This window comes from Somniosus microcephalus, unplaced genomic scaffold (assembly GCF_052327205.1).
Source record: "Somniosus microcephalus isolate GS21.2 unplaced genomic scaffold, FLI_Smic_1.0 unresolved_chr9, whole genome shotgun sequence".
NCBI classification, from domain to species: domain Eukaryota; kingdom Metazoa; phylum Chordata; class Chondrichthyes; order Squaliformes; family Somniosidae; genus Somniosus; species Somniosus microcephalus.
The window spans coordinates 8498036-8568863 of record NW_028225187.1 but is presented as its reverse complement, the minus strand read 5'-3'; the positions used below and the strand labels follow the sequence as shown (position 1 = coordinate 8568863).

The following is a 70828-nucleotide window of genomic DNA, read 5'->3' as shown; positions in this document are numbered from 1 at the left end:
CATATGAAACAACAATTTGAATCAGAGATTGCATTTAATTTCAGTCTCAAAATGTTAAGCAATCACACACTGCAAACCGTACACAAAAAGAAAATCACAAGGCCCGTGCGAGGCACTAAACCGCATTCAAATACAGCAAACAAATCAGTTAGCGTCAAAGATTTTGTCATTAGAAATTCATAGCTCCAGCATTTGGCTGAAAACAAGAGATTGCAGGGGCTGCTCGCTTCTCGGCCGTGGCGCCAGCGACAGGAACAAGTCATCCGCTCACAGCTGAGTCCTCCAACGTACTGGAACTGCTTGTGACGGAGCAGTTCAATCCTCAGGCCCGAATTGGACACATTCAACGGGGGCGTTCTCGCGCCGCTCTATGTGATTGGTTGGTTGTTGTCACGTGATCAGGGTGCAGAGCGATGCATGGAAGCTGACGTTCTCTGGCAATTGTTATAGGTTCAAGCTTTCCATTCTAATCCATGTATGTGTAAAACTGAGGAAAGTGTAGAAAAGGGTATTCAGAATGGATTATCCACTGTGGCCGATTTTCCTGCTAGATTTTAATGCAAGAACGCTGCACTTGGTATATTTGTATATAAGGGAAGCAGAAAATCCAGGCTGCCTGGCAGAAGACTGATCGATGAAGCCATTGTTCCCATTGGAAGCAGGAAGGCAGCAGCAGTATGCTCACCACTGTTCATTTCACGGAATCAAAGACTCCATTTTTTAACAATAGATTAGTTTGCAAAAATTATAAGCTACTCACGTTCCTGGATGGGCTCGCACCACTCAACAGTTCAGTTAATAGCCGAACGTGCCGGCCCATTGCGCCACGAAGACAGACACGGAAATGCCGGCAATTGCAATTATTCCACATGAACCCATGTGATTATGTGCCAGAGCGTTCACAGCAGAGGCACCGATTACGCAGCAAATGAGAAGCTGCGTGGGTTCAATCTACCATCCAGGTAGTCGTGGCTGAGTGGTTAAGGTGATGGACTAAAAATCTATTGTAGTTTCTACGCGCAGGTTTGAATCCGGCCGACTACGGTAATGAGGACGTCGTTCCAAATGATCCGTTTTTATTAATTTGAACTGCCGCCTTTCGGTTCCTGTGCCGAGATTCAGCTGCAATCAAACAACAATTCAAGCAGAAAGTATAACAAGCAGTTCATCCCATTATTAAATCACTACATTACGAGAGGCCGTGGCCACAGGAGAAAACTACATTATTTAACGCTCTTGAAACCGTGAAAGCAATTTCAACCGTCGAAAATATTTTATTTTGCAACCCATTGAAGAAAATGCACGTCTTCCGCGCAGCCATCTTCCAGTTGATGCTGCTTCCTACTGCGATGCTTATTTAATGAACTAAGCCAGAGGAGCCACAGTTCTCAGCACCGCCAGCCAAGATCGGTACATTAGATCATAAGAAATAGGAGCAGCATTTGGCCTTGTGGCCCTCGATCCTGCTCCGACATTCAATAAGATAATGGCTGATCCTGTACCTCAACTGAAAATTACCGACCTACCCCCATATACCCTGATTTCCGTAATGTACATATCCATCTCCGTTAGGAATGTACTCAATGACTGAACCGCCACAGCCCTCTGCGTTAGAAAACTCCAAAGATACACAACCCTTACAATGAAGCAATTTCTCCTCATCTCAATCTTAAATGGCCGGCCCCTTATTCTGAAACTTTGACCCCTAGTTCGGGCTCCACAGCCAGGGTAAACAACATCTCAGCATCCGCCCATTCAAGCCCTGAAATAATTTATATGTTCTCCCTTCGTAGAGTCTGCTGAATTCATTTCACCACAGAAAACTATGTTTAGCTGGATGGACAACCAGCAGGAAAAACAATGCAGCCAAAGATTTATTCTCCAACCACATTCATTGAGTGTATTAGGGATGGGTTTCTTGAGCAGTATGTAACTGAACCGACCAGGGGGCAAGCAACCCTACATCTGGTCCTGTGTGACGAGACAGGATTAATTAAAAATGTCCTAGTAAAGGATCCCCTTGGAATGAGTGTCCATAACATGGTTGAATTCCATATTCAATTAGAGGCTGAGAAGGTTGGATCTCAAACAAGCGTGCTAAGCTTGAATAAAGGTGACTATGAAGGTATGAGAGCGGAATTGAGTAGAGTGGATTGGGAAAAGAGATTGAAGGGTAAGATGATACATGATCAGTGGTGTACATTTAAGGAGTTATTTTAAAACATCCAAAAAAATAAAATCCACTGAGAAGAAAAGGGTGTAAAGGAAAAGAGAACCATCCGTGGCTCAGTAAAGAAATTAAGGATAGTATTCGACTAAAAACAAGGGCATATAAGGTAGCCAAATCTAGTGGGAGGATAGAGGATTGGGTAAACTTTAAAAGACAGCAAAAAATGACAACAAGATTGATTAAGAAAGGGAAGATAGATTATGAAAGTAAATTAGCATAAAATATAAAAACAGATAGTAAGAGTTTTTATAGTTATATAAAAAGAAAAAGTGTGGCTAAAGTAAATGTTGGTCCCTTAGAGGATGAGACTGGGAAATTAATGGTGGGAAATATGGAGATGGCAAAAACGCTGAATGAATATTTTATATCAGTCTTTACAGTAGAGGACACTAAGAATATCTCAACACTGGACAAACAGGGGGCTAAAGGGGGGGAGGAGCTAAACACGATCAAAATGAATAAGGAAGTGGTACTCGGTAAAAGAATGGGACACAAGGCGGATAAATGACCTGGACCTGATGGCTTACATCCAAGGGTCTTGAGGGAAGTGGCGGTAGGGATTGTGGCTGCATTGGTAATAATTTTCTAAAACTCCCTGGACTCGGCAAAGGTCCCAGCAGACTGGAAAACTGCTAATGTAACACCCTTATTTAAAAAGGGCAGTAGACAGAAGGCTGGAAACTATAGACCAGTTAGCCTAATATCTGTGGTCGGTAAAATTTTGGAGTCCATTATTAAGGAGACAGTAACAGGACATTTGGATAATCATAATTTAAAAGGATAAAGTCAGCATAGTTTTATGAAGGGGAAGTCATGTTTGACAAATTTGCTGGAGTTCTTTGAGGAAGTAATATATAGGGTGGATAAAGGGGAACCAGTGGACGTAGTGTATTTAGACTTCCAAAAGGCATTTGACAAGGTGCCACTCAAAAGATTATTGCTTAAGATAAAAAATCACGGGATTGGGGGTAATATTCTGGCATGGATAAAGGATTGGCTATCTAACAGAAGGCAGAGAGTTGGGTTAAATGGTTCATTCTCAGACTGGCAATCAGTAACTAGTGGTGTTCTGCAGGGGTCAGTGCTGGGTCCCCAAATCTTTACAATCTATATTAACGATTTGAAGGAGGGGACCGAGTGTAACATATCAAAGTTTGCAGATGATACTAAGATGGGAGGGAAAGTACTGAGTGAGGAGGACATAAAAAAACTGCAAGGGGACATAGACAGGCTAAGTAAGTGGGCAGAGATTTGGCAGATGGAATACAATACTGGAAAGTGTGAGGTTATGCACTTTGGCAGGAAAAATCGTAGAGCAAGTTATTATCTTAATGGCAAGAAACTGGAAAGTACCGAAGTACAAAGGGATCTGGGGGTCGTGGTGCACGAAACTCAAAAGGTTCGTATGCAGGTGCAGCAAGTGATTAAGCAGGACAATGGAATGTTGGCTTTCATTGCTAGGGGGATAGAATATAACAATAGGGAGGTATTGCTTCAGTTGTACAAGGTATTGGTGAGACCGCACCTGGAATATTGCGTACAGTTTTGGCGTCCATACTTAAGAAAGGACATACTTGCTCTCGAGTCAGTACAAAGAAGGTTCACTCGGTTAATCCCGGGGATGAGGGGATGGACATATGAGGAGAGGTTGAGTAGATTGGGTCTCTACTCATTGGAGTTCAGAAGAATGAGAGGCGATCTTATTGAAACATATAAGATTGTGAAGGGGTTGGATCGGGTGGATGCAGGGAAGATGTTCCCGATGTGGGTGAAACTAGAACTAGGGGGCATAGTCTTAGAATAAGGGGCTGCTCTTTCAAAACTGAGATGAGGAGGAACTACTTAACTCAGAGGGTGATAGGTCCATGGAATATGCTGCCCCAAAAAGCTGTAGAAGCTCCATCATCACATAAATTTAAAACAGAAATGGACAGTTTTCTAGAAGTAAAGGGAATTAAGGCTGACGGGGAGCGGGCATGAATTTGAACATGAGTCTAGGTTCGGATCGGTCATGGCCCTGTGGGTAGCGGAGCAGGCCCAGGGGCCATGTAGCCTGATCGTGCTCCTATTTCGTGTGTCTAGTTCTGTTAGATTCAGGAGATGGTTCTGTGATAGTGGATTGACGGTTAGGATCAGATCAGCCATGATCTTATTGAATGGCGGAGCAGGCTCGAGGGGCCGATTGGCCTACTCCAGCTCCTATTTCTTATGTTCTTATTCCCTAACGCACGTGGCCGTACAAAGGGACAAAAGGAGCACACGAGAGAAAAGACGATTTGAATCCCGTTGGTAGAGTCGAATTTCCTCAATTTGACCGAACGCCATATGATGCAACAATTTGAATCAGATATTGCTTTTAATTTCAGTCTCAAAATGTTAGCGACCACACACTGCAAACCGTACACAAAAAGAAAATCACAAGGCCCGTGCGAGGCACTTAACCGCAATCAAATACAGCAACCAAATAAGTTAGCGTCAAAGATTTTGTGATTAGAAATTCATACCTCTAGCATTTGGCTGAAAACAAGAGATTGCAGGGGCTGCTCGCTTCTCGGCCGTGGTGCCAGCGACAGGAACAAGTCATCCGCTCACAGCTGAGTTTTCCAACGGACTGGAGCTGCTTGTGACGGAGCAGTTCAATCCTCAGGCCCTGATTGGACAAATTCAACGGGGGCGTTCTCGCGCCGCTCTATGTGATTGGTTGGTTGTTTCACGTGATCAGGGTGCGGAGCGATGCAAGGAAGCTGCAGTTTTCTGACAATTGTTATAGTTTCAAGCTTTCCATTCTAATCCATGTACGTGTAAAATTGAGGAAATGTAGAAAAGGGTTTTCAGAATGGATTATCCACTGTGGCCGATTTTCCTGCTGGATTTTAATACAACAACGCTGCACTTGGAATATTGGTATAAGGGATGTAGAATATCCATGCTGCCTGGCAGAAGACTGATCGATGAGCGATTGTTCCCATTGGAAGCAGGAAGGCAGCAGCAGTATGCTCACCACTGTTCATTTCACGGAATCAAAGACTCCATTTTTAAACAATAGATAAGTTTGCAAAAATTAAAAGCTACTCACGTCCATGGCTGGGCTTGAACCACCAACCTTTCAGTTAACAACCGAACTCGCTGGCCCATTGCACCACAGAGACAGGCAAAAACATGTTTGCAATTGGAATTATTGCACATGAACCCATGTGATTATGTGCCAGAGCGTTCACAGCAGAGGCACCAATTTTGCAGCAAATGAGAAGCTGCGTGGGTCCAATCCACCTTCAGGGTCGTCGTGGCCGAGTGGTTCAGGCGATGGACTCGAAATCCCCGCGTTAGTTCGAATCTTGCCGACCATAGCAACGAGGGCGTCGTCCGAAATGATCCGTTTTTACTTAATTTGAACTGCTGCCTTTCGGTTCCTGCACAGAGATTCAAAGCTGCAATCAAACAACGATTCAAGCAGAAAATACAACAAGCACTTTGTGGTAAACCACTTTATCGTTACACTATAGTTATCACTGTTGTATTGTTATCACCGTTGTATCACGATACGAGGTCGCCTCTTGTCGCGCTGTTATACCTGGGCTGACCACCTCCGACTCCGCCCATGGCTCCACCTACCTGCCCAGGTATAAAGGTAGTCGACTGGCTGGTATTCCTCCTTGTTGGACCCGATCACCCACGAGGGTGGGCTCTGTTATTTAGTCAATAAAAACCTTTAGTTACGTTCCTAACTCGTCGCCTTTTATTGGACGAATTGATAGGTATATCAATTTTATTGACTAAATTTTAAAGATGTCTACTACTGGCCAGCCAGAAGCCCTCCCAGAAGCACAGCCACACCAGCCGGCTTGGCTGCAAGCCCTCAAACCACCGTACCTGGATCTAAACCCACAGGCAGCAAACGCAGCCCTCAACTTCAAACACTGGCTGGACTGCTTCGAATCCTACCTGGAAGAATCTGGCGCCCCGCAGAGATCCAAACTAAGACTTCTGAACGCCCAAGCGAGCCCGAGAGTATACGCACTCATACAGGACACGACTACGTACGAGGCCGCTATCAACCTACTGAAACAGCAGTACCGCAGCCCGGTAAATTACATGTACACCAGGCACCTCCTAAGATCCCGCCCGCAACAGCCAGGAGAGTCTGTAGCTGAATTTTTACGGGCGCTAAGAGCACTCGGCAGGAACTGTGACTTTAAAGCGGTGACGGCTGTTGAAAATACGGAAGATAATATCCGCGATGCCTTTGTGAAAGGCCTACGGTCCGACTACTCACGGCAAAGACTGCTTGAAGCTAAAGACCTCGACCTGGACAAAGCTGAAGCCCTCGCTCTCTCCCTGGAGGTGGCCCATCAGGACCAGGAGGCGTTTTCCAGGTACTGCTCGCGACCCTGGGACTCGGGCCCGACCCCTACCGCAATACCCTTCGCAGCGCCGCCCCCGGGACCTACCTCAGCGTCGGCGTCCCGGACCCGACCGGGCCCGCCACCCCCGGTACCGGCTCCGACATCGGGCACCCGCGATCGGGCCGCCGGCTGCTTCTTTTGCGGCCAGGAGAAGCACCCGAGGTCGCGCTGCCCAGCCAGGAACTCTACCTGCACAACCTGCAGGAAGAAAGGCCATTTCTCTAAGGCCTGCAGGAGCGGATCTTCAGAGGCCAGCAGTGCCTCATGTGAACTGTGGGGGCGGCCATCTTCTTTCACGGCAACTGAGGCCAGTATCCCCACACGTGAGTCATGGGGGCGGCCATCTTTGATCAAGGCAACCGACCCCAATAGTGCCTCATGTGAGTTATGGGGGCAGCCATCTTCTCCGCCATTTTGTCCTACCTCGTGGGAGACGCCATTTTACCCACCACGCCCGACTGCCACCGGGCCCCCGGACCCGACGACCGCCTCGCCCGCAGACGACAACGACTCGCTTACCTACACGCTAGCCTCCGTCACTCTGGATCAAGCCCGCCCACACCACCTGTCCAAGTCGATGATGGACATCAAAGTAAACGGCCACGCCACGACCTGCCTGTTCGACAGCGGAAGCACGGAGAGCTTCATCCACCCAGACACGGTGAGCCACTACTCCCTCCCTGTCCTGCCAACGTGCAACCGAATCTCGATGGCATCGAGGTCCCACGCCACGGACATTAGCGGCTACTGTGCTGTGACCTTGTCGGTTAAGGGTACAGAGTATAAAAACTTTAAACTCCTCGTCCTCCCCCAGCTCTGCGCTGCCGTCCTACTAGGGCTGGACTTCCAATCCCACCTCCAAAGTGTAACCCTAGCATACGGTGGACCCCTCCCCCCACTCACAGTCGACAACCAGCGAAGGTTAAACCGCCCACCGCGTAACACCTGCAGCCTATCCACCCTCAAGGTGCCGCCACCTTCCCTGTTCGCTAACCTCACCCCCGACTGCAAACCCGTCGCTACCAAGAGCAGGCGGTACAGCGCTGGGGACAGAGCTTTCATTTGCTCTGAGGTGCAGCGTCTCCTGAAGGAGGGCATCATCGAGGGGAGCAACAGCCCCTGGCGTGCCCAGGTCGTGGTCGTTAAGACCGGCGATAAAAATCGCCTGGTCATCGACTACAGCCAGACCATAAACAGATACACCCAGCTGGACGCATACCCCCTTCCCCGCATATCTGACATGGTCAATCAGATTGCACAATACCGCATATTCTCGACCATCGACCTTAAGTCGGCCTACCACCAACTCCCTATCAACCCCGAGGACCGCCAGTACACCGCCTTCGAGGCGAATGGGCGCCTATACCACTTCCTTAGGGTCCCCTTCGGTGTCACCAACGGGGTCTCGGTCTTCCAAAGGGAGATGGACCGGATGGTTGACCAGAACGGACTGCAGGCCACATTCCCCTACCTAGATAACGTCACCATCTGCGGCCGCGACCGGCAGGACCACGACGTGAATCTGGAGAAATTCCTCCGTACAGCCCAACGGCTGAACCTCACCTACAATAAGGAGAAATGTGTGTTTAACACCTCGCGCCTTGCCATCCTTGGCTGTGTAGTAGAGAACGGACTCATCGGCCCCGACCCCGAAAGAATGCGCCTCCTCATGGAGCTACCCCTCCCCCACTGCCCTAAGGCACTTAAGAGAACCCTGGGGCTCTTCGCCTACTATGCCCAATGGGTGCCCAATTATGCGGACAAAGCCAGACCCCTCATGAAGTCCACATCCTTCCCCCTTACGGAGGAAGCGTGCGCAGCCTTCTCCCTCATTAAGGGAGACATTGCCAAGGCCACTATGCACGCAGTGGATGAGTCCATCCCCTTCCAAGTCGAGAGCGATGCATCCGACTTCGCCCTAGCCGCCACCATTAACCAGGAGGGGAGACCGGTGGCCTTCTTCTCAAGGACCCTACAGGGCCCTGAGATCCGACACTCGTCGGTCGAGAAGGAGGCCCAGGCGATTGTGGAGGCGGTACGACGCTGGAGGCACTACCTGGCAGGCAAACGATTTACCCTCCTTACCGACCAACGTTCGGTCGCTTTTATGTTTAATAACAAGCTGAGGGGCAAAATCAAGAATGACAAGATCTTGAGGTGGAGAATCGAGCTCTCCACCTACGATTATGATATCTTGTACCGGCCAGGTAAGCTGAACGAACCCCCCGATGCTCCGTCACGAATTACATGCGCCAGCGCGCAAAGTGATAGACTTCAGACCCTCCACAACGACCTCTGCCACCCCGGGGTCACCAGACTTTACCACTTCATTAAGGCCCGCAACCTGCCCTACTCCATCGAGGAGGTCAGGACCATAACCAGGAACTGCCAGACCTGCGCCGAGTGCAAACCGCACTTCTTTAGGCCGGACAGAGCAAGCCTGATCAAGGCCACCCGCCCCTTCGAGCGCCTGAGCATCGACTTTAAGGGGCCCCTCCCGTCCTCTGACCGTAATGTGTACTTCCTCAACATTGTTGATGAGTACTCCCGTTTCCCCTTTGCCTTCCCCTGCCCAGACATGACCAGTACCACGGTCATTAAATGCCTGAACGACCTCTTCGCCTTGTTCGGGTTCCCAAACTATATACATAGTGACCGGGGCTCCTCTTTCATGAGCGAGGAACTCCGTCAGTTCCTACTAGCGAGAGGTATTGCAGCAAGCAGGACCACCAGCTACAACCCCCAAGGGAACGGCCAGGTGGAAAGAGAGAACGCGACGGTATGGAAGGCCGTCCTCTTAGCCTTAAAGTCTAAGGGCCTCCCAACCTCCCGCTGGCAGGAAGTCCTCCCGACAGCGCTGCACTCCATCCGGTCACTACTTTGCACTGCCGTTAACGCCACCCCCCATGAACGAATGTTTGTTTTCCCCAGGAAGTCGACTACTGGAACCACTCTACCAACCTGGCTGACCTCTCCGGGGCCCGTCTTGCTGCGAAAGCACGTGAGGGCCCATAAAACAGACCCCCTGGTCGAAAGGGTGAACCTCCTGCACGCCAACCCCCAGTACGCCTACGTGGCTTACCCAGACGGGCGGGAGGACACTGTCTCCTTACGAGACCTCGCACCCTCGGGCACTCCGGAGACACCACCTTTACCCCCCCCCACCACCCCCCCAATTCCAGCCCAGGTAGACGGCATGCCGGAACCCCACGAGCCTTCGCCGACCACGCAGACACCAGCACTAACACCGGATAATGCAGCACCGCCGCTGCGACGATCGGAGAGGCTTACGAGGCCTCCGGACAGACTGACATACCAGAACTGGTAGTACACTTCACCCCGCCGGACTCAAATCTAAACAAGGGGTGAATGTGGTAAACCACTTTATCGTTACACTATAGTTATCACTGTTGTATTGTTATCACCGTTGTATCACGATACGAGGTCGCCTCTTGTCGCGCTGTTATACCTGGGCTGACCACCTCCGACTCCGCCCATGGCTCCACCTACCTGCCCAGGTATAAAGGTAGTCGACTGGCTGGTATTCCTCTTGTTGGACCCGATCACCCACGAGGGTGGGCTCTGTTATTTAGTCAATAAAAACCTTTAGTTACGTTCCTAACTCGTCGCCTTTTATTGGACGAATTGATAGGTATATCACACTTCACACCATTATTACATCACGACATTATGAGAGGCCGAAGCCAGAGGAGAATACAACGTTATTTAACGCTCTTGAAACCGTGAAAGCAATATTAATCGTCGAAAATATTTTATTTTGCAATCCATTGAAGAAAATGCACGTCTTCCGCGCAGTATCTTCCAGTTGATGCTGCTTCCTGCTGCGATGCTTATTTAATGAACTAAGCCAGACGAGCCACAGTTCTCAACACCGCCGGCCAAGATCGGTACATTAGATCAGAAGAAATAGGAGCAGGATTTGGCCATGCGGCCCTCGATCCTGCTCCGCCATTCAATAAGATCATGGCTGATCCTCTACCTCAACTGAAAATTACCGACCAAGTCCCATATACCTTGATTTCCGCAATGTACATATCCATCTCCGTTCGGAATGTACTCAATGACTGAACCGCCACAGCCCTCTGCGTTAGAAAACTCCAAAGATACACAACCCTTGCAATGAAGCAATTTCTCCTCATCTCAATCTTAAATGGCCGGCCCCTTATTCTGAAACTTTGACCACTAGTTCGGGCTCCACAGCCAGGGTAAACAACCTCGCAAAATCCGCCCAGTCATGCCCTGAAAGAAATTATATGTTATTCCTTCGTAGAGTCTGCTGAATTCATTTCACCACAGAAAACTATGTTTAGCTGGATGGACAACCAGCAGGAAAAACAATGCAGACAAACATTTATTCTCCAACCACATTCCCTGAGATACACGGCCGTACAAAGGGACAAAAACAGCACACGAGAGAAAAGGCGATTTGAATCCCGTTCGTAGTGTCGAATTTCCTCAATTTGACCGAACGCCACATGAAGCAACAATTTGAATGAGATATTGCATTTAATTTCAGTCTCAAAATGTTAAGCGATCACACACTGCAAACCGTACGCAACAATAAAATCACAAGGCCCGTGCGAGGCACTAAACCGCATTCAAATACAGCAACCAAATCAGCTAGCGTCAAAGATTTTGTCATTAGAAATTCATACCTCCAGCATTTGGCTGAAAACAAGAGATTGCAGGGGCTGCTCGCTTCTCGGCCGGGCCCCAGCAACAGGAACAAGTCATCCGCTCAAAGAGGAGTCCTCCAACGTACTGGAACTGCTTTTGACGGAGCAGTTCAATACTCAGGCCCTGATTGGACACATTCAATGGGGGGCGTTCTCGCGCCGCTCTATGTGATTGGTTGGTTGTTGCCACGTGATCAGGGTGCAGAGCGATGCAAGGAAGCTGAAGTTTTCTGGCAAATGTAATAGGTTCAAGCTTTCCATTCTAATCCATGTATGTGTAAACCTGAGGAAAGTGTAGAAAAGGGTTTTCAGAATGGATTATCCACTGTGGCCGATTTTCCTGCTGGGTTTTAATGCAAGAACACTGCACTTGGAATATTGGTATGAGGGAAGTAGAATATCCATGCTGCCTGGCAGAAGTCTGATCGATGAAGCGATTGTTCCCATTGGAAGCAGGAAGGCAGCAACAGTATGCTCACCACTGTTCATTTCACGGAATCAAAGACTCCATTTTTAAAGAATAGATGATTTTGCAAAAATCGAAAGTTACCCACGCCTCTGGGTGGGCTCGAACCACCAACCTTTCAGTTAACAGTCGAACACGCTGTCCCATTGTGCCACAGAAACAGACAAGAAACTGCTTGCAAATGGAATTATTCCACATGAACCCATGTGATTATGTGCCAGAGAGTTCACAGCCGAGGCTCCGATTTCGAAGCAAATGAGAAGCTGCGTGGGTCCAAGCCGCTGTCAGGGTCGTCGTGACTGAATGGTTATGACGATGGTACTAGAAATCCATTGGGGTTTTCCCCGCGCAGGTTCGAATTCTCCTGACTACGACACTGAAGGACATCGTCCGAAATATCGGTTTTTACTTAATTTGAAATGCTGCCTTTCGGATCCTCTGCCGAGAAACAAAGTTTCAAGCAGAAAGTGTAATAAGCACTTCACCCCATTACGACATTACGAGAGGCCTAAGCCAAAGGAGAATACTACGTTATTTAACGCTCTTGAAACCATCAAAGCAATTTTAACCGTCGAAAATATTTTATTTTGCAACCCATTGAAGAAAATGCACGTCTTCCGCGCAGCCATCTTCCAGTTGATGCTGCTTCCTACTACGATGCTTATTTAATGAACTAAGCCAGACGAGCCACAGTTCTCAACAACGCCGGCCTAACTCGTTACATTAGATCATAAGAAATAGGAGCAGGATTTGGCCATGCGGCCCTCGATCATTCTCCGCCATTCAATAAGATCGTGGCTGATCCTCTACCTCAACTGAAAATTACCGACCTAGCCCCATATACCTTGATTTCCGTAATGTACATATCCATCTCAGTTAGGAATATACTCAACGACTGAACCGCCAGAGCCCTCTGCGTTAGAAAACTCCAAAGATACACAACCCTTACAATGAAGCAATTTCTCCTCATCTCAATCTTAAATGGCCGGCCCCTTATTCTGAAACGTTGACCCCTTGTACGGGCTCCACAGCCAGGGTATACAACCTCTCAGAATCCGCCCAGTCAAGCCATGAAAGAATTTATATGCTCTTCCTTCGTAGAGTCTGCTGAATTCATTTCACCACAAAAAACTATGTTTAGCTGGATTGACAACCAGCAGGAAAAACAAAGCAGCCGAAGATTTATTCTCCAACCACATTCCTTGAGGCACGCGGCCGTACAAACTGACAAAAGCAGCACACGAGAGAAAAGGCGATTTGAATCCCGTTCGTAGTGTCGAATTTCCTCAATTTGACCGAACGCCATATGAAGCAACAATTTGAATCAGATATTGCATTTAATTTCAGTTTCAAAATGTTAAGCGATCACACACTGCAAACCGTACGCAAAAAGAAAATCACAACGCCCGTGCGAGGCACTAAACCGCATTCAAATACAGCAAGCAAACCAGTTAGCGTCAAAGATTTTGTCGTTAGAAATTCATACCTCTCGCATTTGGCTGAAAACAAGAGATTGCAGGGGCTGCTCGCTTCTCGGCCGCGGCGCCAGCGACAGCAACAAGTCATCCGCTCACAGCTGAGTCCTCCAACGTACTGGAACTGCATGTGACAGAGCAGTTCAATCCTCAGGCCCTGATTCGTCACATTCAATGGGGGCGTTCTCGCGCCGCTCTATGTGATTGGTTGGTTGTTGTCACGTGATCAGGGTGCGGAGCGATGCATGGAAGCTGAAGATCTCTGGCAATTGTAATAGTTTCAAGCTTTCCATTCCAATTCATGTATGTTTAAACCTGAGGAAAGTGTAGAAAAGGGCTTTCAGAATGGATAATCCACTGTGGCCGATTTTCCTGCTGGATTTTAATGCAAGAGCGCTGCACTTGGAATATGGGTATAAGGGAAGTAGAATATCCATGCTGCCTGGCAGAAGACTGATCGATGAAGCGATTGTTCCCATTGGAAACAGGAAGGCAGCAGCAGTATGCTCACCACTGTTCATTTCACGGAATCAAAGACAGCATTTTTAAACAATAGATGAGTTTGCAAAAATTAAAATTTACTCATGTTTCTGGGTGGGCTCGAACGACCAACCTTTCAGTTAACAGCCGAACGCGCTGGCCCATTGCGCCACAGAGACAGAAAGAAAAACGTTTGCAATTGGAATTATTCCACATGAACCCATGTGATTATGTGCCAGAGCGTTCACTGCAGAGGCACCGATTTCGAAGCAAATGTGAAGCTGCGTGGGTCCAAACCACCGTCAGGGTAGTCGTGGCCGAGTGGTTAAGGCGATGAACTAGAAATCCAGTGGGGTTTCCCCGCGCAGGATAGAATCCTGCCGACTACGGCACAGAGGACGTCGTCCCAAATGATCTGTCTTTACTTAATTTGAACTGCTGCCTTTCGGTTCGTCTGCCGAGATTCAAAGCTACAATCAAAATCTCAAGCGGAAAGTATAACAAGCACTTTACAACATTACGAGCGGCCTAAGCCAAAGGAGAATACTACGTTATTTAACGCTCTGAAATCGTCAAAGCAATTTTAACCGTCGAAAATATTTTATTTTGCAACCCATTGAAGATAATGCACGTCTTCCGCGCAGCCATCTTCCAGTTGATGCTGCTTTCTACTGTGATGCTTATTTAATGAACTAAGCCAGACGAGCCACAGTTCTCAACACCGCCGGCCTAAATCGGTACATTAGATCATAAGAAATAGGAGCAGGATTTGGCCATGCGGCCCTCGATCCTGCTCCGCAATTCAATAAGATCATGGCTGATCCTCTACCTGAACTGAAAATTACCGACCAAGCCCCATATACCTTGATTTCCGTAATGTACATATCCATCTCCGTTAGGAATGTACTCAACGAACGAACCGCCACAGCCCTCTGCTTTAGAAAACTCCAAAGATACACAACCCTTACAATGAAGCAATTTCTCCTCATCTCAATCTTAAATGGCCGGCCCCTATTCTGAAACTTTGGCCCCTAGTTCGGGCTCCACAGCCAGGGTAAACAACCTCTCAGAATCCGCCCAGTCAAGCCATGAAAGAATGTATATGTTCTTCCTTCGTAGAGTCTGCTGAATTCATTTCACCACAGAAAAATATGTTTAGCTCGATGGACAACCAGCAGGAAAAACAATGCAGCCAAAGATTTATTCTCCAACCACATTCCCTGACGCACGTGGCCATACAAAGGGACAAAAGCAGCACACGCTGAGAAGGTCGTGGATAGCACGTTTAGTGAGTTGGTCACACCACAGGGAAGGGTTGCACAGGAAGAAAGGAAATGGGTGACCACCAGGCGGAACAATAGAAGCAGGCAGGTAGTGCAGAATACCCCTGTGACCATTCCCCTCTCAAACAGGTATACGATTTGGATACTGTTGAGGGGGATGACTCACGAGGGGAAGGCAGCAGCAGCCAACTTCCTGGCACTGGGGGTGCTCCTGCTGCCCAGGAAGGGAGGAAAAAGAGTGGGAGAGCAATAGTGGTAGGGGATTCTACAGTAAGGGGAACAGATAGGCGTTTCTGTGGCCGTAGACGTGAATCCAGGATTGTTTGTTGCCTCCCTGGAGCCAGGGTCAAGGATGTCATTGAGCAGCTGCAGGGCATTCTGGAGGGGGAGGGTGAACAGGCAGTGGTCGTGGTCCACATTGGTACCAACGACATAGGTAAAAAGAGGGATGAGGTCCTGCAGCAAGAATTTAGGGAGCTAGGTGGAAGATTAAAGAGCAGGACCTCAAAGGTTGTAACCTCTGAATTACTCCCGGTGCCACGTGCTAGTGAGTATAGGAATAGGAAGATAGAACAGATGAATGCGTGGCTAAAGGGATGGTGCAGCGGGGAGGGCTTTAGTTTCCTGGATCACTGGGCCTGCTTCTGGGGAAGGTGGGTCTTGTACACATCGGATGGTCTACACCTGAACCAGAGGGGGACCAATATCCTTGCGGGGAGGTTTGCTAGCACTGCTGTGGGGGGTTTAAACTTACTTGGCAGGGGGATGGGATACAGAGTGGAGCTATAGCAGGGGGTGATTTGCAGCCAAATACAGAGGAAAAAACAAGTCAGCTGGGAAGGCAGAGAAAATATGTGAGGGCAAAAGGGAATATGGCAATGCTGGAAGGCATTTATTTTAATGCAAGGAGTCTTGCAAATAAGGTGGATGAACTGAAGTTGTTGTTGAACACATGGGAGTACGATATTGTTGCTATCACGGAGACATTTTTGAGGGAGGGTCAGGAGTGGCAGCTCAATATTCCGGGGTATAGAATCTTCAGGAGAGACAGAGGGGGGTGTAGAAGGGGAAGGGGTGTTGCAATATTAAATAAGGAGTCGATTACGGCTGTAAGGAGGGATGATATATTAGCGGGTTCCTCTAATGAGGCCATATAGGTAGAACTTAAAAACAAAAAGGGGGCAAGCACCTTGCTTGGAGTGTACTATAGGCCCCCAAACAGTCAGGGGGAGATAGAGGAACAGATATGTAGGCAAATCTCAGAGAAGTGCGAAAATAATAGGGTAATAATATTGGGGGATTTCAACTTCCCCAATATTAATTGGGAGAGTCAGAGTGTGAAAGGCTTAGAGGGTGCAGAATTCTTAAAGTGCATCCAGGTGAGCTTTTTGAGCCAACTTGCAGAAAGTCCAACAAGAGAGGGGGCGGTACTGGACCTAATTCTAGGTAATGTAGCCGCGCAAGTGGTGGAAGTGTCAGGAGGAGAGCATTTTGGCGACAGTGACCATAATTAGGTGAGATTTAAGGTGGTCATGGAAAAAGACACTGACGGCCCGGAAATAAGGGTTCTAAATTGGGGGATGGCCGATTTTAATATGATAAGGCAGGATCTGGCCAAAGTGGACTGGGAGCAGCTACTTATAGGAAAATCCACATCAAAGCAGTGGGAGGCTTTCAGAGGGGAAATAGAAGAAGTACACGCCAACATGTTCCTGTAAAGGTCAAGGGTGGGACCAACAAGCAAAGGGCACCTTGGATGACAAGGGATATACAAAAATGCATTACGAAAAAAAGGGGGGCTTTTGGCAGTTACAAAAGACTAAAGACGGAGGAAGCCCTAGAGGAGTATAAAAAGTGCAGGGGCATATTTAAAAAGAAATTAGGAGGGCGAGGAGGGGCCATGAAATAACACTGGCGAGCAAAATAAAGGAAAATCCTAAGATGTTTTGTCAGTATATTAAGGGCAAGAGGATAACCAGGGAAAGGGTAGGGCCCATTAGGGACTAAAGTGGCAATCTTTGTGTAGAGCCAGATGATGTAGGCGGGGTTTTAAATGAATTTTTTGCATCTGTGTTCACTGTGGAGAAAGATGATGTAGACATAGAAATCGGGCAAGGGGACTGTGACATACTTGAACATATTAGCATCGAGAGGGAGGAGGTACTAACGGTTTTAGCAGGCCAAAAAGTGGATAAATCCCCAGGCCCAAACGAGATGTATCCCAGGCTGTTGTGTGAGGCAAGGGAGGAGATTGCAGGGGCTCTGACACAAATTTTCAGAACCTCTCTGGCCACAGGGGATGTACCAGAGGACTGGAGAACAGCTAACGTAGTACCATTATTCAAGAAGGGTAGCAGGGATAAACCAGGGAATTACAGGCCAGTGAGCCTAACATCTGTGGTAGGGAAATTATTGGAAACATTTCTGAGGGACAAAATTAGTCTCCACTTGGAGAGGCAAGGATTAATCGGGGATAGTCAGCATGGCTTTGTCAAGGGTACATCATGTCTGACCAATCTGATTGCATTTTGCGAGGCGTTGACTAGGTGTGTGGATGAGGGAAATGCTGTGGATATGATTTACATGGACTTCAGTAAAGCTTTTGACAAAGTCCCGCATGGGAGACTGGTCAAGAAGGTAAGAGCCCATGGGATCCAGGGTGCCTTGGCGCGTTGGATCCAATACTGGCTGAGTGGCAGGAGGCAGAGGGTGATGGTCGAAGGTAGCTTTTGTGACTGGAAGCCTGTGTCTAGTGGGGTACCTCAGGGATCGGTGCTGGGTCCCTTGATGTTTGTGATCTACATAAATGATTTGGATGAGAATGTAAAAGGTATGATCAGTAAGTTCGCAGATGACACGAAAATTGGTGGGGTGGTAAATTGTGAGGAGGAAAGCCTCAGGCTACAGGAAGATATAAACGAGTTGGTCAGATGGGCGGAAATGTGGCAAATGGAATTTAACCCTGAAAAGTGCGAGGTGATGCATTTTGGACGGACAAATAAGGCAAGGGAGTACACAATGAGTGGTAGGACCCTAGGAAGTACAGAGGGTCAGAGGGGCCTTGGTGTGCATGTACATAGATCCCTGAAGGCAGCGGAACAGGTAGATAAGGTGGTTAAAAAGGCATATGGGATACTTGCCTTCATTAGCCGAGGCATAGAATATAAGAGCAGGGAGGTTATGATGAAGCTGTACAAAACGCTGGTCAGGCCACAGCTGGAGTACTGTTTGCAGTTCTGGTCACCTCGCTATAGGAAGGATATGATTGCTTTAGAGAGGGTGCAGAGAAGATTCACCAGGATGTTACCTGGGATGGAGCGCCTCAGCTATGAAGAAAGACTAAACAAACTGGGGTTGTTTTCATTGGAGCAAAGAAGGCTGAGGGGGGACCTGATTGAGGTGTACAAAATGATGAGGGGCATAGATAGGGTAGATAAAGAGGAACTTTTCCCCTTAGTAGGGGGGTCAATAACAAGGGGGCATAGATTCAAGGTAAGGGGCAGGAGATTTAGAGGGGATTTGAGGAGGAACTTTTTCACCCAGAGGGTGGTTGGAATCTGGAACTCTCTGCCTGAAAGGGCGGTGGAGGCAGGAACCCTCACAACATTCAAGAAGCATTTGGATGAGCACTTGAAATGCCATTGCATACAAGGCTATGGACCAAATGCTGGAAAATGGGATTAGACTGGACAGGGATTGATGGAAGGCGCAGACACGATGGGCCGAAGGGCCTCTTTCTGTGCTGTAAAAATCTATGACTCTATGACGAGAGAAAAGGCGATTTGAATCCCGTTCTTAGTGTCGAATTTCCTCAATTTGACCGAACGCCATATGAAGCAACAATTTGAATCAGATATTGCATTTAATTTCAGTCGCAAAATGTTAAGCGATCACACACTGCAAACCGTACGCAAAAAGAAAATCACAAGGCCCGTGCGAGGCACTAAACCGCATTCAAATACAGCAACCAAATCAGTTAGCGTCAAAGATTTTGTCATTAGAAATTCATACCTCTGGCATTTGGCTGAAAACATGAGATTGCAGGGGCTGCTCGCTTCTCGGCCGCGGCGCTAGCGACAGCAACAAGTCATCCGCTGACAGCTGAGTCCTCCAACTTACTGGAACTGCATGTGACAGAGCAGTTCAATCCTCAGGCCCTGATTGGACACATTCAATGGGGGTGTTCTCGCGCCGCTCTCTGTGATTGGTTGGTTGTTGTCATGTGATCAGGGTGCAGAGCGATGCAAGGAAGCTGCAGTTCTCTGGCAATTGTAATAGTTGCAAGCTTTCCATTCTAATCCATGTATGTGTAAACCTGAGGAAAGTGTAGAAAAGGGTTTTCAGAATGGATTATTCACTGTGGCCGATTTTCCTGCTGGATTTTAATGCAAGAACGCTGCACTTGGAGTATTGGTATAAGGGATGTAGAATATCCATGCTGCCTGGCAGAAGACTGATCGATGAAGCGATTGTTCCCATTGGAAGCAGGAAGGCAGCAGCAGTATGCTCAGCACTGTTCATTTCACGGAATCAAACACTCCATTTTTAAACAATAGATGAGTTTGCAAAAATTAAAAGTTACTGACGTCTCTGGGAGAGCTCGAACCACCAACCATTCAGTTAACAGCCGATCGCGCTGGCCCATTGCGCCACAGAGACAGACACGAACATGTTTGCAATTGGAATTATTCCACATGAACCCATGTGATTATGTGCCAGAGTGTTCACAGCAGAGGCACCGATTTCGAAGCAAATGAGAAGCTGCGTGGGTCCAAATCACCGTCAGGGTAGTCGTGGCCGAGTGGTTAAGGCGATGGACTAGAAATCCATTGGGGTTTCCCCGCGCAGGTTCGAATCCTACCGAGAACTTCGTCCCAAATGATTGTTTTTTACTTAATTTGTACTGCTGCCTTTCGGTTCTTCTGCCGAGATTCAAAGCGACAATCAAACAAAGTTTCAAGCAGAAAGTATAACAAGCACTTCACCCCATTATGACATTCCGAGAGGCCTAAGCCAAAGGAGAATACTACGTTATTTAACGCTCTTGAAACCGTCAAAGCAATTTTAACCGTCGAAATTATTTTATTTTGCAACCCATTGAAGAAAATGCACGTCTTCCGCGCAGCCATCTTCCAGTTGATGCTTCTTCCTACTGCGATGCTTATTTAATGAACTAAGCCAGACGAGCCACAGTTCTCAACGCCGCCGGCCTAAATCGGTACATTAGATCATAAGAAATAGGAGCAGGATTTGGCCATGCGGCCCTCGATCATGCTCCACCATTCAATAAGATCATGGCTGATCCTCTACCTCAACTGAAAATTACCGACCTAGTCCCATATACCTTGATTTCCGTAATGTACATATCCATCTCAGTTAGGAATGTACTCAACGACTGAACCACCACAGCCCTCTGCGTTAGAAAACTCCAAAGACACACAACCCGTACAATGAAGCAATTTCTCCTCATCTCAAACTTAAATGGCCGGCCCCTTATTCTGAAACTTTGACCCTTAGTTCGGGCTCCACAGCCAGGGTAAACAACCTCTCAGAATCCGCCCAGTCAAGCCATGAAAGAATTTATTTGTTCTTCCTTCGTAGCGTCTGCTGAATTCATTTCACCACAGAAAACTATGATTAGCTGTATGGACAACCAGCAGGAAAAACAATGCAGCCAAAGATTTATTCTCCAACCACATTCCCCGAGGCACACGGCCATACAAAGGGACTAAAGCAGCACACAAGAGAAAAGGCGATTTGAATCCCGTTCGTAGTGTCGAATTTCCTCAATTTGACCGAACGCCATATGAAGCAACAATTTGAATCAGATATTGCATTTAATTTCAGTCGCAAAATGTTAAGCGATCACACACTGCAAACCGTACGCAAAAAGAAAATCACAAGGCCCGTGCGAGGCACTAAACCGCATTCAAATACAGCAACCAAATCAGTTAGCGTCAAAGATTTTGTCATTAGAAATTCATACCTCTAGCATTTGGCTGAAAACAAGAGATTGCAGGGGCTGCTCGCTTCTCGGCCGCGGCGCTAGCGACAACAACAAGTCATCCGGTCACAGCTGAGTCCTCCAACTTACTGGAACAGCATGTGACAGAGCAGTTCAATCCTCAGGCCCTGATTGGGCACATTCAATGAGGGTGATCTCGCGCCGCTCTATGTGATTGGTTGGTTGTTGTCATGTGATCAGGGTGCAGAGCGATGCAAGGAAGCTGCATTTCTCTGGCAATTGTAATAGTTGCAAGCTTTCCATTCTAATCCATGTATGTGTAAAACTGAGGAAAGTGCAGAAAAGGGTTTTCAGAATGGATTATCCACTGTGGCCGATTTTCCTGCTGGATTTTAATGCAAGAACGCTGCACGTGGAGTATTGGTATAAGGGATGTAGAATATCCATGCTGCCTGGCAGAAGACTGATCGATGAAGCGATTGTTCCCATTGGAAACAGGAAGGCAGCAGCAGTATGCTCACCACTGTTCATTTCACGGAATCAAAGACTCCATTTTTAAACAATAGATGAGTTTGCAAAAATTAAAAGTTACTCACGTTTCTGAGTGGGTTCGAAACACCAACGTTTCAGTTAACAGCCGAACGCGCTGGCCCATTGCACCACAGACACAGACACGAAAATGTTTGCAATTGGAATTATTCCACATGAACCCATGTGATTATGTGCCAGAGTGTTCACAGCAGAGGCACCGATTTCGAAGCAAATGAGAAGCTGCGTGGGTCCAAACCACCGTCAGGGTAGTCGTGGCCGAGTGGTTAAGGCGATGGACTAAAAATCCATTGGGGATTCCCCGCGCAGATTCGAATCCTGCCGACTACGGCACCGAGGACGTCGTCCCAAATGATCGGTTTTTACTTAATTTGAACTGCTGCCTTTCGGTTCCTCTGCCGAGATTCAAAGCTACAATCAAACAAAGTTTCAAGCAGAAAGTGTAACAAGCACTTCACCCTATTATGATATTACGAGAGGCTTAAGCCAAAAGAGAATACTCCGTTATTTAACGCTCTTGAAACCGTCAAAGCAATTTTAACCGTCGAAAATATTTTATTTTGCAACCCATTGAAGAAAATGCACGTCTTCCGCGCAGCCATCTTCCAGTTGATGCTGCTTCCTACTGCGATGCTTATTTAAAGAACTAAGCCAGACGAGCCACAGTTCTCAACACCGCCGGCCTAAATCGGTACATTAAATCATAAGAAATAGGAGCAGGATTTGGCCATGCGGCCCTCGATCATGCTCCGCCATTCAATAAGATCATGGCTGATCCTCTACCTCAACTGAAAATTACCGACCTTGCCCCATATACCTTGATTTCCGTAATGTACATATCCATCTCAGTTAGGAATGTACTCAACGACTGAACCATCACAGCCCTCTGCGTTAGAAAACTCCAAAGATACACAACCCTTACAATGAAGCAAGTTCTCCTCATCTCAATCTTAAATGGCCGGCCCCTTATTCTGAATCTTTGACCCCTAGTTCGGGCTCCACAGCCAGGGTAAACAACCTCTCAGAATCCGCCTAGTCAAGCCATGAAAGAATTTATATGTTCTTCCTTCGTAGCGTCTGCTGAATTCATTTCACTACAGAAAACTATGATTAGCTGGATGGAAAACCAGCAGGAAAAACAATGCAGCCAAAGATTTATTCTCCAACCACATTCCCTGAGGCACGCGGCCATACAAAGGGACTAAAGCAGCACACAAGAGAAAAGGCGATTTGAATCCCGTTCGTAGTGTCGAATTTCCTCAATTTGACCGAACGCCATATGAAGCAACAATTTGAATCAGATATTGCATTTAATTTCAGTCGCAAAATGTTAAGCGATCACACACTGCAAACCGTACGCAAAAAGAAAATCACAAGGCCCGTGCGAGGCACTAAACCGCATTCAAATACAGCAACCAAATCAGTTAGCGTCAAAGATTTTGTCATTAGAAATTCATACCTCTAGCATTTGGCTGAAAACAAGAGATTGCAGGGCTGCTCGCTTCTCGGCGGCGGCGCTAGCGACAGCAACAAGTCATCCGCTCACAGCTGAGTCCTCCAACGTCCTGGAACTGCATGTGACAGAGCAGTTCAATCCTCAGGCCCTGATTGGACACATTCAATGGGGGTGTTCTCGCGCCGCTCTATGTGATTGGTTGGTTGTTGTCATGTGATCAGGGTGCAGAGCGATGCAAGGAAGCTGCAGTTCTCTGGCAATTGTAATAGTTGCAAGCTTTCCATTCTAATCCATGTATGTGTAAACCTGAGGAAAGTGTAGAAAAGGGTTTTCAGAATGGATTATCCACTGTGGCCGATTTTCCTGCTGGACTTTAATGCAAGAACGCTGCACTTGGAGTATTGGTATAAGGGATGTAGAATATCCATGCTGCCTGGCAGAAGACTGATCGATGAAGCGATTGTTCCCATTGGAAACAGGAAGGCAGCAGCAGTATGCTCACCACTGTTCATTTCACGGAATCAAAGACTCCATTTTTAAACAATAGATGAGTTTGCAAAAATTAAAATTTACTCACGTCTCTGGTTGGGCTCGAACCAGCAACCTTTCAAGTTAACATCCGAACGCGCTGGCCCATTGCGCCACAGAGACAGACACGAAAATGTTTGCAATGGGAATTATTCCACATGAACCCATGTGATTATGTGCCAGAGTGTTCACAGCAGAGGCACCGATTTCGAAGCAAATGAGAAGCTGCGTGGGTCCAAACCACCGTCAGGGTAGTCGTGGCCGAGTGGTTAAGGCGATGGACTAGAAATCCATTGGGGTTTCCCCGCGCAGGTTCGAATCCTGCCGACTACGTCATCGAGGACGTCATCCCAAATAATCGGTTTTTACTTAATTTGAACTGCTGCCTTTCGGTTCCTCTGCCGAGATTCAAAGCTACAATCAAACAAAGTTTCAAGCAGAAAGTATAACAAGCACTTCATCCCATTATGACATTACGAGAGGCCTAAGCCAATGGAGAATACTACGTTATTTAACGCTCTTGAAACCGTCAAAGCAATTTTAACCGTCGAAAATATTTTATTTTGCAACCCATTGAAGAAAATGCACGTCTTCCGCGCAGCCATCTTCCAGTTGATGCTGCTTCCTACTGCGATGCTTACTTAATGAACTGAGGCAGACGAGCCACAGTTCTCAACACCGCCGGCCTAAATCGGTACATTAGATCATAAGAAATAGGAGCAGGATTTGGCCATGCGGCCCTCGATCATGCTCCGCCTTCCAATAAGATCATGGCTGATCCTCTACCTCAACTGAAAATTACCGACCTAGCCCCATATACCTTGATTTCCGTAATGTACATATCCATCTCAGTTAGGAATGCACTCAACGACTGAACCACCACAGCCCTCTGCTTTAGAAAACTCCAAAGATACACAACCCTTACAATGAAGCAATTTCTCCTCATCTCAATCTTAAATGGCCGGCCCCTTATTCTGAAACTTTGACCCCTCGTTCGGGCTCCACAGCCAGGGTAAACAACCTCTCAGAATCCGCCCAGTCAAGCCATGAAAGAATTTATATATTCTTCCTTCGCAGCGTCTGCTGAATTCATTTCACCACAGAAAACTATGTTTAGCTGGATGGACAACCAGCAGGAAAAACAATGCAGCCAAAGATTTATTCTCCAACCACATTCCCTGAGGCACGCGGCCATACAAAGGGACAAAAGCAGCACACAAGAGAAAAGGCGATTTGAATCCCGTTCGTAGTGTCGAATTTCCTCAATTTGACCGAACGCCATATGAAGCAACAATTTGAATCAGATATTGCATTTAATTTCAGTCGCAAAATGTTAAGCGATCACACACTGCAAACCGTACGCAAAAAGAAAATCACAAGGCCCGTGCGAGGCACTAAACCGCATTCAAATACAGCAACCAAATCAGTTAGCGTCAAAGATTTTGTCATTAGAAATTCATACCTCTAGCATTTGGCTGAAAACAAGAGATTGCAGGGGCTGCTCGCTTCTCGGCCGAGGCGCTAGCGACAGCAACAAGTCATCCGCTCACAGCTGAGTCCTCCAACGTACTGGAACTGCATGTGACAGAGCAGTTCAATCCTCAGGCCCTGATTGGACACATTCAATGGGGGTGTTCTCGCGTCGCTCTATGTGATTGGTTGGTTGTTGTCATGTGATCAGGGTGCAGAGCGATGCAAGGAAGCTGCATTTCTCTGGCAATTGTAATAGTTGCAAGCTTTCCATTCTAATCCATGTATGTGTAAAACTGAGGAAAGTGTAGAAAAGGGTTTTCAGAATGGATTATCCACTGTGGCCGATTTTCCTGCTGGATTTTAATGCAAGAACACTGCACGTGGAGAATTGGTATAAGGGATGTAGAATATCCATGCTGCCTGGCAGAAGACTGATCGATGAAGCGATTGTTCCCATTGGAAACAGGAAGGCAGCAGCAGTATGCTCACCACTGTTCATTTCACGGAATCAAAGACTCCATTTTTAAACAATAGATGAGTTTGCAAAAATTAAAAGTTACTCACGTCTCTGGGTGGGGTCGAACCACCAACCTTTCAGTTAACAGCCGAACGTGCTGGCCCATTGCGCCACATAGACATACACGAAAATGTTTGCAATTGGAATTATTCCACATGAACCCATGTGATTATGTGCCAGAGTGTTCACAGCAGAGGCACCGATTTCGAAGCAAATGAGAAGCTGCGTGTGTCCAAACCACCGTCAGGGTAGTCGTGGCCGAGTGGTTAAGGCGATGAACTAGAAATTCATTAGAATATTTCCCCACGCAGATTCGAATCCTGCCAACTACGGCACCGAGGACGTCGTCCCAAATGATCAGCTTTTAGTTAATTTGATCTGCTGCCTTTCGGTTCCTCTGCCGAGATTCAAAGCTGCAATCAAACAAAGTTTCAAGCAGAAAGTATAACAAGCACTTCACCCCATTATGACATTACGAGAGGCCTAAGCCAAAGGAGAATACTACGTTATTTAACGCTCTTGAAACCGTCAAAGCAATTTTAACTGTCGAAAATATTTTATTTTGCAACCCATTGAAGAAAATGCACGTCTTCCGCGCAGCCATCTTCCAGTTGATGCTGCTTCCTACTGCGATGCTTATTTAATGAACTAAGCCAGACGAGCCACAGTTCTCAACACCGCCGGCCTAAATCGGTACATCAGATCATAACAAATAGGAGCAGGATTTGGCCATGCGGCCCTCGATCATGCTCCGCCATTCAATAAGATCATGGCTGATCCTCAACCTCAACTGAAAATTACCGACCTAGCCCCATATACCTTGATTTCCGTAATGTACATATCCATCTCAGTTAGGAATGCACTCAACGACTGAACCACCACAGCCCTCTGCGTTAGAAAACTCCAAAGACACACAACCCTTACAATGAAGCAATTTCTCCTCATCTCAATCTTAAATGGCCGGCCCCTTATTCTGAAACTTTGACCCCTGGTTCGGGCTCCACAGCCAGGGTAAACAACCTCTCAGAATCCGCCCAGTCAAGCCATGAAAGAATTTATACGTTCTTCCTTCGTAGCGTCTGCTGAATTCATTTCACCACAGAAAACTATGTTTAGCTGGATGGACAACCAGCAGGAAAAACAATGCAGCCAACGATTTATTCTCCAACCACATTCCCTGAGGCACGCGGCCATACAAAGGGACAAAAGCAGCACACAAGAGAAAAGGCGATTTGAATCCCGTTCGTAGTGTCGAATTTCCTCAATTTGACCGAACGCCATATGAAGCAACAATTTGAATCAGATATTGCATTTAATTTCAGTCGCAAAATGTTAAGCGATCACACACTGCAAACCGTACGCAAAAAGAAAATCACAAGGCCCGTGCGAAACACCAAACCGCATTCAAATACAGCAACCAAATCAGTTAGCGTCAAAGATTTTGTCATTAGAAATTCATACCTCTAGCATTTGGCTGAAAACAAGAGATTGCAGGGGTTGCTCGCTTCTCGGCCGCGGCGCTAGCGACAGCAACAAGTCATCCGCTCACAGCTGAGTCCTCCAACGCACTGGAACTGCATGTGACAGAGCAGTTCAATCCTCAGGCCCTGATTCGATACATTCAATGGGGGTGTTCTCGCGCCGAACTATGTGATTGGTTGGTTGTTGTCATGTGATCAGGGTGCAGAGCGATGAAAGGAAGCTGCAGTTCTCTGGCAATTGTAATAGTTGCAAGCTTTCCATTCTAATCCATGTATGTGTAAACCTGAGGAAAGTGTAGAAAAGGTTTTTCAGAATGGATTATCCACTGTGGCCGATTTTCCTGCTGGATTTTAATGCAAGAACGCTGCACTTGGAGTATTGGTATGAGGGATGTAGAATATCCATGCTGCCTGGCAGAAGACTGATCGATGAAGCGATTGTTCCCTTTGGAAACAGGAAGGCAGCAGCAGTATGCTCACCACTGTTCATTTCACGGAATCAAAGACTCCATTTTTAAACAATAGATGAGTTTGCAAAAATTAAAAGTTACTCACGTCTCTGGGTGGGCTCGAACCACCAACGTTTCAATTAACAGCCGGACGCGCTGGCCCATTGCGCCACAGATACAGACACGAAAATGCTTGCAATTGGAATTATTCCACATGAACCCATGTGATTATGTGCCAGAGTGTTCACAGCAGAGGCACCGATTTCGAAGCAAATGAGAAGCTGCGTGGGTCCAAACCACTGTCAGGGTAGTCGTGGCCGAGTGGTTAAGGCGATGAACTAGAAATTCATTAGAATATTTCCCCACGCAGATTCGAATCCTGCCAACTACGGCACCGAGGACGTCGTCCCAAATGATCGGCTTTTAGTTAATTTGATCTGCTGCCTTTCGGTTCCTCTGCCGAGATTCAAAGCTGCAATCAAACAAAGTTTCAAGCAGAAAGTATAACAAGCACTTCACCCCATTATGACATTACGAGAGGCCTAAGCCAAAGGAGAATACGACGTTATTTAACGCTCTTGAAACCGTCAAAGCAATTTTAACTGTCGAAAATATTTTATTTTGCATCCCATTGAAGAAAATGCACGTCTTCCGCGCAGCCATCTTCCAGTTGATGCTGCTTCCTACTGCGATGCTTATTTAATGAACTAAGCCAGACGAGCCACAGTTCTCAACACCGCCGGCCTAAATCGGTACATCAGATCATAACAAATAGGAGCAGGATTTGGCCATGCGGCCCTCGATCATGCTCCGCCATTCAATAAGATCATGGCTGATCCTCAACCTCAACTGAAAATTACCGACCTAGCCCCATATACCTTGATTTCCGTAATCACAGAATCACAGAAACCCCACAGTGCAGATAGAGGCCATTTCGGCCCATCGAGCCTGCACCGACACATATCCCACCCGATCCCCGTAACCCCTACACCAACACATATCCCACCCTATCCCCGTAACCCCACGTATTTAATCCCCCTAACACTAAGGGTCAATTTATCATAGCCAATCAACCTAACGCGCACATCTTTGGACTGCAGGAGGAAACCGGAGCACCCGGAGGAAACCCACGCAAACACGGGTAACAGTCGCTCATAATCCTGTCGACTTATGACTGTCAGAGCTGATCCTGTACCTAGCTCCATTTTAACTGGGGACCCTGCTATCGTGAGGGTAACCCAAATGGTCTGGTAATCTTCTTTGGTAATTGCATTATTAAATTTGAGACAGCTTAGTCTCTTGTTTTCGGAGTCGCTATCGCTCTTCTGGTCTTCGGAGCTACTGTCCGTCATCATTTGTACCTTTTTGTACTTTTCTTTACTGATTTTTATTTTGTCAGTGGATTTTTTGTTTCCAGATCGGCATACACGTGCAATGTGTCCCATCTTTCCGCATTGCCTGCATGCTCTGTCCTTGAACCAGCAGTCCCTCTGGTCATGGGTGGGTCTGCCGCACTGATAACATCTCTCGAAACCCTGTGTCATTTCATGGGTGCCGAAATCCTGTGGCTTTTGCTGTATCTCTGCAGCTCATCTCGCTGCTGCTTCGTATGATACAGCCATACTGAAAGCCTTGTCCAGTGTTAAATCTTTCTCAGAAAGTAGCCTTTTCTGTGTTCCTTCACTTAGGAGACCGCAGACGAATTTGTCTCGAAGAGAATATGCCAGTCCTGCTCCGAATTGGCAGTGCTTTGATAGCTTCCTTAATACGGTGAGGTAATCAGCGTTACATTCATTATTGTGCTGATTCCTCCTGAAGAATTTGAACCATTCCGCTATCAGCAGCGGTGTTGGGTTTAAGTGTTCCTGTAGGGTATCAACAATTTCCTTAAAATTCTTGTCCATTGGTTTGGCTGGAGTGATTAAGTTTCGTAACAGCCCATATTCCTTTGCGCCCATTAGATTTAGGAGTATCGATGCCTTTTTATCATCCTCTATTTCATTTGCTGTGCAATATATCTCCACTCTTTCCACATATGTGTTCCAATCCTCTACATCACTGTCGAAAATAATAATATTGCCAGTCTTAGGCATCCTGAAAAAAAATGGCGCCTCCCACGCTTTCCTTTCTTCCTTGCTGAGAAAAGAAAAATGGCGCCTCCCACGCTTTCCCGCCGCTGTTGCTGCTGACAACGCTGTTCTCCGCGGTTTTTATTTATACAAATATTTTTTATAGTCGGAGACTTGTTCCCGCTGGACTCTCTGGGACTTTCCCTTCCCTCTGCATGATCCGAACGCCGACCTGCTTTGCAGAGCTGGCCTTCTCCCGAGTGCTCCACCCTTCGTCTCTGTTTGCCTGCGCCTTGACTGCTTGGCCCCGCTGTAGAGCCAGCCGATCGAGCCCCAGCCCGCCACGCAGGAAGGATTATTGCAGTACCTGCCACTAGCCCGGCTAGCTGGTGATACCACAGTTTTTTCTTTTTTTTTCTTTTATTCTTCTTCCTTCGTCTGAGGAATCGATCTCCTTGAGGTGCTGCCGAATTGCAGGTAAGTCCATTTCCAATTCGTCGCCACTGTTGTATCTGTGTGTTAATGGAGACACGGAATGCAGGAGTTGGTTTACAGGTGTTTACAGGACAAACTCTGGAGCTGAACTAACAGATACAAGACACTATACAGGCTTATATAGCCCGAGTGGCCACTACCGGCATTACAGTACACAGGGGCTCTTAAAGGCAAATACACCACAGAGAACATAAGAAATAGGAGCAGAATTTGGCCATTCGGCCCTCGAGCCTGCTCCACCATTCATTAAGATCACGGCTGATCCTCTACCTCAACTGAAGCTTCCAGACCTAGCCCCATATACCTTGATACCCGTAATGTCCAAATCCATCTCAGTTAGGAATGTGTTCAATGATTAAACAGCCACTGCCCTCTGCAGTAGAGAATTCCAAATATACACAACCCTTAGAATGAAGAAATTTCTCATTATCTCTATCCAAATTGGCCGGCCCCTTATTCTGAAACATTGAATGCTAGCTCTGGGCTCCAGAGCCAGGGCAAAAAGGCTCTCATTATCCGCCCAGTCAAGCCCTGAAAGAATTTATATGTTCTTCCTTCGTACAATCTGCTGATTTCATTTCACCACAGAAAACAATGTTTAACTGGATGGACACGCAGCAGAAAATAGACTGCAGCTGCAGATTTATTCTCCAACCACTTTTTCTGGCACGCAGGTGGCCGTATAAAGCGAAAAAAGCAGCACACGAGAGAAGAGGCGATTTCAATACCTTTCGTAGTGTCGAATTGCCTCAATTTGGCCGAACACCATATGAAGCAGCAACTTGAATCAGACATTGCACTTCGTTTCAGTCTCAAAACTTTAAGCGATCACTCACTGAAAACTGCACGGAAAAACAAAAGCACACGGCCCATGCGAGTCAGTAAACCGCATTCAAATACAGCAACCAAATCATCTCGCGACGAAGATTTTGTGATTAGAAATTCATATCTCTTGCATTTGGCTGAAAACATGAGATTGCAGGGGCTGCTCGCTTCTCGGCCGCGGCGCCAGCGACAGGAACAAGTCATCCGCTCACAGCCGAGTCCTCCAACGTACTGGAGCTGCTTGTGACGGAGCAGCTCAATCCTCAGGCCCTGATTGGACACATTCAATGGGGGCATTCTGGCGCCGCTGCATGTGATTGGTTGGTTGTTGCCACGTGATCAGGGTGCTGGCGATGCCAGGAAGCTAAAACTGTCTGGCAATTGTTATTGCTTCAAGCTGGTCGGGGAGTCCAGAACCAGGTGTCACAGTCTAAGGATAAGGGGTAAGCCATTTAGGACAGAAATGGGGAGGAATTTCTTCACCCAGAGAGTGGTGAACCTGTGGAATTCTCTACCACAGAAAGCAGTAGAGGCCAATACATTAAAAATATTCAAGAAGGAGTTGGATATATTTCTTAAGGCTAAAGTGATCAAGGGGTATGCGGAGAAAGCAGGGATCGAGTACTGAATTTGGATGATCAGCCATGATCGCATTGAATGGCAAAGCAGGCTCGAGTGGCCGAATGGCCTACTGCTGCTCCTATCTTCTATGTTTCTATGTTTCCGTTCTTATCCATGTAAGTGTAAAACTAATGAGAGTGCAGGAAAGGGTTTTCACAATGGATTATCTGAAGATGCAGCTGAGGATTTAAATGAATATTTGGCATCTGTGTTAAATATGGAGAAGGACGATATAGGCATAGAAATCAGGCAGAGGTATTTTGATATACTTGAACAAATTAGTATTGAGAAGGAGGAGATACTCGCAGTTTTATCCGGCTTAAATGTGGTTAATCCCCAGTCCCAGACGAGTAGTATTCCAGTTTGCTGTTTCAGGCTAGGGAGCAGATTGCATGGGTTCGGAAACCAATTTTCAGAAACTCTCTGGCCACAAGGCAGGTGCCAGAGGACTGCGGGACAGCTAACATTGTACCATTATTCAAGAAGGGTAGTAGGGTTAAACCAGGGAATTAGAGGCCAGTGAGTCTAACACCAGTGGTAGGGAAAATATTGGAAAACATTCTGAGGGACAGAATTAGTCTCCACTTGAAGAGGCAACGATTAATCAAGGGTAGTCAGCATGGCTTTGTCAGGGGGAGATCATATCTAACGAATTTGATATAATTTTTGGAGGGGGTGACTAGGTGTGTGGATGAGTGTAGTGTAGTTGACATAGTCTACATGGACTTCAGTAAGGCTTTTGACAAAGTCCCACATGGGAGACTGGTCAAGAAGGTAAGAGCCCCTATGATCCAGGGCAATTTGGCACATTGGATCCAAAATTGGCTTAGTGGCAGCAGGCAGAGTATGATGGCCGAAAATTGCTTTTGTGACTGGAAGTCTGTGTCCATTGGTATACCGCAGGGAACAGTGTAAGTTGCTTTGCTGTTGTAGTGTACATTAATGATTTAGATATGAAGGTAGGAGGTATGCTCATTAAGTTTGCAGATGAGACGAAACTTGTTGGTGTGGTACATGGCGAGGAGGGAAGCCGTTGGCTACAGAACGATATAAACGGGATGTTTAGGTGGGCAGAACAGTGGCAAATTGAATTTAAGCCTGAAAATTGCGAGGTGATGCATTTTTGGAGGACTAAGAAGGCAATGTAACACAGAAAGAATGGTATGACCCTAGGAAGGACAGACGATCAGAAGGACGATGCATGTCATCTACCACTGGGCTACATCCACAACTGATGCTTTGCTGTAATGTAGTACAGAAGACCTGGCAGCCTTTTCTTTCTAATCACCCTTTGCTTTCTAAGTCTGTGCTGAAGAAGGAGCACCTGATGCAACTGTGGGTGAAGAGAAGAATTTTTTGGCCTCGTCACTCCAGGAACAGAGGAAGGAGAAATGAGATGGAAATCTTCGGGAACTATTTGGCCTCTTCGCTCTAGGAAAAAAGTAGACTGAGAGGAGAGCTGACGTAGGCCTTTAACATTTTGGAGGAGTTAATGTCATAGAATGTTACATTACAACAGGGGCCCTTTGGCCTGTCGTGCCTGTGCCGGCTCTTTGAAAGAGCTGTCCCATTTCGTCCCACACCCCAGCGTTTTCCCCACAAGCCTGCAGACTAGTTCTCTTCAAAAACATGTCCAATTGCCTTTTGAAGTTGCTTCGAATCTGAATACCTTTTGAGGCAATGCATTCCTGCACATAACAACCGTCTGTGCGCCAATATATATTACATCTTTGACCTCTGGTTACCATTCTAATTGTCAGGAAATAGTTTTCCTACTTGACCTATCAAATCACCTCAAGTTTTTGAATATATCTATTCAGCCTCCCCTTTACCGTCTCTGCTTTAAGGAGAACAATCCCAGGTTCGCCAAACTCTCCACAAAACTAAATCTCTTAACCCTGGTACCATTCTAATAAATCTCCTCTGCACCATCGCCAAGGTCTTGCCATCCTTCCCAATGTGTATGCCCATAATTGAGCATAATACTCCCGCTGAGGCTAACCAGTGTTTTAGGAAGATTTAGCATAACTTCTTTACTTTTCTTCTCTATTTCTCTATTGATAAAGCCAAGCATCCTGTGTGCTTTTTAACAGCCATGTCCTGCCACCTTCAAAGGTTTGTGCACATACACCTCCAGGTCTTTCTGTTCATGCACCCTTTGAAATTCTACTATTTCCTTCATATTGCCTCTCCTCATTCACCCTAACAAAATATATCAGGTCACACTTCTCTGCATTAACTTCCATCTGCCATGTGTTTTCCCATCCTTCTTGAAGGCGATCAGAGATTCAGCACCCACAAAACCGGAGTGCAACGCATTACTGCTCTCTGGAAATGTATCACCGCCTAAAATCCAGTCTATTCCTCCCGCTGTGTCAGCTTGAGAATATATTCTTGATATATTACTCGGAATGGAGCACAGGAGCAGATGGGAGGTGCTGTTCAACCGGTAAGTTTGGAAGGGCAAACAGGGAGGCCACGGTGAGATGGTGGCAGCAAGGAGCAACAAAATTGTAAAAGTGGTGGAATCAGAGTTAGTGAGATAGAGCCCGCGTGGAGATGTGTGAGTCAATAAATAGATGAATGTTTGAACACACCAATTGCAAATTTAATTCATTATTTATCCCTAAAGTAACATTATGAAGGAAAAGAGAGATATCTGGTCATTATCACATTGCTGCTTATGGGAGCTTGCTGTGCACATAATGACTGCGGCATTTCCAACATCGCAACGGGAACTACACTTTAAAGAACTGCATTGGCTGTACAGCGCTTTGGGCCACTTCCAGATAAGAGAATTTAGTTCATGAATTCGAGCCAGTAGTGCTTCTCTGCCATGCGTTAGTGCCTCGGCAGGGATTCCATCTGCTCCTGAGGCCTTGCTGTTCTTCAGTTGTCAGACGGCCTTTTCAATCACATGCCGGTCTGGGGTTGAGCGGAAATGTTGGCAGGTAGCATGCTGCAGGGCGGAGTTGAGCACACTCGCGTCAAAAAGTGTCTCGGTTAAGGAGATCTTCGAAGTGTTCCTTCCAGCGGGCACTGACTGCATCCCTGCCTTTGATGAGTACCTCTCTATTCTTGGCCCGCAGTGGGATAGGACCTTGTGTGCTTGGGCCATAAGTGGTCTTGACTGCGCTAAAGAATCCACGCACGTCGTGGTTGTAAGAAATGGAAGAAACGATAATGTATGAGTGTTGGATATCTGAATAAGTGAGCCACAGCGGCTGTGGAGACGAGTGAGTGAACGGTCTGAATTTAGTTGGTTGGATGACGGTGTTTGTAGTGTCCGGTGCTGGATTCAGGCCAATTATGGACCAGAGGGAATTCTGCAAATCTTTTCAGCCTGTCAGTAACAACTGAATGGAAAGGATAGCATGGACATCCACGAGCAAATGGTGAAGAAGTGACATGATAATTTGCAGAACCGCTCACCCTGCACGGTTTACTGCTGTTGGTGAAGCGACGAAATGTATGACTGTTCAATTATGGGTGTACAACTTGGGAATGATGGCAAGGCCCTGGCGTGGGTGCAGAGGAGATCTACTAGAATGGTACCAGGGTTATTGGATTTATGTTATGTGGTTAATCCTACCGCTGCCAGATATTGTGGCTTTTGTAAATTTCGTTGCTAAAAGCATTAAACTGTGCAGGCTGGCCAGCTTTGACAGTGTTTATGCCACTCTTTAACTTTCAATGCTGACATTTCAATTCACTCACACATCTCCACACACGCTGTGTCTCACGTCCTCAGAGATTCCACCACTTGTACAATTTTGTTGCTTACATTTCTTAAAACCCATCGACCACACCCTCCTTGCTGCCACTCTCACGCCCACCATCTCACCGCCACTCCCCCGTTCACCCTTCCAAACTTACCGGTGGAACAGCACCTCCCACTTGCGCCTGCACTCGAATCCAATCAATATAACAAGAATATATTCTCAGCGTGACACAGAGGGAGGAATAGACTGGATTTTAGGCGGTGTTACTGTTCCCAGAGAGCGTTGAGCCTCAGGAATGCTTTGCCAGTCGGTGTTGTGGGTGCTGAATCTCTGATCGCCTTCAAGAAGGATGGGAAAACACATGGCAGATGGAAGTTAATGCAAAGAAGTGTGACGTGATATATTTTGGAAGGACGAATATGGAGAGGAAATATGAAAGAAATAGTACTATTTTAAACGGGTGCATGAACAGAGAGACCTGGATGTGCATGTGCACAAATCTTTGCTGGTGGCAGGATACGATTAGAGGACTGTTAAAAAGCATATGGGATGCTTGGCTTTTTCAATAGAGCAATAGAGAAGAAAAGTAAAGAAGTTATGCTAAACCTTCTTAAAACACTAGTTAGTCTCAGCTGGAGTATTGTTTTCAATTATGGACGTACACTTTGGCCAGAATTGCAAGGCCTTGAAGGGAGCGCAGTGAAGATTTACTGGGGTGGTACCAGGGTTAAGGGATTTCAGTTATGTGGAGAGATTGGAGAACCTCGGATTGTTCTCCTGGAGCAGAGACGTTTATGTGGAGGCTTAATAGAGATATTCAATAACATGAGGGGGTATGATAGAGCATGTGGGGATACTCTGACAAGTGGAATGGTAACCAGAGGTAAAGGGTGTAATATATATTGGCGCACAGGCGGTTGTTAAGAGCAGGACCACTTTACCTAAAATGGCAGTGGAGTCAGATTCGACAGAAACTTCAAAAGGCAATTGGACATTTACTTGAAGATAACTCGCAGGGTGGTGGGAAGAACGCTGGGTTATTGGATGAAATTGGACAGCTCTTTCAAAGAGCTGGCACAGGCACGACAGGCCGAATGGCCCCTGTTGTGATGTAATACTTTAACCCCTCCATAATGTTAAAGGCCTATATGAGGTCTCCTCTCAGTCTACTTTTTCCTTGAGGGAAGATGCACATTAATGCCGCAAGTCATCCTTCTCATTTCCCCTTTCTCTGTTCCTGGAGTGATGAGGCCAGAATTCTTCTCTTCACCTACTTCAGCACAGACTTGGAACACAAAGGGAGATTAGAAAAATAATACTGCCGGTCCTTCTGTCCTACATCACAGCAAAACATCTGCTGAGGCTGTAACTCAGTGATAGAGTGCATGCATGTATGAATCCTTGGGTTCAATACCCCGCATTTCCAAATATTGTTTTTAACACCGTCATTTTCAGCAAAACGTTATTTTATGAGTTCCAGCGTCTCAGGCCTCGGTTAAACATTTCTTCCATTATTTACAATCTATTGACCGCGCCATGCTTGCTGCCACTCTCAAACCCACCATCTCTCAGCCGATTCCCCGTTCGCCCTACCAAACTTCCCGGTTGAACAGCGGATCCCATCTGCTCCTGCACTCCAATCGGTTCAATATTACAAGAATATATTCTCAACTTGACCTAGCAAGACAGTGAACTTTACATTAAGACAAGGTTAAGGGAATATTCATTATCTATAAACAGGTGGTGAGCTGGTCTCCATGATCAGGATGAGGGTCAGATGTTGTTTAAATTCCATTAGTCTGAGGAACTTTTGATTAGGAGGGCAAATATCCCCTAATATGCTCTCCTCTCTCCTCTTATACTAATGGTAAATTTCAATCTCAATGCAGCAGGAATAGTTCAGTTGTGAGAGCAGTAGAAGGAAGATCAAATGTGCCGGCTATGCTCTGAATTTTATTATAACAATTGGCAACATTCTGCAATATGTCCCTATGGAAATGATTATCTTTCTTTCTACCATTTTTTATTTCTTCCCTCAAACACGATATCTTTCCTCTCACTGACATTCTGCCGACGGTTGTCATGATATTATTTGTTGTCAACTTGCAATGTTTCCCCTCATGCTCGCACGCTCTGATCAGACTTGCATTGCCTTAGTGCCTTTCAGCTCCTCAAGATGTCCCAGAGCGCTTTACAACCAATGAAGCATTTTGAAGCGAAGTTATTGTTGTGATGTTGGAATGGCTGCAGCCTAGTTGCGCATAAAATGTCCCACAAGCAACAATGTGTTAATGATCTGTTTTACTCTTGCTGTTGATTTTGGGATAAATTATTAATTAAATTTGCAATCGGTGTGTTCCAAGAAACATCGGTCTCCAGCTTATTGCAGTTCTGACGAAGGGTCTTCAACCTGAAACGTTAACACTGTTTCTCTCTCCACAGATTCTGCCTGAACTGCGAAGTATTTCCAGCATTTTCTTTTTTTATTTCAGATTTCCATCATCCACAGTATTTTCCTTTTGTATCTATTTATTAATGTTCAAACACAGTAACCAAACCAGCTCGCGTCCAAGATTTTGTGACAAGCACGGGGCCATACAAAGGGACAAAAGCAGCACAAGAGAGAAAAGGCGATTTGAATCCCATTCGTAGTGTTGAATTTCCTCAATTTGACCGAAAGCCATATGAAACAACAATTTGAATCAGAGATTGCATTTAATTTCAGTCTCAAAATGTTAAGCAATCACACACTGCAAACCGTACACAAAAAGAAAATCACAAGGCCCGTGCGAGGCACTAAACCGCATTCAAATACAGCAAACAAATCAGTTAGCGTCAAAGATTTTGTCATTAGAAATTCATAGCTCTAGCATTTGGCTGAAAAGAAGAGATTGCAGGGGCTGCTCGCTTCTCGGCCGTGGCGCCAGCGACAGGAACAAGTCATCCGCTCACAGCTGAGTCCTCCAACGTACTGGAACTGTTTGTGATGGAACAGTTCAATCCTCAGGCCCATATTGGACACATTCAATGGGGGTGTTCTCGCGCCGCTCTATGTGATTGGTTGGTTGTTGTCATGTGATCAGGGTGCAGGGCGATGCAAGGAAGCTGCAGTTCTCTGGCAATTGTAATAGTTGCAAGCTTTCCATTCTAATCCATGTATGTGTAAACCTGAGGAAAGTGTAGAAAAGGGTTTTCAGAATGGATTATCCACTGTGGCCGATTTTCCTGCTGGATTTTAATGCAAGAACGCTGCACTTGGAGTATTGGTATAAGGGATGTAGAATATCCATGCTGCCTGGCAGAAGACTGATCGATGAAGCGATTGTTCCCATTGGAAACAGGAAGGCAGCAGCAGTATGCTCACCACTGTTCATTTCACGGAATCAAAGACTCCATTTTTAAACAATAGATGAGTTTGCAAAAATTAAAAGTTACTCACGTCTCTGGGGGGGCTCGAACCACCAACCTTTCAGTTAACAGCCGAACGCGCTGGCCCATTGCGCCACAGAGACAGACACGAAAATGTTTGCAATTGGAATTATTCCACATGAACCCATGTGATTATGTGCCAGAGTGTTCACAGCAGAGGCACCGATTTCGAAGCAAATGAGAAGCTGCGTGGGTCCAAACCACTGTCAGGGTAGTCGTGGCCGAGTGGTTCAGGCGATGGACTAGAAATCCATTGGGGTTTCCCCGCGCATGTTCGATTCCTGCCGACTACGGCACCGAGGACATCGTCCCAAATGATCGCTTTTTACTTAATTTGAACTGCTGCCTTTCGGTTCCTCTGCCGAGATTCAAAGCTGCAATCAAACAAAGTTTCAAGCAGAAAGTGTAACAAGCACTTCACCCCATTATGACTAAACGAGAGGCCTAAGCCAAAGGAGAATACTACGTTATTTAATGCTCTTGGAACCGTCAAAGCAATTTTAACCGTCGAAAATATTTTATTTTGCAACCCATTGAAGAAAATGCACGTCTTCCGCGCAGCCATCTTCCAGTTGATGCTGCTTCCTACTGCGATGCTTATTTAATGAACTAAGGCAGACGAGCCACAGTTCTCAACACCGCCGGCCTAAATCGCTACATTAGATCATAAGAAATAGGAGCAGGATTTGGCCATGCGGCCCTCGATCATGCTCCGCCATTCACTAAGATCATGGCTGATCCTCTACCTCAACTGAAAGTTACCGACCTTGCCCCATATACCTTGATTTCCGTAATGTACATATCCATCTCAGTTAGGAATGTACTCAACGACTGAACCACCACAGCCCTCTGCGTTAGAAAACTCCAAAGATACACAACCCTTACAATGAAGCAATTTCTCCTCATCTCAATCTTAAATGGCCGGCCCCTTATTCTGAAACTTTGACCCCTAGTTCGGGCTCCACAGCCAGGGTAAACAACCTCTCAGAATCCGCCCAGTCAAGCCATGAAAGAATTTATATGTTCTTCCTTCGTAGCGTCTGCTGAATTCATTTCACCACAGAAAACTATGTTTAGCTGGATGGACAACCAGCAGGAAAAACAATGCAGCCAAAGATTTATTCTCCAACCACATTCCCTGAGGCACGCGGCCATACAAAGGGACAAAAGCAGCACACAAGAGAAAAGGCGATTTGAATCCCGTTCGTAGTGTCGAATTTCCTCAATTTGACCGAACGCCATATGAAGCAACAATTTGAATCAGATATTGCATTTAATTTCAGTCGCAAAATGTTAAGCGATCACACACTGCAAACCGCACGCAAAAAGAAAATCACAAGGCCCGTGCGAGGCACTAAACCGCATTCAAATACAGCAACCAAATCAGTTAGCATCAAAGATTTTGTCATTAGAAATTCATACCTCTAGCATTTGGCTGAAAACAAGAGATTGCAGGGGCTGCTCGCTTCTCGGCCGCGGCGCTAGCGACAGCAACAAGTCATCCGGTCACAGCTGAGTCCTCCAACTTACTGGAACTGCATGTGACAGAGCAGTTCAATCCTCAGGCCCTGATTGGACACATTCAATGGGGGTGTTCTCGCGCCGCTCTATGTGATTGGTTGGTTGTTGTCATGTGATCAGGGTGCAGGGCGATGCAAGGAAGCTGCAGTTCTCTGGCAATTGTAATAGTTGCAAGCTTTCCATTCTAATCCATGTATGTGTAAACCTGAGGAAAGTGTAGAAAAGGGTTTTCAGAATGGATTATCCACTGTGGCCGATTTTCCTGCTGGATTTTAGTGCAAGAACGCTGCAATTGGAGTATTGGTATAAGGGATGTAGAATATCCATGCTGCCTGGCAGAAGACTGATCGATGAAGCGATTGTTCCCATTGGAAACAGGAAGGCAGCAGCAGTATGCTCACCACTGTTCATTTCACGGAATCAAAGACTCCATTTTTAAACAATAGATGAGTTTGCAAAAATTAAAAGTTACTCACGTCTCTGGGTGGGCTCGAACCACCAACCTTTCAGTTAACAGCCGAACGCGCTGGCCCATTGCGCCACAGAGACAGACACGAAAATGTTTGCAATTGGAATTATTCCACATGAACCCATGTGATTATGTGCCAGAGTGTTCACAGCAGAGGCACCGATTTCGAAGCAAATGAGAAGCTGCGTGGGTCCAAACCACTGTCAGGGTAGTCGTGGCCGAGTGGTTAAGGCGATGGACTAGAAATCCATTGGGGTTTCCCCGCGCAGGTTCGAATCCTGCCGACTACGGCACCGAGGACGTCGTCCCAAATGATCGCTTTTTACTTAATTTGAATTGCTGCCTTTCGGTTCCTCTGCCGAGATTCAAAGCTGCAATCAAACAAAGTTTCAAGCAGAAAGTGTAACAAGCACTTCACCCCATTATGACATTACGAGAGGCCTAAGCCAAAGGAGAATACTACGTTATTTAACGCTCTTGGAACCGTCTAAGCAATTTTAACCGTCGAAAATATTTTATTTTGCAACCCATTGAAGAAAATGCACGTCTTCCGCGCAGCCATCTTCCAGTTGATGCTGCTTCCTACTGCGATGCTTATTTAATGAACTAAGGCAGACGAGCCACAGTTCTCAACACCGCCGGCCTAAATCGCTACATTAGATCATAAGAAATAGGAGCAGGATTTGGCCATGCGGCCCTCGATCATGCTCCGCCATTCACTAAGATCATAGCTGATCCTCTACCTCAACTGAAAGTTACCGACCTTGCCCCATATACCTTGATTTCCGTAATGTACATATCCATCTCAGTTAGGAATGTACTCAACGACTGAACCACCACAGCCCTCTGCGTTAGAAAACTCCAAAGATACACAACCCTTACAATGAAGCAATTTCTCCTCATCTCAATCTTAAATGGCCGGCCCCTTATTCTGAAACTTTGACCCCTAGTTCGGGCTCCACAGCCAGGGTAAACAACCTCTCAGAATCCGCCCAGTCAAGCCATGAAAGAATTTATATGTTCTTCCTTCGTAGCGTCTGCTGAATTCATTTCACCACAGAAAACTATGTTTAGCTGGATGGACAACCAGCAGGAAAAACAATGCAGCCAAAGATTTATTCTCCAACCACATTCCCTGAGGCACGCGGCCATACAAAGGGACAAAAGCAGCACACAAGAGAAAAGGCGATTTGAATCCCGTTCGTAGTGTCGAATTTCCTCAATTTGACCGAACGCCATATGAAGCAACAATTTGAATCAGATATTGCATTTAATTTCAGTCGCAAAATGGTAAGCGATCACACACTGCAAACCGCACGCAAAAATAAAATCACAAGGCCCGTGCGAGGCACTAAACCGCATTCAAATACAGCAACCAAATCAGTTAGCGTCAAAGATTTTGTCATTAGAAATTCATACCTCTAGCATTTGGCTGAAAACAAGAGATTGCAGGGGCTGCTCGCTTCTCGGCCGCGGCGCTAGCGACAGCAACAAGTCATCCGGTCACAGCTGAGTCCTCCAACTTACTGGAACTGCATGTGACAGAGCAGTTCAATCCTCAGGCCCTGATTGGACACATTCAATGGGGGTGTTCTCGCGCCGCTCTATGTGATTGGTTGGTTGTTGTCATGTGATCAGGGTGCAGGGCGATGCAAGGAAGCTGCAGTTCTCTGGCAATTGTAATAGTTGCAAGCTTTCCATTCTAATCCATGTATGTGTAAACCTGAGGAAAGTGTAGAAAAGGGTTTTCAGAATGGATTATCCACTGTGGCCGATTTTCCTGCTGGATTTTAATGCAAGAACGCTGCACTTGGAGTATTGGTATAAGGGATGTAGAATATCCATGCTGCCTGGCAGAAGACTGATCGATGAAGCGATTGTTCCCATTGGAAACAGGAAGGCAGCAGCAGTATGCTCACCACTGTTCATTTCACGGAATCAAAGACTCCATTTTTAAACAATAGATGAGTTTGCAAAAATTAAAAGTTACTCACGTCTCTGGGTGGGCTCGAACCACCAACCTTTCAGTTAACAGCCGAACGCGCTGGCCCATTGCGCCACAGAGACAGACACGAAAATGTTTGCAATTGGAATTATTCCACATGAACCCATGTGATTATGTGCCAGAGTGTTCACAGCAGAGGCACCGATTTCGAAGCAAATGAGAAGCTGCGTGGGTCCAAACCACTGTCAGGGTAGTCGTGGCCGAGTGGTTAAGGCGATGGACTAGAAATCCATTGGGGATTTCCGCGCGTAGGTTCGAATCCTGCCGACTACGGCACCGAGGACGTCGTCCCAAATGATCGCTTTTTACTTAATTTGAACTGCTGCCTTTCGGTTCCTCTGCCGAGATTCAAAGCTGCAATCAAACAAAGTTTCAAGCAGAAAGTGTAACAAGCACTTCACCCCATTATGACATTACGAGAGGCCTAAGCCAAAGGAGAATACTACGTTATTTAACGCTCTTGGAACCGTCAAAGCAATTTTAACCGTCGAAAATATTTTATTTTGCAACCCATTGAAGAAAATGCACGTCTTCCGCACAGCCATCTTCCAGTTGATGCTGCTTCCTACTGCGATGCTTATTTAATGAACCAAGGCAGACGAGCCACAGTTCTCAACACCGCCGGCCTAAATCGCGACATTAGATCATAAGAAATAGGAGCAGGATTTGGCCATGCGGCCCTCGATCATGCTCCGCCATTCACTAAGATCATGGCTGATCCTCTACCTCAACTGAAAGTTACCGACCTTGCCCCATATACCTTGATTTCCGTAATGTACATATCCATCTCAGTTAGGAATGTACTCAACGACTGAACCACCACAGCCCTCTGCGTTAGAAAACTCCAAAGATACACAACCCTTACAATGAAGCAATTTCTCCTCATCTCAATCTTAAATGGCCGGCCCCTTATTCTGAAACTTTGACCCCTAGTTCGGGCTCCACAGCCAGGGTAAACAACCTCTCAGAATCCGCCCAGTCAAGCCATGAAAGAATTTATATGTTCTTCCTTCGTAGCGTCTGCTGAATTCATTTCACCACAGAAAACTATGTTTAGCTGGATGGACAACCAGCAGGAAAAACAATGCAGCCAAAGATTTATTCTCCAACCACATTCCCTGAGGCACGCGGCCATACAAAGGAACAAAAGCAGCACACAAGAGAAAAGGCGATTTGAATCCCGTTCGTAGTGTCGAATTTCCTCAATTTGTCCGAACGCCATATGAAGCAACAATTTGAATCAGATATTGCATTTAATTTCAGTCGCAAAATGTTAAGCGATCACACACTGCAAACCGCACGCAAAAAGAAAATCACAAGGCCCGTGCGAGGCACTAAACCGCATTCAAATACAGCAACCAAATCAGTTAGCGTCAAAGATTTTGTCATTAGAAATTCATACCTCTAGCATTTGGCTGAAAACAAGAGATTGCAGGGGCTGCTCGCTTCTCGGCCGCGGCGCTAGCGACAGCAACAAGTCATCCGGTCACAGCTGAGTCCTCCAACTTACTGGAACTGCATGTGACAGAGCAGTTCAATCCTCAGGCCCTGATTGGACACATTCAATGGGGGTGTTCTCGCGCCGCTCTATGTGATTGGTTGGTTGTTGTCATGTGATCAGGGTGCAGGGCGATGCAAGGAAGCTGCAGTTCTCTGGCAATTGTAATAGTTGCAAGCTTTCCATTCTAATCCATGTATGTGTAAACCTGAGGAAAGTGTAGAAAAGGGTTTTCAGAATGGATTATCCACTGTGGCCGATTTTCCTGCTGGATTTTAATGCAAGAACGCTGCACTTGGAGTATTGGTATAAGGGATGTAGAATATCCATGCTGCCTGGCAGAAGACTGATCGATGAAGCGATTGTTCCCATTGGAAACAGGAAGGCAGCAGCAGTATGCTCACCACTGTTCATTTCACGGAATCAAAGACTCCATTTTTAAACAATAGATGAGTTTGCAAAAATTAAAAGTTACTCACGTCTCTGGGTGGGCTCGAACCACCAACCTTTGCAGTTAACAGCCGAACGCGCTGGCCCATTGCGCCACAGAGACAGACACGAAAATGTTTGCAATTGGAATTATTCCACATGAACCCATGTGATTATGTGCCAGAGTGTTCACAGCAGAGGCACCGATTTCGAAGCAAATGAGAAGCTGCGTGGGTCCAAACCACTGTCAGGGTAGTCGTGGCCGAGTGGTTAAGGCGATGGACCAGAAATCCATTGGGGTTTCCCCGCGCAGGTTCGAATCCTGCCGACTACGGCACCGAGGACGTCGTCCCAAATGATCGCTTTTTACTTAATTTGAACTGCTGCCTTTCGGTTCCTCTGCCGAGATTCAAAGCTGCAATCAAACAAAGTTTCAAGCAGAAAGTGTAACAAGCACTTCACCCCATTATGACATTACGAGAGGCCTAAGGCAAAGGAGAATACTACGTTATTTAACGCTCTTGGAACCGTCAAAGCAATTTTAACCGTCGAAAATATTTTATTTTGCAACCCATTGAAGAAAATGCACGTCTTCCGCACAGCCATCTTCCAGTTGATGCTGCTTCCTACTGCGATGCTTATTTAATGAACTAAGGCAGACGAGCCACAGTTCTCAACACCGCCGGCCTAAATCGCTACATTAGATCATAAGAAATAGGAGCAGGATTTGGCCATGCGGCCCTCGATCATGCTCCGCCATTCACTAAGATCATGGCTGATCCTCTACCTCAACTGAAAGTTACCGACCTTGCCCCATATACCTTGATTTCCGTAATGTACATATCCATCTCAGTTAGGAATGTACTCAACGACTGAACCACCACAGCCCTCTGCGTTAGAAAACTCCAAAGATACACAACCCTTACAATGAAGCAATTTCTCCTCATCTCAATCTTAAATGGCCGGCCCCTTATTCTGAAACTTTGACCCCTAGTTCGGGCTCCACAGCCAGGGTAAACAACCTCTCAGAATCCGCCCAGTCAAGCCATGAAAGAATTTATATGTTCTTCCTTCGTAGCGTCTGCTGAATTCATTTCACCACAGAAAACTATGTTTAGCTGGATGGACAACCAGCAGGAAAAACAATGCAGCCAAAGATTTATTCTCCAACCACATTCCCTGAGGCACGCGGCCATACAAAGGAACAAAAGCAGCACACAAGAGAAAAGGCGATTTGAATCCCGTTCGTAGTGTCGAATTTCCTCAATTTGACCGAACGCCATATGAAGCAACAATTTGAATCAGATATTGCATTTAATTTCAGTCGCAAAATGTTAAGCGATCACACACTGCAAACCGCACGCAAAAAGAAAATCACAAGGCCCGTGCGAGGCACTAAACCGCATTCAAATACAGCAACCAAATCAGTTAGCGTCAAAGATTTTGTCATTAGAAATTCATACCTCTAGCATTTGGCTGAAAACAAGAGATTGCAGGGGCTGCTCGCTTCTCGGCCGCGGCGCTAGCGACAGCAACAAGTCATCCGGTCACAGCTGAGTCCTCCAACTTACTGGAACTGCATGTGACAGAGCAGTTCAATCCTCAGGCCCTGATTGGACACATTCAATGGGGGTGTTCTCGCGCCGCTCTATGTGATTGGTTGGTTGTTGTCATGTGATCAGGGTGCAGGGCGATGCAAGGAAGCTGCAGTTCTCTGGCAATTGTAATAGTTGCAAGCTTTCCATTCTAATCCATGTATGTGTAAACCTGAGGAAAGTGTAGAAAAGGGTTTTCAGAATGGATTATCCACTGTGGCCGATTTTCCTGCTGGATTTTAATGCAAGAACGCTGCACTTGGAGTATTGGTATAAGGGATGTAGAATATCCATGCTGCCTGGCAGAAGACTGATCGATGAAGCGATTGTTCCCATTGGAAACAGGAAGGCAGCAGCAGTATGCTCACCACTGTTCATTTCACGGAATCAAAGACTCCATTTTTAAACAATAGATGAGTTTGCAAAAATTAAAAGTTACTCACGTCTCTGGGTGGGCTCGAACCACCAACCTTTCAGTTAACAGCCGAACGCGCTGGCCCATTGCACCACAGAGACAGACACGAAAATGTTTGCAATTGGAATTATTCCACATGAACCCATGTGATTATGTGCCAGAGTGTTCACAGCAGAGGCACCGATTTCGAAGCAAATGAGAAGCTGCGTGGGTCCAAACCACTGTCAGGGTAGTCGTGGCCGAGTGGTTAAGGCGATGGACTAGAAATCCATTGGGGTTTCCCCGTGCAGGTTCGAATCCTGCCGACTACGGCACCGAGAACGTCGTCCCAAATGATCGCTTTTTACTTAATTTGAACTGCTGCCTTTCGGTTCCTCTGCCGAGATTCAAAGCTGCAATCAAACAAAGTTTCAAGCAGAAAGTGTAACAAGCACTTCACCCCATTATGACATTACGAGAGGCCTAAGCCAAAGGAGAATACTACGTTATTTAACGCTCTTGGAACCGTCAAAGCAATTTTAACCGTCGAAAATATTTTATTTTGCAACCCATTGAAGAAAATGCACGTCTTCCGCGCAGCCATCTTCCAGTTGATGCTGCTTCCTACTGCGATGCTTATTTAATGAACTAAGGCAGACGAGCCACAGTTCTCAACACCGCCGGCCTAAATCGCTACATTAGATCATAAGAAATAGGAGCAGGATTTGGCCATGCGGCCCTCGATCATGCTCCGCCATTCACTAAGATCATGGCTGATCCTCTACCTCAACTGAAAGTTACCGACCTTGCCCCATATACCTTGATTTCCGTAATGTACATATCCATCTCAGTTAGGAATGTACTCAACGACTGAACCACCACAGCCCTCTGCGTTAGAAAACTCCAAAGATACACAACCCTTACAATGAAGCAATTTCTCCTCATCTCAATCTTAAATGGCCGGCCCCTTATTCTGAAACTTTGACCCCTAGTTCGGGCTCCACAGCCAGGGTAAACAACCTCTCAGAATCCGCCCAGTCAAGCCATGAAAGAATTTATATGTTCTTCCTTCGTAGCGTCTGCTGAATTCATTTCACCACAGAAAACTATGTTTAGCTGGATGGACAACCAGCAGGAAAAACAATGCAGCCAAAGATTTATTCTCCAACCACATTCCCTGAGGCACGCGGCCATACAAAGGGACAAAAGCAGCACACAAGAGAAAAGGCGATTTGAATCCCGTTCGTAGTGTCGAATTTCCTCAATTTGACCGAACGCCATATGAAGCAACAATTTGAATCAGATATTGCATTTAATTTCAGTCGCAAAATGTTAAGCGATCACACACTGCAAACCGCACGCAAAAAGAAAATCACAAGGCCCGTGCGAGGCACTAAACCGCATTCAAATACAGCAACCAAATCAGTTAGCGTCAAAGATTTTGTCATTAGAAATTCATACCTCTAGCATTTGGCTGAAAACAAGAGATTGCAGGGGCTGCTCGCTTCTCGGCCGCGGCGCTAGCGACAGCAACAAGTCATCCGGTCACAGCTGAGTCCTCCAACTTACTGGAACTGCATGTGACAGAGCAGTTCAATCCTCAGGCCCTGATTGGACACATTCAATGGGGGTGTTCTCGCGCCGCTCTATGTGATTGGTTGGTTGTTGTCATGTGATCAGGGTGCAGGGCGATGCAAGGAAGCTGCAGTTCTCTGGCAATTGTAATAGTTGCAAGCTTTCCATTCTAATCCATGTATGTGTAAACCTGAGGAAAGTGTAGAAAAGGGTTTTCAGAATGGATTATCCACTGTGGCCGATTTTCCTGCTGGATTTTAATGCAAGAACGCTGCACTTGGAGTATTGGTATAAGGGATGTAGAATATCCATGCTGCCTGGCAGAAGACTGATCGATGAAGCGATTGTTCCCATTGGAAACAGGAAGGCAGCAGCAGTATGCTCACCACTGTTCATTTCACGGAATCAAAGACTCCATTTTTAAACAATAGATGAGTTTGCAAAAATTAAAAGTTACTCACGTCTCTGGGTGGGCTCGAACCACCAACCTTTCAGTTAACAGCCGAACGCACTGGCCCATTGCGCCACAGAGACAGACACGAAAATGTTTGCAATTGGAATTATTCCACATGAACCCATGTGATTATGTGCCAGAGTGTTCACAGCAGAGGCACCGATTTCGAAGCAAATGAGAAGCTGCGTGGGTCCAAACCACTGTCAGGGTAGTCGTGGCCGAGTGGTTAAGGCGATGGACTAGAAATCCATTGGGGTTTCCCCGCGCAGGTTCGTAATCCTGCCGACTACGGCACCGAGGACGTCGTCCCAAATGATCGCTTTTTACTTAATTTGAACTGCTGCCTTTCGGTTCCTCTGCCGAGATTCAAAGCTGCAATCAAACAAAGTTTCAAGCAGAAAGTGTAACAAGCACTTCACCCCATTATGACATTACGAGAGGCCTAAGCCAAAGGAGAATACTACGTTATTTAATGCTCTTGGAACCGTCAAAGCAATTTTAACCGTCGAAAATATTTTATTTTGCAACCCATTGAAGAAAATGCACGTCTTCAGCGCAGCCATCTTCCAGTTGATGCTGCTTCCTACTGCGATGCTTATTTAATGAACTAAGGCAGACGAGCCACAGTTCTCAACACCGCCGGCCTAAATCGCTACATTAGATCATAAGAAATAGGAGCAGGATTTGGCCATGCGGCCCTCGATCATGCTCCGCCATTCACTAAGATCATGGCTGATCCTCTACCTCAACTGAAAGTTACCGACCTTGCCCCATATACCTTGATTTCCGTAATGTACATATCCATCTCAGTTAGGAATGTACTCAACGACTGAACCACCACAGCCCTCTGCGTTAGAAAACTCCAAAGATACACAACCCTTACAATGAAGCAATTTCTCCTCATCTTAATCTTAAATGGCCGGCCCCTTATTCTGGAACTTTGACCCCTAGTTCGGGCTCCACAGCCAGGGTAAACAACCTCTCAGAATCCGCCCAGTCAAGCCATGAAATAATTTATATGTTCTTCCTTCGTAGCGTCTGCTGAATTCATTTCACCACAGAAAACTATGTTTAGCTGGATGGACAACCAGCAGGAAAAACAATGCAGCCAAAGATTTATTCTCCAACCACATTCCCTGAGGCACGCGGCCATACAAAGGGACAAAAGCAGCACACAAGAGAAAAGGCGATTTGAATCCCGTTCGTAGTGTCGAATTTCCTCAATTTGACCAAACGCCATATGAAGCAACAATTTGAATCAGATATTGCATTTAATTTCAGTCGCAAAATGTTAAGCGATCACACACTGCAAACCGCACGCAAAAAGAAAATCACAAGGCCCGTGCGAGGCACTAAACCGCATTCAAATACAGCAACCAAATCAGTTAGCGTCAAAGATTTTGTCATTAGAAATTCATACCTCTAGCATTTGGCTGAAAACAAGAGATTGCAGGGGCTGCTCGCTTCTCGGCCGCGGCGCTAGCGACAGCAACAAGTCATCCGGTCACAGCTGAGTCCTCCAACTTACTGGAACTGCATGTGACAGAGCAGTTCAATCCTCAGGCCCTGATTGGACACATTCAATGGGGGTGTTCTCGCGCCGCTCTATGTGATTGGTTGGTTGTTTTCATGTGATCAGGGTGCAGGGCGATGCAAGGAAGCTGCAGTTCTCTGGCAATTGTAATAGTTGCAAGCTTTCCATTCTAATCCATGTATGTGTAAACCTGAGGAAAGTGTAGAAAAGGGTTTTCAGAATGGATGATCCACTGTGGCCGATTTTCCTGCTGGATTTTAATGCAAGAACGCTGCACTTGGAGTATTGGTATAAGGGATGTAGAATATCCATGCTGCCTGGCAGAAGACTGATCGATGAAGCGATTGTTCCCATTGGAAACAGGAAGGCAGCAGCAGTATGCTCACCACTGTTCATTTCACGGAATCAAAGACTCCATTTTTAAACAATAGATGAGTTTGCAAAAATTAAAAGTTACTCACGTCTCTGGGTGGGCTCGAACCACCAACCTTTCAGTTAACAGCCGAACACGCTGGCCCATTGCGCCACAGAGACAGACACGAAAATGTTTGCAATTGGAATTATTCCACATGAACCCATGTGATTATGTGCCAGAGTGTTCACAGCAGAGGCACCGATTTCGAAGCAAATGAGAAGCTGCGTGGGTCCAAACCACTGTCAGGGTAGTCGTGGCCGAGTGGTTAAGGCGATGGACTAGAAATCCATTGGGGTTTCCCTGCGCAGCTTCGAATCCTGCCGACTACGGCACTGAGGACGTCGTCCCAAATGATCGCTTTTTACTTAATTTGAACTGCTGCCTTTCGGTTCCTCTGCCGAGATTCAAAGCTGCAATCAAACAAAGTTTCAAGCAGAAAGTGTAACAAGCACTTCACCCCATTATGACATTACGAGAGGCCTAAGCCAAAGGAGAATACTACGTTATTTAACGCTCTTGGAACCGTCAAAGCAATTTTAACCGTCGAAAATATTTTATTTTGCAACCCATTGAAGAAAATGGACGACTTCCCCGCAGCCATCTTCCAGTTGATGCTGCTTCCTACTATGATGCTTATTTAATGGACTAAGGCAGACGAGCCACAGTTCTCAACACCGCCGGCCTAAATCGGTACATTAGATCATCAGAAATAGGAGCAGGATTTGGCCATGCGGCCCTCGATCATGCTCCGCCATTCAATAAGATCATGGCTGATCCTCTACCTCAACTGAAAATTGCCGACCAAGCCCCATATACCTTGATTTCCGTAATGTACATATCCATTTCAGTTAGGAATGTACTCAACGACTGAACCACCACAGCCCTCTGCGTTAGAAAACTCCAAAGATACACAACCCTTACAATGAAGCAATTTCTCCTCATCTCAATCTTAAATGGCCGGCCCCTTATTCTGAAACTTTGACCCCTAGTTCGGGCTCCACAGCCAGGGTAAACAACCTCTCAGAATCCGCCCAGTCAAGCCATGAAAGAATTTATATGTTCTTCCTTCGTAGCGTCTGCTGAATTCATTTCACCACAGAAAACTATGTTTAGCTGGATGGACAACCAGCAGGAAAAACAATGCAGCCAAAGATTTATTCTCCAACCACATTCCCTGAGGCACGCGGCCATACAAAGGGACAAAAGCAGCACACAAGAGAAAAGGCGATTTGAATCCCGTTCGTAGTGTCGAATTTCCTCAATTTGACCGAACGCCATATGAAGCAACAATTTGAATCAGATATTGCATTTAATTTCAGTCGCAAAATGGTAAGCGATCACACACTGCAAACCGCACGCAAAAATAAAATCACAAGGCCCGTGCGAGGCACTAAACCGCATTCAAATACAGCAACCAAATCAGTTAGCGTCAAAGATTTTGTCATTAGAAATTCATACCTCTAGCATTTGGCTGAAAACAAGAGATTGCAGGGGCTGCTCGCTTCTCGGCCGCGGCGCTAGCGACAGCAACAAGTCATCCGGTCACAGCTGAGTCCTCCAACTTACTGGAACTGCATGTGACAGAGCAGTTCAATCCTCAGGCCCTGATTGGACACATTCAATGGGGGTGTTCTCGCGCCGCTCTATGTGATTGGTTGGTTGTTGTCATGTGATCAGGGTGCAGGGCGATGCAAGGAAGCTGCAGTTCTCTGGCAATTGTAATAGTTGCAAGCTTTCCATTCTAATCCATGTATGTGTAAACCTGAGGAAAGTGTAGAAAAGGGTTTTCAGAATGGATTATCCACTGTGGCCGATTTTCCTGCTGGATTTTAATGCAAGAACGCTGCACTTGGAGTATTGGTATAAGGGATGTAGAATATCCATGCTGCCTGGCAGAAGACTGATCGATGAAGCGATTGTTCCCATTGGAAACAGGAAGGCAGCAGCAGTATGCTCACCACTGTTCATTTCACGGAATCAAAGACTCCATTTTTAAACAATAGATGAGTTTGCAAAAATTAAAAGTTACTCACGTCTCTGGGTGGGCTCGAACCACCAACCTTTCAGTTAACAGCCGAACGCGCTGGCCCATTGCGCCACAAAGACAGACACGAAAATGTTTGCAATTGGAATTATTCCACATGAACCCATGTGATTATGTGCCAGAGTGTTCACAGCAGAGGCACCGATTTCGAAGCAAATGAGAAGCTGCGTGGGTCCAAACCACTGTCAGGGTAGTCGTGGCCGAGTGGTTAAGGCGATGGACTAGAAATCCATTGGGGATTTCCGCGCGTAGGTTCGAATCCTGCCGACTACGGCACCGAGGACGTCGTCCCAAATGATCGCTTTTTACTTAATTTGAACTGCTGCCTTTCGGTTCCTCTGCCGAGATTCAAAGCTGCAATCAAACAAAGTTTCAAGCAGAAAGTGTAACAAGCACTTCACCCCATTATGACATTACGAGAGGCCTAAGCCAAAGGAGAATACTACGTTATTTAACGCTCTTGGAACCGTCAAAGCAATTTTAACCGTCGAAAATATTTTATTTTGCAACCCATTGAAGAAAATGCACGTCTTCCTCACAGCCATCTTCCAGTTGATGCTGCTTCCTACTGCGATGCTTATTTAATGAACCAAGGCAGACGAGCCACAGTTCTCAACACCGCCGGCCTAAATCGCGACATTAGATCATAAGAAATAGGAGCAGGATTTGGCCATGCGGCCCTCGATCATGCTCCGCCATTCACTAAGATCATGGCTGATCCTCTACCTCAACTGAAAGTTACCGACCTTGCCCCATATACCTTGATTTCCGTAATGTACATATCCATCTCAGTTAGGAATGTACTCAACGACTGAACCACCACAGCCCTCTGCGTTAGAAAACTCCAAAGATACACAACCCTTACAATGAAGCAATTTCTCCTCATCTCAATCTTAAATGGCCGGCCCCTTATTCTGAAACTTTGACCCCTAGTTCGGGCTCCACAGCCAGGGTAAACAACCTCTCAGAATCCGCCCAGTCAAGCCATGAAAGAATTTATATGTTCTTCCTTCGTAGCGTCTGCTGAATTCATTTCACCACAGAAAACTATGTTTAGCTGGATGGACAACCAGCAGGAAAAACAATGCAGCCAAAGATTTATTCTCCAACCACATTCCCTGAGGCACGCGGCCATACAAAGGAACAAAAGCAGCACACAAGAGAAAAGGCGATTTGAATCCCGTTCGTAGTGTCGAATTTCCTCAATTTGTCCGAACGCCATATGAAGCAACAATTTGAATCAGATATTGCATTTAATTTCAGTCGCAAAATGTTAAGCGATCACACACTGCAAACCGCACGCAAAAAGAAAATCACAAGGCCCGTGCGAGGCACTAAACCGCATTCAAATACAGCAACCAAATCAGTTAGCGTCAAAGATTTTGTCATTAGAAATTCATACCTCTAGCATTTGGCTGAAAACAAGAGATTGCAGGGGCTGCTCGCTTCTCGGCCGCGGCGCTAGCGACAGCAACAAGTCATCCGGTCACAGCTGAGTCCTCCAACTTACTGGAACTGCATGTGACAGAGCAGTTCAATCCTCAGGCCCTGATTGGACACATTCAATGGGGGTGTTCTCGCGCCGCTCTATGTGATTGGTTGGTTGTTGTCATGTGATCAGGGTGCAGGGCGATGCAAGGAAGCTGCAGTTCTCTGGCAATTGTAATAGTTGCAAGCTTTCCATTCTAATCCATGTATGTGTAAACCTGAGGAAAGTGTAGAAAAGGGTTTTCAGAATGGATTATCCACTGTGGCCGATTTTCCTGCTGGATTTTAATGCAAGAACGCTGCACTTGGAGTATTGGTATAAGGGATGTAGAATATCCATGCTGCCTGGCAGAAGACTGATCGATGAAGCGATTGTTCCCATTGGAAACAGGAAGGCAGCAGCAGTATGCTCACCACTGTTCATTTCACGGAATCAAAGACTCCATTTTTAAACAATAGATGAGTTTGCAAAAATTAAAAGTTACTCACGTCTCTGGGTGGGCTCGAACCACCAACCTTTGCAGTTAACAGCCGAACGCGCTGGCCCATTGCGCCACAGAGACAGACACGAAAATGTTTGCAATTGGAATTATTCCACATGAACCCATGTGATTATGTGCCAGAGTGTTCACAGCAGAGGCACCGATTTCGAAGCAAATGAGAAGCTGCGTGGGTCCAAACCACTGTCAGGGTAGTCGTGGCCGAGTGGTTAAGGCGATGGACCAGAAATCCATTGGGGTTTGCCTGCGCAGGTTCGAATCCTGCCGACTACGGCACCGAGGACGTCGTCCCAAATGATCGCTTTTTACTTAATTTGAACTGCTGCCTTTCGGTTCCTCTGCCGAGATTCAAAGCTGCAATCAAACAAAGTTTCAAGCAGAAAGTGTAACAAGCACTTCACCCCATTATGACATTACGAGAGGCCTAAGGCAAAGGAGAATACTACGTTATTTAACGCTCTTGGAACCGTCAAAGCAATTTTAACCGTCGAAAATATTTTATTTTGCAACCCATTGAAGAAAATGCACGTCTTCCGCACAGCCATCTTCCAGTTGATGCTGCTTCCTACTGCGATGCTTATTTAATGAACTAAGGCAGACGAGCCACAGTTCTCAACACCGCCGGCCTAAATCGCTACATTAGATCATAAGAAATAGGAGCAGGATTTGGCCATGCGGCCCTCGATCATGCTCCGCCATTCACTAAGATCATGGCTGATCCTCTACCTCAACTGAAAGTTACCGACCTTGCCCCATATACCTTGATTTCCGTAATGTACATATCCATCTCAGTTAGGAATGTACTCAACGACTGAACCACCACAGCCCTCTGCGTTAGAAAACTCCAAAGATACACAACCCTTACAATGAAGCAATTTCTCCTCATCTCAATCTTAAATGGCCGGCCCCTTATTCTGAAACTTTGACCCCTAGTTCGGGCTCCACAGCCAGGGTAAACAACCTCTCAGAATCCGCCCAGTCAAGCCATGAAAGAATTTATATGTTCTTCCTTCGTAGCGTCTGCTGAATTCATTTCACCACAGAAAACTATGTTTAGCTGGATGGACAACCAGCAGGAAAAACAATGCAGCCAAAGATTTATTCTCCAACCACATTCCCTGAGGCACGCGGCCATACAAAGGAACAAAAGCAGCACACAAGAGAAAAGGCGATTTGAATCCCGTTCGTAGTGTCGAATTTCCTCAATTTGACCGAACGCCATATGAAGCAACAATTTGAATCAGATATTGCATTTAATTTCAGTCGCAAAATGTTAAGCGATCACACACTGCAAACCGCACGCAAAAAGAAAATCACAAGGCCCGTGCGAGGCACTAAACCGCATTCAAATACAGCAACCAAATCAGTTAGCGTCAAAGATTTTGTCATTAGAAATTCATACCTCTAGCATTTGGCTGAAAACAAGAGATTGCAGGGGCTGCTCGCTTCTCGGCCGCGGCGCTAGCGACAGCAACAAGTCATCCGGTCACAGCTGAGTCCTCCAACTTACTGGAACTGCATGTGACAGAGCAGTTCAATCCTCAGGCCCTGATTGGACACATTCAATGGGGGTGTTCTCGCGCCGCTCTATGTGATTGGTTGGTTGTTGTCATGTGATCAGGGTGCAGGGCGATGCAAGGAAGCTGCAGTTCTCTGGCAATTGTAATAGTTGCAAGCTTTCCATTCTAATCCATGTATGTGTAAACCTGAGGAAAGTGTAGAAAAGGGTTTTCAGAATGGATTATCCACTGTGGCCGATTTTCCTGCTGGATTTTAATGCAAGAACGCTGCACTTGGAGTATTGGTATAAGGGATGTAGAATATCCATGCTGCCTGGCAGAAGACTGATCGATGAAGCGATTGTTCCCATTGGAAACAGGAAGGCAGCAGCAGTATGCTCACCACTGTTCATTTCACGGAATCAAAGACTCCATTTTTAAACAATAGATGAGTTTGCAAAAATTAAAAGTTACTCACGTCTCTGGATGGGCTCGAACCACCAACCTTTCAGTTAACAGCCGAACGCGCTGGCCCATTGCACCACAGAGACAGACACGAAAATGTTTGCAATTGGAATTATTCCACATGAACCCATGTGATTATGTGCCAGAGTGTTCACAGCAGAGGCACCGATTTCGAAGCAAATGAGAAGCTGCGTGGGTCCAAACCACTGTCAGGGTAGTCGTGGCCGAGTGGTTAAGGCGATAGACTAGAAATCCATTGGGGTTTCCCCGTGCAGGTTCGAATCCTGCCGACTACGGCACCGAGAACGTCGTCCCAAATGATCGCTTTTTACTTAATTTGAACTGCTGCCTTTCGGTTCCTCTGCCGAGATTCAAAGCTGCAATCAAACAAAGTTTCAAGCAGAAAGTGTAACAAGCACTTCACCCCATTATGACATTACGAGAGGCCTAAGCCAAAGGAGAATACTACGTTATTTAACGCTCTTGGAACCGTCAAAGCAATTTTAACCGTCGAAAATATTTTATTTTGCAACCCATTGAAGAAAATGCACGTCTTCCGCGCAGCCATCTTCCAGTTGATGCTGCTTCCTACTGCGATGCTTATTTAATGAACTAAGGCAGACGAGCCACAGTTCTCAACACCGCCGGCCTAAATCGCTACATTAGATCATAAGAAATAGGAGCAGGATTTGGCCATGCGGCCCTCGATCATGCTCCGCCATTCACTAAGATCATGGCTGATCCTCTACCTCAACTGAAAGTTACCGACCTTGCCCCATATACCTTGATTTCCGTAATGTACATATCCATCTCAGTTAGGAATGTACTCAACGACTGAACCACCACAGCCCTCTGCGTTAGAAAACTCCAAAGATACACAACCCTTACAATGAAGCAATTTCTCCTCATCTCAATCTTAAATGGCCGGCCCCTTATTCTGAAACTTTGACCCCTAGTTCGGGCTCCACAGCCAGGGTAAACAACCTCTCAGAATCCGCCCAGTCAAGCCATGAAAGAATTTATATGTTCTTCCTTCGTAGCGTCTGCTGAATTCATTTCACCACAGAAAACTATGTTTAGCTGGATGGACAACCAGCAGGAAAAACAATGCAGCCAAAGATTTATTCTCCAACCACATTCCCTGAGGCACGCGGCCATACAAAGGGACAAAAGCAGCACACAAGAGAAAAGGCTATTTGAATCCCGTTCGTAGTGTCGAATTTCCTCAATTTGACCGAACGCCATATGAAGCAACAATTTGAATCAGATATTGCATTTAATTTCAGTCGCAAAATGTTAAGCGATCACACACTGCAAACCGCACGCAAAAAGAAAATCACAAGGCCCGTGCGAGGCACTAAACCGCATTCAAATACAGCAACCAAATCAGTTAGCGTCAAAGATTTTGTCATTAGAAATTCATACCTCTAGCATTTGGCTGAAAACAAGAGATTGCAGGGGCTGCTCGCTTCTCGGCCGCGGCGCTAGCGACAGCAACAAGTCATCCGGTCACAGCTGAGTCCTCCAACTTACTGGAACTGCATGTGACAGAGCAGTTCAATCCTCAGGCCCTGATTGGACACATTCAATGGGGGTGTTCTCGCGCCGCTCTATGTGATTGGTTGGTTGTTGTCATGTGATCAGGGTGCAGGGCGATGCAAGGAAGCTGCAGTTCTCTGGCAATTGTAATAGTTGCAAGCTTTCCATTCTAATCCATGTATGTGTAAACCTGAGGAAAGTGTAGAAAAGGGTTTTCAGAATGGATTATCCACTGTGGCCGATTTTCCTGCTGGATTTTAATGCAAGAACGCTGCACTTGGAGTATTGGTATAAGGGATGTAGAATATCCATGCTGCCTGGCAGAAGACTGATCGATGAAGCGATTGTTCCCATTGGAAACAGGAAGGCAGCAGCAGTATGCTCACCACTGTTCATTTCACAGAATCAAAGACTCCATTTTTAAACAATAGATGAGTTTGCAAAAATTAAAAGTTACTCACGTCTCTGGGTGGGCTCGAACCACCAACCTTTCAGTTAACAGCCGAACGCGCTGGCCCATTGCACCACAGAGACAGACACGAAAATGTTTGCAATTGGAATTATTCCACATGAACCCATGTGATTATGTGCCAGAGTGTTCACAGCAGAGGCACCGATTTCGAAGCAAATGAGAAGCTGCGTGGGTCCAAACCACTGTCAGGGTAGTCGTGGCCGAGTGGTTAAGGCGATGGACTAGAAATCCATTGGGGTTTCCCCGTGCAGGTTCGAATCCTGCCGACTACGGCACCGAGGACGTCGTCCCAAATGATCGCTTTTTACTTAATTTGAACTGCTGCCTTTCGGTTCCTCTGCCGAGATTCAAAGCTGCAATCAAACAAAGTTTCAAGCAGAAAGTGTAACAAGCACTTCACCCCATTATGACATTACGAGAGGCCTAAGCCAAAGGAGAATACTACGTTATTTAATGCTCTTGGAACCGTCAAAGCAATTTTAACCGTCGAAAATATTTTATTTTGCAACCCATTGAAGAAAATGCACGTCTTCAGCGCAGCCATCTTCCAGTTGATGCTGCTTCCTACTGCGATGCTTATTTAATGAACTAAGGCAGACGAGCCACAGTTCTCAACACCGCCGGCCTAAATCGCTACATTAGATCATAAGAAATAGGAGCAGGATTTGGCCATGCGGCCCTCGATCATGCTCCGCCATTCACTAAGATCATGGCTGATCCTCTACCTCAACTGAAAGTTACCGACCTTGCCCCATATACCTTGATTTCCGTAATGTACATATCCATCTCAGTTAGGAATGTACTCAACGACTGAACCACCACAGCCCTCTGCGTTAGAAAACTCCAAAGATACACAACCCTTACAATGAAGCAATTTCTCCTCATCTTAATCTTAAATGGCCGGCCCCTTATTCTGGAACTTTGACCCCTAGTTCGGGCTCCACAGCCAGGGTAAACAACCTCTCAGAATCCGCCCAGTCAAGCCATGAAATAATTTATATGTTCTTCCTTCGTAGCGTCTGCTGAATTCATTTCACCACAGAAAACTATGTTTAGCTGGATGGACAACCAGCAGGAAAAACAATGCAGCCAAAGATTTATTCTCCAACCACATTCCCTGAGGCACGCGGCCATACAAAGGGACAAAAGCAGCACACAAGAGAAAAGGCGATTTGAATCCCGTTCGTAGTGTCGAATTTCCTCAATTTGACCAAACGCCATATGAAGCAACAATTTGAATCAGATATTGCATTTAATTTCAGTCGCAAAATGTTAAGCGATCACACACTGCAAACCGCACGCAAAAAGAAAATCACAAGGCCCGTGCGAGGCACTAAACCGCATTCAAATACAGCAACCAAATCAGTTAGCGTCAAAGATTTTGTCATTAGAAATTCATACCTCTAGCATTTGGCTGAAAACAAGAGATTGCAGGGGCTGCTCGCTTCTCGGCCGCGGCGCTAGCGACAGCAACAAGTCATCCGGTCACAGCTGAGTCCTCCAACTTACTGGAACTGCATGTGACAGAGCAGTTCAATCCTCAGGCCCTGATTGGACACATTCAATGGGGGTGTTCTCGCGCCGCTCTATGTGATTGGTTGGTTGTTTTCATGTGATCAGGGTGCAGGGCGATGCAAGGAAGCTGCAGTTCTCTGGCAATTGTAATAGTTGCAAGCTTTCCATTCTAATCCATGTATGTGTAAACCTGAGGAAAGTGTAGAAAAGGGTTTTCAGAATGGATGATCCACTGTGGCCGATTTTCCTGCTGGATTTTAATGCAAGAACGCTGCACTTGGAGTATTGGTATAAGGGATGTAGAATATCCATGCTGCCTGGCAGAAGACTGATCGATGAAGCGATTGTTCCCATTGGAAACAGGAAGGCAGCAGCAGTATGCTCACCACTGTTCATTTCACGGAATCAAAGACTCCATTTTTAAACAATAGATGAGTTTGCAAAAATTAAAAGTTACTCACGTCTCTGGGTGGGCTCGAACCACCAACCTTTCAGTTAACAGCCGAACACGCTGGCCCATTGCGGCACAGAGACAGACACGAAAATGTTTGCAATTGGAATTATTCCACATGAACCCATGTGATTATGTGCCAGAGTGTTCACAGCAGAGGCACCGATTTCGAAGCAAATGAGAAGCTGCGTGGGTCCAAACCACTGTCAGGGTAGTCGTGGCCGAGTGGTTAAGGCGATGGACTAGAAATCCATTGGGGTTTCCCCGCGCAGCTTCGAATCCTGCCGACTACGGCACTGAGGACGTCGTCCCAAATGATCGCTTTTTACTTAATTTGAACTGCTGCCTTTCGGTTCCTCTGCCGAGATTCAAAGCTGCAATCAAACAAAGTTTCAAGCAGAAAGTGTAACAAGCACTTCACCCCATTATGACATTACGAGAGGCCTAAGCCAAAGGAGAATACTACGTTATTTAACGCTCTTGGAACCGTCAAAGCAATTTTAACCGTCGAAAATATTTTATTTTGCAACCCATTGAAGAAAATGGACGACTTCCCCGCAGCCATCTTCCAGTTGATGCTGCTTCCTACTATGATGCTTATTTAATGGACTAAGGCAGACGAGCCACAGTTCTCAACACCGCCGGCCTAAATCGGTACATTAGATCATCAGAAATAGGAGCAGGATTTGGCCATGCGGCCCTCGATCATGCTCCGCCATTCAATAAGATCATGGCTGATCCTCTACCTCAACTGAAAATTGCCGACCAAGCCCCATATACCTTGATTTCCGTAATGTACATATCCATTTCAGTTAGGAATGTACTCAACGACTGAACCACCACAGCCCTCTGCGTTAGAAAACTCCAAAGATACACAACCCTTACAATGAAGCAATTTCTCCTCATCTCAATCTTAAATGGCCGGCCCCTTATTCTGACACTTTGACCCCTAGTTCGGGCTCCACAGCCAGGGTAAACAACCTCTCAGAATTCGCCCAGTCAAGCCATGAAAGAATATATATGTTCTTCCATCGTACCGTCTGCTGAATTCATTTCACCACAGAAAACTATGTTTAGCTGGATGGACAACCAGCAGGAAAAACAATGCAGCCAAAGATTTATTCTCCAACCACATTCCCTGAGGCACGCGGCCATACAAAGGGACAAAAGCAGCACACAAGAGAAAAGGCGATTCGAACCCCGTTCGTAGTGTCGAATTTCCTCAATTTGACCGAACGCCATATGAAGCAACAATTTGAATCAGATATTGCATTTAATTTCAGTCGCAAAATGTTAAGCGATCACACACTGCAAACCGTACGCAAAAAGAAAATCACAAGGCCCGTGCGAGGCACTAAACCGCATTCAAATACAGCAACCAAATCAGTTAGCGTCAAAGATTTTGTCATTAGAAATTCATACCTCTGGCATTTGGCTGAAAACAAGAGATTGCAGGGGCTGCTCGCTTCTCGGCCGCGGCGCAAGCGACAGCAACAAGTCATCCGCTCACATCTGAGTCCTTCAACGTACTGGAACTGCATGTGACAGAGCAGTTCAATCCTCAGGCCCTGATTGGGCACATTCAATGGGGGTGTTCTCGCGCCGCTCTTTGTGATTGGTTGGTTGTTGTCATGTGATCAGGGTGCGGAGCGATGCAAGGAAGCTGCAGTTCTCTGGCAATTGTAATCGTTGCAAGCTTTCCATTCTAATCCATGTATGTGTAAACCTGAGGAAAGTGTAGAAAATGATGTTCAGAATGGATAATCTACTGTCGCCGATTTTCCAGGTGGATTTTAATGGCAAGAAAGCCGCACTTGGAATATTGGTAAAAGGGAAGTAGATTATCCAAGGTGCCAGGCATGAGACTGATCGCTGAAGCGATTGTTCCCATTGGAAGCAAGAAGGCAGCAGCAGTATGCTCACCACTGTTCATTTCACGGAAACAAGAACTCCATTTTTATACAATAGATAATAGGAAATATTTGCTCTCACAATCACAAGTTCCTCAGACTAATGGAATGAAAAACAAAGCTCACCCTCATCCTGAACAGACAGTCCAGCTCGCCAGTTGTGTATTTTCTGCTATCGTTGTCTTAAAGTAACGTTCCCTGTGTAGATTGGACAGGTTGATAATATATTCAGAGAATCACAGAAACCCCACAGTGCAGATAAAGGCCATTTCGTCCCATTGAGCCCGCACCGACACATATCCCACTCTATCCCTGTAACCCCACGTATTTAATCCCCCTAATATTAAGGATCAATTTATCATAGCCAATCTACCTGACCCGCACATCTTTTGGACTGGGGGAGAAAACCGGAGCACCCGGAGAAAACCCACACAAACACTGGCAGAATGTGCAAACTCTGCACAGACAGTCACGTGATGCCGCATTCGAACCTGGATTACCTTGCGCTGGGAGGCAACAGGTGCTAACCAATATGCAACCGTGCTGCCATGGTTATTGTTATTCTTGTTATATTAAACGGATTGGAGCACAGGAGCAGATGAGATGCGCTTTTCAACAGGGAAGTCTGTCAGGGCAAACGGGGAAGTGGCTGTGAGATGGTGATTGCGAGAGTGGCAGCATGAGTGGCGCGGTCGATAGATTTTTAGGACTGGTAAAAATGTTTAACCGAGACCTCAGATTCTGGAACGCCGAAAACAACATTTTGCAGAAAACAACATTTGGAAATGCGGGGAAGTGAATCCAGAATTTACATACATGCGAAGCATATACTCTACCACTGAGCTATATCCCCTATTGGTACCATGCTGTAATGCAGTGCAGAAGACCTGGCAACCTTTTCTTTCTGATCTCCCTGTGTTTTCTCAGTATGTGCTGAAGAAGGAGCACCTGAAGCAACTGTGGGTGAAGAGAAGAATTCTGGCATCGTCAGGAACAGTGGAAGGGGAAATGAGAAGGACGTCTTCTGGAAATATTTGGCCTCGTCCCTATAGGAAAAATAGTAGACTGAGAGTAGAGCGCATGTAGTCCTTTAACATTATGGAGGAGTTAAAGTCATAGACTGTCATGCCTGTGCCGGCTCTTCGAAAGAACTGTCAAATTTCATCCCACACCCCAGCGCTTTTCCCACAAGCCTGCAGATTATTGCAGTTCAAAAACATGTCCAATTGCCTTTTGAGATTGCTTTGAATCTGACTCCACTACCATTTTAGGTAATGTGTTCCTGCACTTAACAAGCGCCTGCGCGCCAGTATATATTACATCTATTATCTCTGGTTACCTTTCCAATTGTCAGAGGAAATAGTTTTCCTACTTGACCTATCACACCACTTCAAGTTTTTGAAAATCTCTACCGTTTCTGCTTTAAGGAGAACAATCCCAGGTTCTCCAATCTCTCCACATAACTTGGTACCATTCTAGAAATCTGCTCTGCACCCTCTCCAAGGCCTAGCCATCCTTCCCAAAGTGTATGCCATAATTGAACACAATAGTCCCGCTGAGGGTAACCAGTGTTTTAGGAAGATTTAGCATAACTTCTTTAGTTTTCTTCTCTATTCCTCTATTGATAAAGCCAAGGTTCCCATGTGCTTTTTAACAGCCGTGTCCTGCCAGCATCAAAGATTTGTGCACATACACCGCCGGGTCTCTCTGTTCATGCACCCGTCTGAAATTCTACCATTTCGTTGATTTTGCCTCTCCTCCTTCGTCCTAACAAAATATATTACGTCACACTTCTCTGCGTTAACTTCCATCTGCCATGTTTTTTCCCTTCCTTCTTGAAGGCGATCAGAGAGTCAGCTCCCACAACACCGGAGTGCAACGCATTACTGCTCTCTGGAAAAATAAAACCGCCTAAAATCCAGTCTATTTCTCCCTCTGTGTCAGCTTGAGAATATATTCGTGATATAATAAACGGAATGGAGTGCAGGAGCAGAGGGGAGGTGCTGTTCAACCGGGAAGTTTAGAAGTGCGAACAGGGAAGCGGCGGTGAGATGGTGGCAGCAAGGAGCAACAAAATTGTAAGAAGTGCTGGAATCTGAGTAAGTGAGATACAGCGCACGTGGAGACGTGTGCGTGAACAGAAATGATAGCGTCGAAAGTTTAAGAAGCGATATAGATATTGGCAAAACTGTCCGGCCTGCATAGAAGAACGCTTTCTGTGAAACGAAATTTATAAATTCAACCATAACTGGCAGCGGTGGGATTCTGAACCGCGCCTCCGAAGAAACAGAAACCTAAATCCAACGCCTTAGACCGCTCGGCCACGCTACCACAGCAATCGGCTGAGGAATCTGAAAATAGTAACTGGTGAATGAAATGAGGCTTGGTCTTTTAAATAAAAGGGGAAACAAAAGGAAATTAAATTCGTGGTCGGCAACTCTCTTCTGATGCAACCCACTGTGTTGCAAGGCTGTGTTGTTGCGAATAAAGTTATTTGAAAGTTGTGTGACAGGTTCTTGTTTTTACTGCAAGAAGGAAGTTGTTGTAAGTAAAGCGTAAAGTGTGATAAATAAAACCTGACGCACTGAGCCTGAAATATTTCGTAATTATGAGGAGAGAACAATAGGAAAAGTTTGCCCAGCGAATCACAACTTCCTCAGACTAATGGTATGAAAAACACATCTGACTCACATCCTGAAGTCAGAGTCCAGATCCCACCCACCCTTTTTTTTACAGAATGGATCTTCTCTGAACCATGTCTTAATGTAACTTTCACTGTCTGGATAGGTTAGATTGAACAAAAGATACTCGTGTTACATTAATCGGATTGGAGCACAGGAGCAAATGGGAGGGGCTGTTGAAGCGGCAAGATTGGAAGGGCGAACGGGGAAACGACGGAGAGATGGTGGGTGCGGTCGGTAGATTGTAAGAAATGGAAGAAACAAAATTGTAAAAGTGGCGCATTTCTGAATAAGTGAGAGGCAGCAAGTGTGGAGACGAGTGAGTGAACGAGCTGAATTCAGTTGGTTGGGTGGCGGTGTTTGTAGTGTTCGGGACGCTGTTCAGGCCAATTATGGGGCAGAGGAAATTCTGCAATCAGATCTATCTGCCAATAACAACTGAAGGAAAATGTGACATAATACTGAACAAAACCACCATGCCTGCACGGTTTACGGCTGTTGGCCCAGCGACGAAATTTACGAATGCCGCAATATCAGGCAGTAGTGGGATTCGACCCCTCGCTCCCGTAAGAGATTGGAATCTTGATCCAGCGCCTTAGACCGCTCGGCCACGCTACCACATCAAAGCTATCTGGAATCTGAAACTAGTGACTGGTGATTGAAAAGTGGCTTGGTCTTGTCAGTAAAAGGGGAAACAAAAGGAAATTAAATTCGTGATTGGCAAACTCTCTTCTGATGCAACCCACTAGATCAGAATGAAGCTACCTGTTCACAGGGCAACACTGACAAATAGATCTTTGTTGGAACACACCCTTTGTAAATTTAATTAATAATTTATCCCTGTTGTGTATTGCAAGCAGGAAGTTGTTGTAAGTAAAGTGTGATAAAATCAGTGCGATTTGATTGTGTGTAGCAAAAGAGGTTTTTATTGTTGGTGTAAATAAGAATGCTAATAGCAGAGGATGGTTTTGGTCCATCGATCACTGGGTTACGGGCCCAGCACGCTTCCGCTGCACCACTCTGCTGTCGGCTGGTACAGACTGCCGGCTGGTGTTCAGTTTCCGATGCCCCACGGTGCTGTGTGTTAGCGAGACAAATTTCAGCTTCCAGGCTGTGTTGAAAGCCACAGCATGGCCGTCAAACAGCCCAGAGACCCGGACCCCGCAGCACGCGTGTTGGCAGGCTCACATGGCTGCGTAATTTCACAAGGGCACTCAGTATTACTCCACCGACAATGGGACAGACACAAAATGACACACAGAAAACTAGCAAGGGTCTTTCTCGCCACACAAAGGGAGGGATAGAGAAATACACTGAATAAACAAGAGAGAGAGAGAGAGAGACACAGACCGAATAACACAAGGGAGAGACAGAGACTGAGGGAAATCCGAGATTCGAGAGAAACAGAGAGGGTTTGTAGACAGACAGGGAAACGGAGACTGAGATGACGAGATAGACTTGCATGAAGGTGCTTTCTGCTGTGTAATGAAATTCCCTGTTGTGTAAAGATGTTCCCCGTTATATAAAGTTGTTCACTGTTGCGTAAAGATGTTCTCTGTTGTGTAAAGGTTTTCCCTGTTGTTTAGAGATGCTGTCTGCTTTGTAAAGATGTCCGATATTGAGTAATGTGTTTCCTGTTATGTAAAGGTTCTCCGTGTTGTGCAACGGTGTTCCGTCTTGTGTGAAGGTATTCCTTGTTGTGTAAAGGCCTAAGACCACCATCTGGTGCTGGAGAGGCGGCGCTGCAGGAATGCGTTGAGAGAAAGGGGAAGGCCAAGGCTGCTCCAAGTTTGCAGCATTTGCAGCGTATGTTGGTGTGAATAACGTGATTAGAAAGTTGTGTGGCAGATTCTTGTGTTTATGTCAGTTGTACTATAGCTAAGCTTCGACCTTGTATATCACTTGGTCCACTTGTAGCTTACATCAATCGGCATAGTCGGCAGGATTGTAGACACTGGCCGATCCCACACGAAAGTTGAGCTAGAAAGGATGAGTACATTTAAATTACCACCCATAAATTGGAAAGCTCACAACGTCCTGTGAGAATCGGTAGGTCTGCGATTAAAAGCACATAGGTAGACAGACTCGAGAAAGGGGTGCAGTCTGATAAGCTGGGAAGGTGCAAAATCCACTAAGCCGGGGAGGCAGCAAAATCCTCTAAGCCGCGGAGGGGGCAAAACCCTTTCGGTCGGATAGGTGGCTAAATGGCCGGTAAAGTCCTATGAATATTGAATCCTTGGGAGTCATGGGGTGATCGACATGGACAAGGATGGCTGCCTATCCCAAACACCTAGCATGAGCCCGAATTAAGAGGACATAGTCCCACGTGATGGCCAGGATCATGTAGATGTAGGGAACTAAACACACAACAGAACCGTGATCCCGTGATGAGTGAGTGCGGAAAATAATTGTGTGTGGGTGAATGATAGAGTGACATAAGAACCATTGAGAAGTAGGTCAGAAGTTATATAGAATGCCTCAAAAGGATGCAGAGATAGAGGAGGAGGGACTATCCCCTTGGGGAGATCCTGACTCCATCACTCACTATTTAGCGGACAAAGATCAAAAACTTATCGAAACTATGAAAAAAAAGGTGGGATCCCGAAGACAGTGCAGAGAGCCAAAGGGCTTGGTGGAGAGGACAAACCAAAGATAAAGAGGGAAAAGGGTGAATGGGGAATCTTAGTTTGTTACCAGAAACAACGTAAGGAATTGAAACAGAAGGAAGAGATAAAGAAGTAAAAAGATATAATTTGCAGGCTAACGAATCTGAAAACTCAGCAAAGGAAGGGGAAAAAACACGGATTTGGAAAGCCAGGCAAAGCTGCTGAGTCACTGATTTAAAAAGGGGGAAAAAAAAGAACGACTTAAATTTTTACCGACATGGAAGTTATTAACGTCTGTGCCGAGTCAAATAAAACCCAAGATTGCTGAGTGAAAGGAACCTTAAACAAATGCTGGAATTTCACTTTGTATGCAAGTGTGTGTTAAAGTGTGACATTTTTTCAGACTGAATTTTTTAGAAGATACTGTATTTCCTTGTCCGAAAGTCTGTCTTTAAATGAAAGATTCTGTTATGAGTGTTTTAGCCCCACCCACTTCTCTATTAAAAACGTTTAAAACTTTTGTCTTGTCTTGGATTTTGGAAGTTTTAAGACTGCGTCAATAAGATTGTGACCCCAGAATTGAAAAAAACTACTACAATTTAAGTTAAGCTTGTGTGTTAAAAACTGAGAAGAACAAAAAAAGTTTGATTAAGAAAAGATTAAATTTCAGTCGAAGGTTTAACCTTGGAGTTGCGGCTGCTATGGTGAAAACTTCTAAAGCAGTTTGATTTGCTTAAATGTGAAAAATTAATTTTTCTCCAGTTATATTCAATATTTTTTTACAGTATTTTGGAAAGACATCTGAAGAAAGGACAATAAGAAATATGACGTAATTTACTGTTTTCTGCAAAAATGTGCTATTTTGTTCTTTTTATCTGTTCACTGTTTTACAAAAGATAAGTTTCAGCCTTGAAGTTACAGTTGTCAATGTGCCTGGAAGAAAATGAATTTGAATATTTACAATGCATACGTGATTGCTTCTTTGTTAAAAAAGGTTTCTTTCTTTCTTTTCCAAGTGATACTGATTGGTAAAATAAAATTGATCTGGATCAAATTGGAGTTATGAGGATAATTAAACTATTAATACCAGACTTTCATTGTGGCCAGGGTGAAATTCTAATTGGTATAAATTGGTGTAGTCCGAATTGAATAAGATAACTCCAGTTTGCAAGAACATCCGATATTGGCAGGTCCCGCTACAATACTTAATTGACTACGGTACTGGAAACCCCACAGAATGTGGGACTAAAGGTAAACTCTGGAAAGATACAGGTAGGGAAGGATGGAGTAATCTACCTAGGATACAAAGTATAATAAATTAAAACACACAAGAAGATTACTGACCAACACCAACAGGGCAATGCATGGGCAGCCAGGGCAGTCAAGCGGGCAGCTGAGAAAGGGAATCTGACCAATGAAGCCCAAGTGTTCGTGTTTAGTTAAAGTGTGAAAACACAACTGTCTATTTCGATCAGGAAAGTTTTCTTTAATTTATGTGAAGTGACGCAATTGCAATTGCGTGCAGCTGAAAATGTTTCGCTCCAGCTTCTTAAAAATCTGCAAAGGAGTTAACCCTTTCCACAGACAGCTGTTTAAGTTCACCAAGCAACAACTTTAGTATGAACTATAAAGATATTGGACATTATTAAATTTAAGTTTCTTAATTTTAAGCTGGTATTGCCCCAGTGACAGAAGGAAAATTATGATCTGATAAATTAACCCCTTAGGCTCTAAGAAGAGTCACAATGGATTATCTTCTTTCTTTTGTTATATGGAAGTTATCTTGTAAACTTATTGCTGCAACACCTCAAATGGCAGGAAGGCTGCTTGGGAGGCTGTCCTGTTAGCCAAAGATAAATCTATACAGATAGTTAGACATGAGCCAGAACACCACATCTATGATAGGAATGGAAGGAGAGGAACACTGTTGCACCTGTGAAGAGGAACTAGAATATGCAGACAGGATCAAGGAATTACCTTTGACGGAAACGGACTTACAGCTATATGTGGATGGGTCTCCTAAATATGTTAACGGAACACCACAAACAGGTTGGGCTGTGGTGATGGGAAACGGCACCATCCAGAGGGAAGGAAGACTACCAGGGGATAGTTCAGCACAAGGTGCCGAGTTAACGGCATTGACAGAGGCATTAAAATTAGCAGCAGGAAAACGGGTGAATATCTATACCAATAGTCGCTATGTTAATGGCATAGTACATGCTTATATGGCTGCCTGGAGTAGATGGGGTACATCGCCTGGGGGGCAAACACTTACTGCATGAGGGCTTAGTAAAGAGATTGGTACCCAACGCGGGGCTCACCACGGAAACGGCGGTAGTGAAGGTTAAATACCACCAGCGGGGGAATTCCCCCACAGAGAAGGGAAACAGAGCCGCCAATCCTGCAGCCAGAAATGTGGTACAGCAACAGATTGCAGCGGTAAACAAGAGTGAAACAGAACCAGAAATGCAAATAGACATAGCCGCTATTATTGCATTACCAGAGGATATAGACATAATTACATAAGGAAGTCTCCTAGGAGGAGAAGCAGCTGTGGGAACGAAGGGGTGCAAGGGAAAGGGCGGGGGGAATATGGAGGAAAGAGCAGCAAATATGTACACCAAGCTGTATACAACAAGAATGGATGAAAATGTACCATGCTAGACAACACACAGATATATCCAATATGTTAAACAACCTCCAGCGATGAAACAAGCTGTGGGCAGATTCTTTAGACACTGCCGCATATGTGCACAGCATAACATAGGGTAACCTGTCAATGTAAAGTGTGCACATCAGCCAAGACCAGGAGGCCCATGGGAAAAGTTGCAGATGGACTTTACTGGACCTCTACCAAAATCAAAGGGACAAATATACTGCTTGGTAATAATAGATCAATTTAGTAGATGGGTTGAATCATTCGCCACTAGAGATTGTACAGAAACAACAGTAGCACGAATAATGGCAGAGCAGGTAGTACCACGATGGGGGGTCCCGCTGCAGATTGATTCAGACCAGGGAACACACTTTACAGGGAAGGTTATAAAGGAAACATGCACATTATTAGGTATCAGACAAAGGTTCCACACACCATACCACCCTCAGAGTTCAAGGATGGTGGAAAGGATGAATCGAACTTTCAAATTATCCTTCGAT

At 45.9% G+C, this 70828-nt stretch overlaps 21 non-coding genes across 21 annotated transcripts; 13 read left to right on the top strand and 8 right to left on the bottom strand.

Annotated features, from left to right (window-relative positions):
• Positions 1–962: 962 nt before the first annotated feature.
• trnaf-aaa (transfer RNA phenylalanine (anticodon AAA)) lies at positions 963–1044 on the top strand. The gene has a single exon. It is a non-coding gene; the product is annotated as a tRNA-Phe (tRNA).
• A 20752-nt stretch (positions 1045–21796) lies between these two features.
• On the top strand, positions 21797–21878 carry trnaf-aaa (transfer RNA phenylalanine (anticodon AAA)). The gene has a single exon. It is a non-coding gene; the product is annotated as a tRNA-Phe (tRNA).
• A 1905-nt stretch (positions 21879–23783) lies between these two features.
• trnas-aga (transfer RNA serine (anticodon AGA)) lies at positions 23784–23865 on the top strand. Its single transcript has one exon. It is a non-coding gene; the product is annotated as a tRNA-Ser (tRNA).
• A 14757-nt stretch (positions 23866–38622) lies between these two features.
• On the bottom strand, positions 38623–38696 carry trnan-guu (transfer RNA asparagine (anticodon GUU)). Its single transcript has one exon. It is a non-coding gene; the product is annotated as a tRNA-Asn (tRNA).
• A 1913-nt stretch (positions 38697–40609) lies between these two features.
• On the bottom strand, positions 40610–40683 carry trnan-guu (transfer RNA asparagine (anticodon GUU)). Its single transcript has one exon. It is a non-coding gene; the product is annotated as a tRNA-Asn (tRNA).
• Positions 40684–40811: 128 nt separating this feature from the next.
• Positions 40812–40893, top strand: trnas-aga (transfer RNA serine (anticodon AGA)). Its single transcript has one exon. It is a non-coding gene; the product is annotated as a tRNA-Ser (tRNA).
• A 1703-nt stretch (positions 40894–42596) lies between these two features.
• Positions 42597–42670, bottom strand: trnan-guu (transfer RNA asparagine (anticodon GUU)). The gene has a single exon. It is a non-coding gene; the product is annotated as a tRNA-Asn (tRNA).
• A 128-nt stretch (positions 42671–42798) lies between these two features.
• Positions 42799–42881, top strand: trnas-aga (transfer RNA serine (anticodon AGA)). Its single transcript has one exon. It is a non-coding gene; the product is annotated as a tRNA-Ser (tRNA).
• A 1906-nt stretch (positions 42882–44787) lies between these two features.
• On the top strand, positions 44788–44869 carry trnas-aga (transfer RNA serine (anticodon AGA)). The gene has a single exon. It is a non-coding gene; the product is annotated as a tRNA-Ser (tRNA).
• Positions 44870–46572: 1703 nt separating this feature from the next.
• On the bottom strand, positions 46573–46646 carry trnan-guu (transfer RNA asparagine (anticodon GUU)). Its single transcript has one exon. It is a non-coding gene; the product is annotated as a tRNA-Asn (tRNA).
• Positions 46647–46774: 128 nt separating this feature from the next.
• Positions 46775–46856, top strand: trnas-aga (transfer RNA serine (anticodon AGA)). Its single transcript has one exon. It is a non-coding gene; the product is annotated as a tRNA-Ser (tRNA).
• Positions 46857–48559: 1703 nt separating this feature from the next.
• trnan-guu (transfer RNA asparagine (anticodon GUU)) lies at positions 48560–48633 on the bottom strand. The gene has a single exon. It is a non-coding gene; the product is annotated as a tRNA-Asn (tRNA).
• A 128-nt stretch (positions 48634–48761) lies between these two features.
• Positions 48762–48844, top strand: trnas-aga (transfer RNA serine (anticodon AGA)). The gene has a single exon. It is a non-coding gene; the product is annotated as a tRNA-Ser (tRNA).
• A 1703-nt stretch (positions 48845–50547) lies between these two features.
• On the bottom strand, positions 50548–50621 carry trnan-guu (transfer RNA asparagine (anticodon GUU)). The gene has a single exon. It is a non-coding gene; the product is annotated as a tRNA-Asn (tRNA).
• A 1913-nt stretch (positions 50622–52534) lies between these two features.
• On the bottom strand, positions 52535–52608 carry trnan-guu (transfer RNA asparagine (anticodon GUU)). Its single transcript has one exon. It is a non-coding gene; the product is annotated as a tRNA-Asn (tRNA).
• Positions 52609–52736: 128 nt separating this feature from the next.
• On the top strand, positions 52737–52819 carry trnas-aga (transfer RNA serine (anticodon AGA)). The gene has a single exon. It is a non-coding gene; the product is annotated as a tRNA-Ser (tRNA).
• Positions 52820–54725: 1906 nt separating this feature from the next.
• Positions 54726–54807, top strand: trnas-aga (transfer RNA serine (anticodon AGA)). The gene has a single exon. It is a non-coding gene; the product is annotated as a tRNA-Ser (tRNA).
• Positions 54808–56712: 1905 nt separating this feature from the next.
• On the top strand, positions 56713–56794 carry trnas-aga (transfer RNA serine (anticodon AGA)). The gene has a single exon. It is a non-coding gene; the product is annotated as a tRNA-Ser (tRNA).
• Positions 56795–58497: 1703 nt separating this feature from the next.
• On the bottom strand, positions 58498–58571 carry trnan-guu (transfer RNA asparagine (anticodon GUU)). Its single transcript has one exon. It is a non-coding gene; the product is annotated as a tRNA-Asn (tRNA).
• Positions 58572–58699: 128 nt separating this feature from the next.
• trnas-aga (transfer RNA serine (anticodon AGA)) lies at positions 58700–58781 on the top strand. Its single transcript has one exon. It is a non-coding gene; the product is annotated as a tRNA-Ser (tRNA).
• Positions 58782–60686: 1905 nt separating this feature from the next.
• trnas-aga (transfer RNA serine (anticodon AGA)) lies at positions 60687–60768 on the top strand. The gene has a single exon. It is a non-coding gene; the product is annotated as a tRNA-Ser (tRNA).
• Positions 60769–70828: the final 10060 nt, after the last annotated feature.